The following is a 68,343-nucleotide window of genomic DNA, read 5'->3' as shown; positions in this document are numbered from 1 at the left end:
AATATTCCGTTTCTGAATCATCCGACTCAAGCTGGAAAGTAGGGATGTTGCTTGAAGCAGTAGAATCCTGCTGGTTGATGGCTGTGGTTGTAGTAGTGGTGTATAAGTGGCAGGAGCTGCATAAAAAAAATATATATATATAAACGTTTTATATATAAACAGACGCTCCTCTACTTGCGTTCATTCATTTTACGTTTTTTCGATTTTACGTTTGAACTGAACTGTAAAAAAAAAAATTTGAAAAAAAAAAATTTGAGTGAATTTTTTAGTTTAGCGCGCTCTCCGTGGTTCAAACGATACTTACGCATGAAAGTGCCTTGCCTCCTCCTCCTCCCCTCCTCCACCATCTCAATTTATGTTGCTTGAATTTTATTTGAAATTAATGTTATTATTCTATAATGTTATGTGTATAATTAATGATTTAGGGGTGTTTTGTAAGATACGGTAATAGAATTTACGGATGTATAGTACAGTAACAACTTTCGTTCATTTTCAACTTATGTTCGGCCGTTCAGAACGTAACTAAAACGTAAATTGAGGAGCGTCTGTATATATATATATTGCAGAAACCACAGGGAAAATAAAGTCGGAATACTAAAAATTTTCGTCTATTACGACATCCTCACTCTGAGGATGTCGTAATAGACGAAAACGTTTAGTATTCCAACTTTATTTTCCCAGTTATTTCTGCAATATTATTTAGTCATGCATTATTGTGATTATTTTTGCATAAATATATATATATATATATATATATTGCATCTATACTGGTAATGCACCAGAATGTCATATGGAGTATCTGAGGAAAAAAGATATAGTGGATTGCCTGGTGAGATTGTTAAATGTTTGCCTGGGGGGGTTGTAATGTGCCAGAGTACTGGAGGAGTGCATGTAAAGTTCCATTGCACAATGAAAAAGGCACCAAATGTGAATATTGCTTTAGAAGGATCAGTCTGTTAAGTGTAGTTGGTAAGGCATATGGTGGGGTTATTGACTGAGAGAATTAGGAGGGGAACAGAGAGTGCAATTGGGGACGAATTGTAGATTTAGTAAAGGTGCATAAATAGAAATTTCATAAAGACAAATACATAAATGTTTTTTGGCAAAAAGTACTACACATGTATTTTTTGTTCTTGTCTATTTAGTGAAAACAACAGGGTTGAGAGGAAGGCATGTAGGATGTGTTGCAGATGTATGGGACAGGGAAAAGTCTGTGGAGAACAGTCAAATGTTTTTGTACTACTCAAGAGTAATTGATGTCCTGGAAGAAAGGGAGGGCTGGGTGCATTGTGTGTTCCTCAATGTAGAGAATGCTTTTGGTAAAGTACCTCAGTCATCTTGTGTGGAAACCGTAGCATATTTAGAGACTTGGTAAACAAATCAAATAGATTAAACATTTTTGTGAAGATTTTTGTATATGAGGACAGTAGTAAAGGATAAGATGTCAGGATGGAGAGTAGTGACCAGCAGAGTTCCACAAGGTTCAGTGCCAGCACCCATAATAATTATTTGTACTAAAGACATAATGGAAAATATAACAAATTATGCCAATGAGTTGCAGATGATGCAGAAATTACTAGAAGAGTAAAAATGTGAAAAATTAGCTGTTGTAAAAAATATAAAGACACATTGTTGACAGAGCCAAGAGTACAAATTAATTTCAATACAAAAAAAAAAAAAAAGTACTGTTAATGGGCAAGAGCTCAAAAAGAATATCTTTGAACTATTCTTTGGGAAGCTAATCCATTACAAAGGCAAAACAGGAGAAAGATGGAGTGTATATAAATGACCTGTCACCAGACAAACATATTGGTAATGTTATGGAAGAAACATGGACTGCTACAAACCATTAATGTATTTCATTATTTATGAAGAGATATTAAAAAACTCAAACCCTAATGTGTCCAAGATTGGAATATGTGTCAGTGGTATGGTCCCCATACAGAATGAAAGATAAGATAATGAAGATACAATAAGTAATATTAAGAGAAACTTAGTCTGGCAGATAAGCTAAAGGAGAGACTAAAGGCATTAAATCTGTCACAAAAAATAAAAATGAAGGGAGTGACCCAACTGCAATATTCAGGTTGCTAATGGGAACTACACTGACAGAAGAGATCTCTTGATTAGGGATGAGAGGTTATGAGAACAAAGTAAGAGACTAAGGAATGTGAAAAAATATATATAAATGTCCAAATTAGATGCATAAATACTTGGAATAACTTAGAATGTGATATGCCACTTGCTGAAACAATATATGAATATAAATCTAAGTATGATAATTGGAAAATAAAAGATATAACCCAAGTTGAAACCATACATGAATTTGAAGCTCGGTAATTTGAGAGTAAGAGACAGGATACAAACATTGCTTCTTTTCTGTATACTATAATAAGGTAAATACACGAATAGAAGAACTTGTGTTAATGTAGGGAATGAAAGGAGTGAATGGGTTGAGATGAAGGTAGGCCCTTGCCAAGGTTATGAAATTTCACCTTGGTTGTTCAATGTGTGCATGGATGGGGTAGTATGGGAGGTAAATACTAGGGTGATGAGAGGGGGATTGGAGCTCTTGAGTATGGAAGTAGGAGCCAGTTGTTTGCTGATGATTGAACTTGTGGCTGGGTCAGAGAAGTATATGAGGCACCTAGTGGCAGAGTTTGGGAAGGTATGTTAGAAGCTGAAAGTAGATGTGGTAAAAAATATGGTGAGGGCGGAGGGTAGCAGTAAGTTGGAGCTAAGAGAATAGAGGCTGGAGGAAGTGAAATGAACATTTGGGATCACATTTAGCAGGGAGTGGAAATGTGTAAACCTTCGACAGGTTCAGTCAACTTGCCCCAGCCATGAGTTCTGTGGGAGTCCCTTTTGCCTCCTCCATCAAAGGTTGTCTCATGTGGAAACAACCCTGTGAGGGGGATCAGCATCAAGGAAACGTGCCACATGCCCCTACTGCCAAAGTTGATGTCCTCGAATGATATGGTGGTAACAGGCCTAGATTCTCGCAGTACAATCTCTGGTTTGTTACAAAGTAATTCCAGTGATACCCCCATGATTTCCTGAGGGTAATTTGTAACTTGTTCTGCATACATACTGGAAAATGTTGAATAAAGAGTTTGGAGTAGTCACTTGGCATAACCAAGAATCAACACTACTATTATTTATATTTTCCTGGTGGCTTTTTTTTTTGGGGGGGGGGTATAGCCCCCCAGAATCTATCCGCGGTGGGTCTGGTGTTACAACAGTTCAAGTAAAAGGAACTGCATCGTATGATATTCAGTACCTGTAATGTGTTATTTTCTCCCCCTCCCCCCAAGACCTACTGTATATACACGCGTATATATAGGTCGCACTTTTTTTTTTTAAACCATTTCACCAAAATCAGGGTTGTGACTTATCCAGTCGACATTAACGAGGGACAGCACTACTCTGTCAACGAAGTTGCAACAATTGCCAATTTCAATGTGACAATGACACGGAATTTCAGTGGTGTTTGCACAATATGCATCGGAAAGCTTTTTCAAGCCTTTTGTATGCATAAAAATATACACAAGGTATGTTCAATAAGTAATGAGAAAATGTCAAGCGAGACATTAAAGGTCAGATATCAACAGATACCATTTGCTAAAAATCATCGTATTGCTCGAAAAAGTACTTCTTAAAAGCATACATATAAAAAAAATTCCTGTCACAGAAGAATTTATTCAGAAAATTCACTTTTAATTGCGCCTCACATACCACTTTTCCGAAGTCTAGATGTTCTAGTCGATCAGTAATTAGTACCAGTAATCGCCGCTAGGTGAACCGGCGATGACGTCACAGTTGCCAAACAATCGGACAAAGAAACACACGCTGTAGTTCAGCTCAGTCATTCCAATCGAGTTATTCATCTTCATGTTCGTTTTTAATCCAAATTTGTTCGCAAAAATGGCCCATTGTGCATTCCAATTCGGAAGGATGGTAGGTATGGTGGAAGAGGAAGAGTTTGATATCGCCGAACATCGCATTGTAAAGCCTTACCAGTTCGAACTGATAATAGGACAGCCCGTTTCTTCGTCGGAATACAGTGCAAGTGAAAATGAAGAAAGTGGTGAACAAAATAGCGAGGAAGAAGGGGAAAGCGATTTGTCAAGATACAGGGAAATATGGAGCAACGTTACGCCATCAAATTTTGTATTAAACTTAAGAAAACCAAACAAGAAGCTTATGGAATACTAAAGGAGGCTAATGGGGATGAACAGATGAGCCAAGCAAGTTTCTATCGGTGGTTTAACAAATTTTCTGAAGGAAATTAACAGGTTGAGGATGAACCTAGATCTGGAGCACTGAAAAGTGCACGCAAGGAGGAAAACATTGAGGGAGTGCAAAGGTTAGTGATACAAGACCATTGAATATCTGTGAGGATGGTATCTGAAGTTATTGGTATTAGTATTGGCACAGTAGAGACAGTTCTGACCGAAGATCTGAAGCTCCACAAAGTCTGTGCCAAAGATTCTCTCCGACGACCAGAGGCAGTTTCATGTGGAATGTTGCACTGACATTCTCAAAATTATAGAGGCTGATTCAGGTTTCCTGAATAAGGTAGTGACTTGCAACGAGTTGGGTATTCACCTACGACCCTGAGAGCAAACGTTAGTGCTCAATGGAAGCACGTGACCTCCCCCAGACCCAAGAAGCAAAGATGAGCAGGTCGCAAGAGAAGGCCATAGTCATTCCTTTCTTTGACACCCAGGGGCTCATTCACATTGAATGGGTTCCTCAGGGTCAAACCATCAATAAGAAAAATTACCTTGCTGTTCTGAAAAGGTTCAGGGAGAAGAAGAGGCCTCAGCAGTGGAGTGGTCAGTGGTGGTTCCACCAGGACAATGCTCCATGCCACAAGTCAACGCTGGTGACCACTTGGATGGACGACAGGGGAATGAAAGCGGTACAACGGTCACCCTACAGCCCTGACCTAGCCCCTTTTGAATTCTTCTTGTTCCCACACATGATAGACAGCCTCAGGGGAACCAGATTTCAGTCAACAGAGGAGCTGAAAGAGGCATCAGAAAGATACCTGAAGGGACTACTGAAAAGGATTTTAAGGAGGTCTTCCAGGATTGGGAGAGACGCATGCAGAAGTTTGTAGATGCAAGAGGCAATTATTTTGAAGGAGACAAAGTTTTGAGCTATGAAAATAGTGTCTCTCCAGACATTTTCTCATTACTTATTGATCGTAGTGGTATATTAAAGGTTCCTACTGACTCACTGCTTTAAACTGAACTATTGCTGCTAGAAAATCATATATCAATTACAATAAAATCGTAAAATATTCTCTTTTCCAACTGTTCCGTATGTTATAGTGTTTATAAGCAATGCGACTTTGACCTAGGGTGGCCATTTCCAAATTTCCAAAAAGATGGACACTGCATATCAATGATTACAATATACAGTAATATATATATACTGTATATCAGTGGCGGATCCAGGATAAAAATTTGGAGGGGGGCTAACCTGAATTCCTTCCTCTGAGTAGTCTGATGTATCAGAAGTCTGAGGTATACTTAATAATGTTTTTAAGATTTTTCTGTAATTTAGACATATATAATAGAATGTATATTCGTTTTATATTGTTACACGCTTGTGCTAGTCAGTGATAAGGCACTGGCACGCGTATACTCTCGCATAGAGAGAAATTATTGCAGGATCCGTGTGTAGTGTTAGTGCACATGGACTCATGGAAGTAATAAAAAATAAAAGTAGCTTTAAAAACAGAAATACAAACAAAAACGTGTATGAACTTCTGAACCTGTTAATAAAAGTATCTAAATTACATTAATAACACAGCATTGTTCATGGGATCTCACACGAACATCAACCTCCTGGTTTTTTTTTTTGGGGGGGGGTGCAAATACATTGATTACACTGTCTATTTCAATATTGATTTCATTGTGAATGCCGAGTAGCACCAGGCCGTTGAAGCGATCTTGAGCCATAGTATTCCTTAGGTAGGTCTTCAGTCGCTTCAGGGTTGAAAATGAACGCTCGGCCTCTGAGTTCGAGACTGGGAGCGTGATCAAAACTCGGAGGAGCTTGGCCAGGTTCGGATACATTCGGGTCTGGGCGTGGACAAGGGCATCTCCAATGGATTCGAACTTCATTGTTGTTGAATACCAGCGCTCTGCTTCCGCCTTCACGAGGCTCAAGGTCTCGATGTCAGCCTCATTAAACTTTGCCGCTTCCAGTACAGCAGCAACATCTCCGTCAGCGCTGCTGAGCAGATTCTTGATCTTGAAGCCAACAGGAATAGTATCATTCCCGAACCGGGTCTGCAGCTCAGTCAATACAGTACATTGTCGAGGAATGGGACATATACAGATCTTCGGTAATACTCCTCAGCTGTCTGGAAGGGTAAATTCGCTCGCTGCGTTTGGCGCTTGCAAACTCGAGGTACAGGAATGGTGTCGTGTGATGAACCGATCTCCTGGAGGAGCCCCTCTGTCTTCTTGAAGATGTCCTGGAAGCTGGTCAGTGCACCTTCCCGGGTCTTGTTTAGATGCGTCACCACATCACCAATCGTAGCGTACGCTGAGACTAGATCGACCATAGGGGACTGCAGGGCTGGGCTGGGCTCGGCTCGGCTCGGCTCCACAGTGTGAGCTAGCACAAACTTAGCGACGGCGAGACCAATCAGAAAGCGCGGCTCTCGGATTGCTATTAGTAGTAGTCCCGCCGCGCCGTCGCGTCCGAGTTGCTCTCGTTCTCCAGAAAGACGGCAATAACTGGCAGGAATTCCATAAACACATTGACCGAGTCCAATGGCTATGATTGCCTTAATACAAAGATCCTCAAACTTGCTGCTCCCAAAATTATTCATTTACTCATGCATTTAATCACTTTGTGCTTTCAACAGAGTTGCTTTCCTAATGTCCTAAAAATTGCTGTAGTACACCCGATCCATAAAGATGGGCCCACATCAAACGTATCAAATTTTCGTCCGATTTCGATCCTTCCGGTATTGTCTAAAGTACTCGAAACCGTTATTCTTGAGCAATTGGTAGATTACCTTGAGTACCATGGGATCATTTTTAATAATCAATTTGGATTCCGTGAAAGCCACTCAACATATATGCCTGTTGCTCTCTTACATGAATATATTGCAACTCGACTATCTAATAAAAAATATGTGCCGCAGTTTATCTAGACATTAAAAAGGCTTTTGACACAGTTGATCATAGTATATTGATGAAAATGGCTGAGTACGGAATAAGAGACTTTGAACTTCAGATGTTTCAGTCATATTTATCTAATCGTAATCAATTTGTCTTATTCAACGGTGTTAAATCGAGATTAATGGGGGTACCTCAAGGTAGTATTCTAGGTCCTATTTTGTTTTTTATTTACATTAACGATATCTATAAAGCCTGTGGTATTCCTGAATACTTACTGTTTGCAGATGATACTTCTTGATTGATTGCTTCAACAACACAAAACAATCATATAGGTGACAATACAGGTATGTTAAACGGCCAACGAACGTGGTATATCTCCTTTCTATCCCTTTTCAGCGCAACTGAGACACAACCCTGGCAACCCTACAACACGCGCAGCACAAAACAGATAAATGGAATTAAACAAATGCCAAACACAGCACAATTCCGCCCAAATACCGCACACATGCTGTCAGTTTATTTAACCCCCGGACCTGGCAAAACATCAGAAAGTACTAAAATCGATTAAATGACATCCTTACAATGATTCATGGAAGAACAAATTTGTGGGGGGGGGGGCTGAAGCCTGATATATATATTATATATATATATATATATATATATATATATAAACTGAAAGTGAATAATATTTTTTTCACTTCTAATGAAACCGACAAAAAACAAATGCCTTTATTTCTTACTAAGTTACAACACAAAACCTAGTTGTATCCTCACCTTGATTGGAGGTTCATTTCTTTTGGTATTTCTACCCTCTACTGGCCATCTCCAGTGGTTTCGTGCTGGTCAGAAGTATGTATGAGATGTGAATCATGCAATCACACTTTCACAACATTGGTCCTGTGCAGTTCCTGTCTACTTCGACTGCCGAGTTCCGACGTTGACCTTGGCCTGGGTACTCCCACATAATTTAATTGTACGGCATTATTGTATACCTAGGGTTAATTATTTATCTATTTAGTTATATATTCTTTATTCGTTTGTTTATTTATTAATTTTTGTCACACCCCAAGAAAGGAAGACAAATGTACGTCCGGCGTGAGGTTGCGCCGGATTGAGGACAAAGTGCTCAAAAGGAGGAATGTTTGGCCTTAAGGAGGACGTCTGGCCACCCTACTTTGACCCTTTGTTTACCCTACGTTACCGCACATTACTTGTTTCACTTGTGGATGCGTTGCTATATGTGCGCAAATTATGTTTTCGTTGCGGAACGTAACTTAAATTTATTATTTTCGTAATAAAAAAAAATATTTTCGTAAACTTCCATTAGATCGACGGTAGATCGCACGGAATTTTAGGCCTAATAACTGCAAACCCTAATCATGAGTACCGGTAAGAAAAAGAGCTATGAAGTAGGTTTTAAGCTGAAAGTGGTGGATTACGCAGAACATGGGAACAGATCTGCAGAAAGGGAGTTTGGGGTTTCAGAAATGGGAGCGAGGGAATGGAGAAAGCAGAAAGATCAGCTTAAAGAAAAACCGAAATACAAGAGAGCAGCAAGGTTTTCAGTATCTCCATACCAAAGTCTGGAAAAATAATTATTTGATTGGGTTGTATACCTTAGAAATAATGGCCTTGTGAACAGACTTTCAAGAACAGCCGAAGCCCTTCAGCTAGCACCGAAATATTATTTTACACAAATTAAATATTCGGCATGGTGGTGTATAAGGTTCATGAATAGATTTGGATTGACACTACGGCAAAAAACTCATTTTACTCAAAAACCGCTGAAAGACATTGAGCAAAAAGTTCATAATTTTTGCAAAATTTGTTCCGAAGGAGCATAAAATGTTTAATTTTTTCCTAGGAAATATTGGAAACATGGATGAAACTCCTATGTATTTTGATATGCCGGGAAACACTACTATAGACAGTGGAAAGTATAATACAGTAAAAACTTCAGGACATGAAAAACAGTGTGTTGTGCTAGTCTGTCAAGCTGATGGAAAAAAGTTTCGTTCAATGGTTATTTTCAAAAGGAAAAATATGCCAAAAGGAATCTATTCCACCAGATGCAATTGTGAAAGTACATCCTATGGGATGGATGGATGAAAACCAAACAAAAGTTTGGTTGGATGAAATGTGGATGTTTTGTTGGATTGTTGGCAGGGAGGTTTGTAAAACAATAGTCAGTAATTTGTATATTGCGTTACTAACTACATTTACGAAATTGGCTCCATACAAAATTTTATATACGTATTTATTGCAAACCATGAAACCAATTAATAAAATTAGCTTTCGTTTTCAGAAAATAATAGACAAGTCGTTATTCAGGTTGATTGGATGTTCATGACACAATCGGAAGTGAACAGATTACTCGTTTTCCTAGTGGATTTGAGTCCCGTATTTCTCTCCGATTCATGGTAGTGACTGTTTCCTGCCTCAACTGTAAATGTATAACCCTTCTGGCATCTTACCAGCTTATTTGTTCGTTAACCAGACGTGCATGGAGTCGATGGGTTTGAAAAATTGGAACAGTTATTTTTTTCCCAATCTTAATTTTGATGAATAACTGCGAAAGTGTGTATATATTTGCCTCGATGCGTGTGAGAGGGCTATAATTCAGCTAATATTATTGACCTGTCTTTATTTCCATCTATAAACTAATACGTGGCGATGTCGATGAACGTTTTATGTCTGGCGAATACGTTTTCGCTTGCCAGCGAGTCGACGATCGGATGCCGCACGTACATTGTAAATTTACACATTGTTATTAGCACCGTTGCGTAATTACGTGTATAACTCATAAAGGCAATGTATAAAAAGTAGTAGTGAAAACTGACTTACCATCACAAATCACACAAATGCTGAACATGAATAGTTTGGTGGATACGAAAATGTTTGCTGGCGGCAAACTGCAACCTTGACAACGAGTTGCCAATCGTCTAGGGCTCTATGCACCATCGCAGCAGTCATGCAGTTAGTTTCAAGGAACGCCCTTGGCTACGTGCCCCTATGTGTGCTACGCTTTTAAGGTAACATCTAAAAAATATGTACATTTTGGGGGGATGAACGATTGCACAATTGTATAATTATATTGCTAATTCTGTGGCAAAATTATTTTCGTTGACATCCTGGGTCGGCAAGGTTAATCAGTCTACAAACTGTGTTGTTTCAAATGTACTCTGCAATCGGGACTTACTGCAAATGGGTGATATCAATTTTACTGGCATTGATTGGATGACCCAACAACATGACCATATAGGTAGTCGTTTGATAGATTTTCTCGAGGACAATTACTTAGTTCAGCATGTAAAAGAGCCCACAAGACATGGAAACTTACTCGATCTATTGATCACTAACCGCGAAATCATGACAACCGATGTGTGAAACTATTGCAAACAGCGATCACAACTTAGATTCAAACTATTAAAATGTACTATATATTTTTTTTATTTAAAATAGATACTTGTGTTTCTAAAATACCCGATTTCAGTAAAGCTCAGTTCATAGGACAACGTCAGGAGCTTCAGCTTGCAGATCGGGAGGCAAAATTAAGCGAAAGACCTGTAGATCAGATGCGGGAAATATTTAAATATACGCTTACTAAGATGATTCATACTTACATTCCATTTAAGGACAGACATCATTCAAATCAGGCTCGTCCAAAATGGCTTGACAAAGAATCTGGAAAAAGTATTGCCAAAAAGAGACGGGGCTTATAAAAAATACAAGTGCTCGGGTGCATCTAATGGCTATCAAAGTTATGTATAAATACAGAGAGTTTTAAAATATACAATAAAAAACGAAAACGACAATATGAAATGAATATCGCTGATAAATCCAAAGAGAATCCCAAAGAATTCTATAGTTATATTAGATATGAAAAGGTTATTAGGAATCACATTGGTCCACTATTATCTGCTGACGGTCAACTTGAATTTTCAAATGAAGGAATGTGTGTTACTTTAAACGATTATTTTAGCTTAGTATTCGTAAACGAAACACCTCAAAGTGAACTCCAAACTGAAATATGTGAAAAGTCTAGGGCGAATGAAGTTACTACGGTACAAGAGAAAAAACATAGAAAAACTCAGTTAATAAAACACCAGGGCCTGATCATGGGATGTAATGACACTGGAAGACAAAATATCACGATGGGATGTAACTATAGTGTAGGAAAAAAAATATCACGGTAGGATATAATGTCACTAGAGGACAAAATATAAATTTAGGAAGGAATGCCGGACAGAATGTCAATGAACGACAGGAGGCCGGTGTGAATCACGGTGACGTAGGGGGATAAAGTGTACAAAAGAGATCGGATGATCGGGGGAAATGTTAATGAGGCATTGAATGTCAATGAAGGAACAAATAATAATATAGAGCAAGGTATAAATAAAAAACAAAATTATAATGTAAGACATGATATTGAAAATCAAAATGTGTCAAAAAGAAATAATCACGAGTTTCTTAAAACCATGTACATGCTCGTAGTATAAGTATTAGGAACAAATATTAGGAATTTAAAGGTCAGATATCAAGACTTCCATAACTTTTTGTATTTACAGTTTAATGTACATAAAAAAACATACTGACAGTATTCTATATAATTCCACCATCTACATCTTATCAAATTTGGCAAAAAACAGTTGTTTGTCTTTATTTCATTGCGTCGTCTGCTATTCGAAACAACCCGCCCGTGCGCTTCGGGAACGTTCGGGGAATTCCGCGTTCGTGACGTCACAGTTGTCAAACAATATTGCTATTTTGAGAGTGCATTGTATCGCTTTTGTATTATGCCATTGTCAGTCGTGTGTCGTCACTTGAGTGTCTCAATTTAATTTTTTATTTTATTGTCACAAAACTGATAATAATGGTGTACAGCGTTGCCGCAGGCTGCAACAATGGTAGTGGAAGTGGGAGGAGTTTCTTTCAATTTCCTACGGAGCCAGGCCGACGATCGGAATGGATAAGAAAGGTGAACAGAGCAGGCAAAAGACCGGGCAAACTGTGAGAGCCTTCGAAGTTTTCAAAACTTTGCTCTGACCACTTCGAAGAGGAATACTTCGAAATGAATCTCGCGTTATCGATTGGATTTATGGAGAAGACCAGGAGACATCTAAAACCTGATGCCGTGCCCTCAATTTTTGCAGCCACTACAAAGCATTCCACACCAAAACCAAAAAAGAAAAGTAGGTCAGCGTTTGATAAACGCCGGAGGCTTGAGGTACCGTAGGCAGTTTACTTTTTCTGACTCCATGCATCATGTCCATGCGTTAGGCTTAGGCCTATGACTATGTCAGAGAGGGCCTGTTATAAATTCCATGGACATGCAGGATAGCCTAGTAGGCCTAGTGAATTAAACTCTGGCCCTGAAGCCATGGACCGGAGGTATAAAATAAGAGTTGAAGCCGCGAGGCGAGAGGATCGAGGGCTACCCCCCCCCCCTGGCCCAAGGGCTAGGCCTACCTGAAGCCAGGCTATGCATGTGCATCGTGGTACTAGCCTATGGCTATGCCAGTGAGTGAGTGCCTATTATCATGATTATGTAGTAATTGTCCTACCAATATTTTTTTTCCAGACTATATCAGAGTTGATGGACGAACATGAAAACCAAGAGGAGGGTGCCGGTAGTAAGTATGCCAGTTCATAGTGTCTCTGACATTTCCGAGCTTGAAATCTCAACAATTGCAGCTGACACGACAGAGCCTGACCTAACTGAAAGCATATCAACCAGCATCTCTGTGCAAACACAGTCTTATAACCAAGCCAGTTGGTTCCCAGACATCATGGGTATGTGTAGTTTTTTATCTTGAACATATTGAAAGTGAAAATCATGCTACCACCAAGGTACCGGTACACGGGTACAGGTCACACTGAAAGATCTGATACATGGAGTACCTCCATGGTGCAAGGGATTGGGCTCCATTTTATTGGATCATTTGTGATTTTTTTTCTGTCATTTTTAGTATCGCAGACATTATGGGGTGCAGGTCAAGTACACAACACCCATGAAGAATAGGTGTACCCAGTGTGAAATCAAGGCTTCGTCAACACGATTTTCTAAAAGCACCCAGACACAAATGGCAGACATTTAGCCACAATCTGATCTGAAGAACAATGTTGACATTGGTACCCAGTGCAGTTTGTGTGCATGCAAGGAAGAAGGTGATACGGAAGAAGATATGGATGTTGATGATTTAGATTTTGAGGATGACCCTGCTGATGAAGATTATTCTCCATACACTGAGGACATGGACGAGGTTGAAGATGATGACGACGAGGAAGATAAATGGTAATTTGATCAACAATATTTACAAATGCATTAAATCAAACATGTCAAAGTATCGAAGTCCAGTGTGGTACCGGTACTCTTTGAAACTGTCAAGGCTCGGCATACATAAACAGACCATTTCGCAGTTGATGCTATTAGATTTGTTTAAATAATTTGAATTGCGTGATATTTTCACCAGTGCAATTAGCTGTTTTTTGTTTCATGGTCTTTGCAGGGATTCTCATGAGGACTTCTCTTTCAATGAACATCCAGTTCAGATGAGGAAATTTATTGTTTTTGAGAGCTGTTTGCGGGCCCTTTTGGCTGTCTGCATGCTTTGTCTTGCACCATGCACGACTGTCATTAAACATATCAGAGGAACACTGGTCGTTATGAAAAGCACATGCCAATCAGGACATGTAAAAATTTGGTACAGCCAACCGATGTCAGGTTCAATGCCATTAGGAAACTTGATGTGTGCAAGTTCTGTACTATTTAGCGGTTGCAGCTCAGTGAAAGCCATCAATATGTTGAAGAATGTGAACATAGAGTCATTTTCGAAGGCAACCTACAACAGAATTCAGCGTGTTTACTTATTACTTGGTATGGCTTTACAATGGGATGTTCGGCGATATCAAACTCCTCTTCCTCTTCTTCTTCCACCATACATACTATCCTTCCGAATTGGAATGCACAATGGGCCATTTTTGCGAACAAATTTGGATTAAAAACGAACATGAAGATGAATAACTCGATTGGAATGACTGAGCTGAACTACAGCGTGTGTTTCTGTCTGATTGCTTGACAACTGTGACGTCACTGCCGGTTCACGTAGTGGCGATTACTGATACTAATTACTAATTGACTAGAACATCTAGACTTCGGAAAATTGGTATGCGAGGCGCAATTAAAAGTGAATTTTCTGAATAAATTCTTCTGTAACAGGTAAAAACTTTATTTGTTTGCTTTTAAAAAGTACTTTTCGAGCAATACGATGATTTTTAGCGAATGGTATATCTGTTGATATCTGACCTTTAATATTGCGGGATTTGAATACTTTCATCAGGATAGAAAACACAAGAAAGGTGGGGGTGTTCTGTTGTACGTTAAAAGCAATGTCCATGCTTGTGTTTTATAGAAAGCATGGTAACTGATGTAGAAGTCTGTGAAACTGTTGCAAATAGCGATCACAACTTAGATTCAAACTCCTAAAAAAATTAGAATAGATACTTGTGTTTCTAAATTACCCGATTTCAGTAAAGCTCAGTTCATAGGACTACATCAGGAGCTTTAGCTTACAGACTTGGAGGCAAAACTAAGCAAAAGACCTGTAGATCAGATGCGAGAAATATTTCCAAATACGCTCACTAAAATGATTCATACTAACATTCCATTTAAGGACAGACGTCCCCCAAGTCAGGCTCGCCAAAGAAACTGAAAAAAGGTATTGCTAAAAAGAGACAGGCTTATAAGAAATACAAGTGCTCAGGTGCATCTAATGACTATCAAAGTTATGTATCAATACAGAAAGATTTAAAAAAGACAAAAAAAAAAAAGAAAAGAAAATGACAATACGAAATGAATATCGCTGATAAATCCAAAGAGAATCCCAAAGAATTCTATAGTTATATTAGAGATAAAAAGGTTAGGAATCACATTGGTCCACTATTATCTGATGACGGTCAACTTGAATATTCAAATGAAGGAATGTGTAATATTTTAAACAATTATTTTAGCTCAGTATTCATAAACGAAACACCTCAAAGTGAACTCCAAACTGAAACCTGTGAAAAGTGTAGGGTAAACTTACTACGGTAATATACGAGGAATTCGCTAGTGGACAGCGACATTAATCAGATAATTTTTATGACCATCGCGCAAGGATTTGAACCTGCGCTGTACATGACGACAAGAGGCCCGCCATGACTACCGCCTTACACCGCCCGACCACTGATACTTAAAATCGTACGAACTCAGAACACTTACTGGTTCTCGAGATTGAGAAGGTCACTACCTGCAACCCTATTCTCATTTTTACCATACGACCAAGCACACTCGTGGGAGGGGTAAGGACCGGATCGAAATGGATAAAGAAATGGTGAAGAAAATACTAGTCACTTTAATAAGACCAAGATTGGAGTATGCAGCAATGACATGGTCACCAAGTACAAAAGAATGTATAACAAAACTTGAAAGAATACAAAGAGCAATTACAAAATTGGCACCAACACTCTCAGAACTATCATATGAAGAGAGACTAGTAAAACTTGAGCGACAGACATTAGAGCAAAGAAGAGAGGGAGGAGACTTGATAACTATAGAATCATGAAAGGCATAGAAAATATCGATAGAGAGGATCTAATAAAATGGGATAGTAGAGATACAAGAGGACACAGAAAGCCATAATGATGATTCTTGGGGTGGTGGGTGGAGAAAAAGATAAAGGAGAAGGAAGAAGACGAAGAAAAAATAAAGGGGGGAGGTAACGAAATCTGAATACCCAGGATAATTTATATGTTTTGAGAAATAACTGAAAGTTCAGTTTTTAATAAACATCCCTTGTTTTACTTGCAATGCTGAAGGGTTTGCATAAATAGGCAACACTGTAAAAACAAATAAAGGCAGCTTGGTAATTGCATAAAGTCCCATGATTAACATGGTTTAGGTTTGTTTGAATTTAAGTGGTTTGTCCAGGTTAGAGCATTAACTTGCTGCAATATCCATGAATTTCACATGTCATTCCCCACCTGAATGAGTTGCCTAAATGTTTTGCAATGTCCGCACTCTTCATACAATACTTGTAAGTGTATTTGAATAATTGAACTGCCTTGATCTTACTCCCTTTGCTGACTGAAGACTTGATTTGCTAGACAATAATGTTCCCTGCACAGCCATTACTATGTTAAAATGAAATGTTCAAATATCGCCAAATTAGAACTCCTAGCATCCTCCTCAGGCACCTCCTCTAAAATATATTATCTCCTTTCAGTCTCTCTCACATTCCATATCTCTGAAGGTATGGTAACTTCATACAATCTTCTTTTTGCATACATTCTCAAATATCGTGCTATCCACAATGCTCTTTACATCCCAAACAAATACCTGTATATTCATCCATACAATCGGTACTAACTTGCACATTCACTCACTGCTAATTATGACCTCAGATGGTTGAAACTTTCCACTTCCTCAAGCAACTTTTCATTCAATCTCACATTCATTCTGCTACCATTGTCATTTCTCATATGTACACTTTATTAGATTATTTTTCACTCATTCACTCTCATTTTCACCTGCCACAGCTGCACTGTCATCCACAAACAACCCTGCATTCTTTGTTTCCTGGTCTTCAGCCTGCTCTAGGGAAATTCACTAAGTAACATTAAACCTACCTGTAATTATGGTGCATAGGTTCATTGGCTTAAATCCAATCTTGTACTTGTTGTCCTTGGTCTTCCATCCAACTTGTCCCTCCCAGTTGAACTTCTTTTGCTAATCATCCGTTAAATACCTTTCAATAATAAATTTTACAGACATTTTTACCTCTGATCTACTTAGTCTTGACAGGCGACAGGACTGAAATATAAATTAATTTCAACTTTTAATAACAATATTTATTTGATGGAAAGGATAAAATAAAAAGAATTATACTGTGTGTCCTGTAATTATCATATCTTCATAATAAGAAAATAACACATACCACTATTTTTTCATTTAAAATAATACTCATTTCTCGACAGATTTAGAGGCTGATGAAGCCTGTGGGAGAGTGGAATGCTGAAAAGTGGAAGAATTTTCCCCACAAAACTATTAAGAACAGGAGAACTGTTAAGATCTGCCAGGACCTCAACTTCACCACACTGGCCCCTCCAACTCTGCCAGTAGTGTTCATTGATAAACCTACAACACATACAAGTGAGCCATTAGGTTACCATTTAAACAGTGTCACCACTACTGTGATCAATAAACAGCACAAACTTACCAAAAGTTTTTCAAAATCAGCATCTGCTTCCAGTTGTGCTTTGAGTTGGTTGAAGTCCTCAAGTGTTTGAGTGGTAAAAATGCATTAAGTCTTGCCAAATCTTCATGCCTAACAACCTTTTTCATTTAATTATTTTTTCTCCTGTTGAGTATATAGAACATTTCCTGAAGCATCTTGCTTTGGTTTTCTAATAGTTTCAAAACAAGCAAATACACTCAACAGTGTCTTAAGTTCAACTGTGATAGTTTTTAAATCTGAAATGAAATAAAACCAAATGAGAATGAAACATAAAGTAACAACTAACATGAAGCCCATTGAGGCCTGTAATTACACAGGAAAATATTACACCATAACACCAATGTGTGCATGCCTACACAGCAGATCGATCCTGGGACCTCAGAGTAGGAGCCTATGGTTAGCAGACTACCAGGCTCTTATGAGGTCTAAGGTTCAGTACCCATGCACACTTAAGTGTTTATGGTGGTTTGAAAGTAAAAACCACCATCACAGTGTCTATGTATATACACTGGCAACAGTTCTGCCAAAAGGGGTGACAAGACAAATCCTCTTATTCCCCTTTCCATTACAACCACTATTAATGTGGACTAACTGCCTATTCCCAATCTTACTTCCCAAATCAGTCATCTCATGTATGACATAAGGGACATTCTTTGTCTCAGTCACCAGGGATTGCCTTTGTCATCATTACCTACCAAAAGAAAATAAAAAACAATACAAAGGAAACTTTCATCAGAGAAGTTATAGTGGTTACACGGCCACTTATTCTCATTCTGACATAGCTATTAAAGTGACTGGCAGAGGGCAGTAATTAGCATTTCATTTGTATACACAAAAACTTAATAATATCTTACCATCAGATGACTGGGATGATTCACTGATGAACACGTTGTTCATTGGTTTCTTGATGATAGCATTTTGCCTCTTGAGTGGTAGGATGTTTTTAAGTTCAGGTGGACCCCCTGGGGCTAGGGGGTGTAGTATAGAATATAGCCCCTGCCACGTCGGCTGTGTGTCGTAAGAGGCGACCAATGCCGATCCCCGAGTGGGGCTCTTGTTCCCCGCACAGGACTTCCTCTTAGACTTCCTTTTCCACTCTTCTCTTCTCTTCCGCTTGCTGTCCCCTCTTAACAACACAGTTCGGTAGCTACCCACATGACTGAACAGCCCTGTTCAGGATCCACTCTGCTCACCCCACATGGGGAGGGGCCTAGAAAAGGTGCCCTAAAAATAGCTTGCCTTGTTTCTACCTGATTGGGGAACCGCTCCCAGTAAGGTCACCCTCATTGCGGTCAAGACAAACCCATAAATAATAATGACCCTGGCTCGAACTCGGAACCGGACCAACTCCCTGCAACCCCAGCTTCTTCTGATAACGACTCCAGCTCACCTTAGGACCATTCCTCTGAACACTCAACAGAAATCACCGGGACACCAGGGTGATAGAATTACTGGTGATAATCCAAAGAGCAGAGTACTTTTCTGCTCAAATATTTGCTTGACACTTGATTATGAAGAGGTTTATCTCTTAAGCAAGAAATATGGAAGAGTGGAATGAATCAGACTGAAACTTTCAAATGATGGTAGTTCATATGACTGCTACATAATATTTGATGAAAATAAATCTGCACTTGAAGCATTGAATGGATTAAATAACCACCTTGTGAATAATTCCAAGGTCAAAGCTCGCCTTTTTAATATAGACTTGAAAAATGAGAAATATGACTTTATTCCAAAAGAAGAAGAAACAGCTCAAAGTATACCCCCTAGGAAGTCTCCTGCCATACTCTGGTACGTTGCAACATACAGAGAGGACAGGAAGAACTTCTTTAGAGCCTCAGAATGTATTGAAAACAAAATAGGTAGTCCCTTATGAAAACCTAAAGAAATATGGCAGGAGTATCCTGATAAAAGCAGGTAATAATACCCAAGCCAAGCATTTATAAAACTTCAGACCCACCAATCATGGCAACATAAAGCAAATAACACCCCATAAGAGCTTCAATACCTGCAAGGGCATTATTTTCTCTGAAGACCTATATGATTTCTCCGAAGAAGAAATTTTGAAAATGTGCCCTGAGAATGTACATGAAATAAAAAAGCTAAGAGGAAATAATAACTCCATCCTCTTATCTTTCTCTACCACAGTCCTTCCTGATGTAATAGTCATCAAACACTCAAGATTTAGAGTCAAGAAATATAAGCAATGCCCAACTCAATGTTACAACTGCTTAGAATATGGTCATATCATCTCAAAATGTAACAATAACAGAAAATGTGACAAATGTTCTGAAGAGCATAGGGAAGACAGTATGTGTACAAACGTTCCATACTGCCTCCATTGCTCTTGTAATCACTCCCCTAGATCTAAGGAATGCTCACGTATTAAATTTGAACAAGACATACATATACCAAGGCTTTTTTCCCCCTTACCAGGGGGGGTAGCCAAAAAGGACAATGCACAAAAACATTCCCACCCATTTCATCCCCGAAAACACTCCACACCCCTCCACCCTCCCTCCCATCTTAGCACCTCCTGGATGACGGGTCATCCCTGCACCCTGTCCACTGCCCTGGGTCAAAAGCAGTGTCACAGGACACAGCACATCCACAGCAAGGCCGCTTCATTAAATCGGCGACCCCCCCCTCTGTCCCCCCATATAAAGGAGAGGACGGGGAGAAATCCCTTCGGGCTGCGTCAAAAATTTTTGCTCACACACACTACCTCACCCCCATTCCCCGTCCAATCCACCTCATGCATCACAACATTTTCCATATACAACCATTCTCCATTCACCCCTGTCTTCTGTCCTCTCCCGTCCTTCCTCAACCGACATTCCCCTCTTCCCCAAAGCCCCCTTCACCCCATCCATCCATCTCATCCTAGGACGTCCCCTCATGTTCACTCCCTCCACATCTGCCTTCCATACCTCCTTTACTAGTCTTTCTTCACTCATTCTTTCCATGTGTCCAAACCATCCTAATACTCTTTCATCCACCCTATCTCCCAACTCCCTTTCCACCCCTGTTCTCCTCCTCACTTCCTCATTTCTCACTCTATCTAGCCTAGTAACCCTCATCATACTTCTCAGACACTTCATCTCAAACACATTCAAGTTCCTTCTCTCTTCCTCTCTCATGTTCCATGTTTCTGCTCCATACAGTGCTGTTGGCACAATCACTCCTTCATACAGTCTCCTCTTAGCATCCATTCCCAGATTCCTATTCCTCATTACACTTTTTAAACCACCAAGGCATTTACTCGCTTCTCTCAATCTACATTCTACCTCCACCTTCACTCCACCTTTTCCTGCCACATTTGCACCCAAATATCTAAAACTATCCAATTCCTCCAGTTGCTCTCCCTTAATGCTCACTTCCAGATTACTGCCACTTTCACCCCTTGTACATCTCATCACCTTACTTTAACCCACATTTATCTTTAGCTTTCTTCTATCACACACTCTCCCAAACTCTGTCACCAGCTTCCTCAATCCCTCCTCCGATCCTGCCACAAGCGCAGTGTCGTCCGTAAACAACAGCTGGCTCACCTCCCACTTTTCTCCATTTTCCTTAACCAACTCCAATCCCTAACCCACTACCCTTGCATTCACCTCTCGTACCACCCCATCCATGTATAAGTTGAACAGCCAGGGTGACATAACGCATCCCTGACGAAGTCCCACCTTTACCTCAAACCACTCACTCTCTCCATTTCTAATCCTGACACAAGCTCTACTACTCTTATAAAAACTCTTGACAGCTCCCAGAAGCTTTCCTCCTATCCCATATATCCACATAACCTCCCACAGTGCCTTGAAATGGAGCAGTATTGGCAATGCAAAGCGAAAACTAATGGGAGCCAATAGAAACCCCAACTCAACCTATGCTGACATAGTAAAGAAAATGAAAATAAAATTAGATAATAACTCATCAAATCCTAACACTATTGCACACAAGGATGTTCTAACTGGAATTCCCAAAACCCAGACTCCAATACCTAACACTAGTGCTGCAGCAAACCCTATTAATAGTGTGGACTATGATAATATTTTGCCTGATCCTAATAACCATTCAAAAATTAAAAAGGCTAACTCACAAAACAACCCTCGAACCACCAGCAACCTATCTGATAAGCAAAAAACTCAGAATGTGCCACCTAATAGTAGATCAGTTGATGAAAAAGAAAAGGACCTGAAACTAGAAACAAAATCTAAAATAATAACAATAAAAAATAAACAAACCAACAGGGCTGAAGACTCAGATGGATTCATAGAACCCCCTGTCAAAAAGAGAGCAAAAAACAAAGAGAACACAACAAACTCTGATTGTGATACCCCCAATATATTTGACTAGCTCATGGAAACGGATAATACTACATCTGAAGATACTACTTCCATAATGCTTCCCCAAACTACTGGCAAGATGGAAACTGCAGAGAATGTCTCTCCAGACTGCCAAGAGAAGTCTACCAACTCCCGTACATCCCTGAAAAGTCTTCTTGAGAACCTTCCCCTATCAAGTACTCATGAAAGGCTGAAAGAATCTCAACCTTCCAAGATAAAAAGACTACAGAAAAATTTCAATCCCCAACATACTGCTCCCTCTGTCTGTCAGAGGGAAAAAATAACCTATTCCAAATTCAAAGATTACAGTGGAACTGCAAAGGAATAAGAGCCATATCTGAACAGCTAAAGATCATACTACATGATTCTAATCCAGGAATTATTTGTTTACAGGAGACAAAGATAGGCAGTAACTCATATAATCCTGGATTAAACTACTCTATATACCATTCGCCTCCTCCTCCAGGAGATATTGCCCATGGTGGAGCAGCAATAATAATTCATAAATCAATACAACACACATTCTTAAATCTTGTGACATCTCTGCAAGCTGTGGCTGTTGAAACTATACTAGATAAAAAAATTACTATATGCTCTCTTTATCTTCCACGTAAATGTGGCTTCACAGAACATGACATACAAGACTTAACTAACCAGCTCCCAAGCCCATTTTTATTACTTGGTGACTTCAACTCTCATAACCCTCTCTGGGGAGGTAGCATATTAAATGCTAAGGGGAAATTAATCGAGAAATTTATTGACAATAATCCTATCACCTTGTATAATGATGGATCTATGACTTACCATAAAACTCATAATAATACAACCAGTGCCATTGATCTAAGTACCGTATACATCTTCCATCCATCTCGATTTTACATGGTCTGTCAATGAGTATCTTAATGAAAGTGACCACTTCCCCATCCATTTTAAGTATGTCAAAAATACTCCAACACAATGTCCCCCTAAATGGAAGGTTCAGGAAGCTGACTGGAATAAGTATAAAAATAATTTAATTTCAGATCAAGATTTTGAAACTTTTGACAGTCATATAGAAGCATATAAATTTCTTACTGAAGCAATCTTAAAAAGTGCTGAGATTGCTATTCCAAAAACCAAAGGGAAACCCAGTAGACCTACAGTTCCATGGTGGAACAAAACCTGTGGAGTACTAAGAAAGATAACCTGAAAATGTTACCGACAATACAAAAATAGCGGTTCAACACAGAGCAAGATTATATATAAACGTGCCCTTGCTAAGCAGCACAAACACTTCAAGAAATCAAAACGAGAATCATGGCTTCACTAGTAGCAAGTTCGTTCCCTCACCTTTACCTACGCTGAAAATAAATAACACACTCATTACAGATCCATATGACGTTGCAGAAAATTTAGGTGAACACTTCTCCAAAATTTCTAGTCCAGAAAATCACTCACCCAAATCCCAGAAAATTCAAAATGCTCAGATTTTTCTGGATCTCAACTGAAATGGCAGAGAAATCTATAACGTAAAATTCTCCCTATAGAATTTAAAGAAGCTCTTTCCTCCACAAAAACTACAGCCCCTGGTGAGGACACAGTATTATACGAAATGATCAAGAATCTCCCAGAAGATGCTAAAACCTTTCTTTTAAAAATCATCAACAGAACCTGGGAGACAGATATATTACCAAAAAGCTGGAAAATTGCCATTATAATACCTATCAAAAAGCCCAATAAGAATCCTCTTGATCCATCTAGCTACAGGCTAGCCTTAACCAGTTGTGTCTGCAAGTTAATGGAAAAGATGAGAAATACCAGACTTGTTTGGTACTTAGAATCTGAAAACAAACTTTCACCCTACCAGTTTGGTTTCCGTAAGAACAGATCCACGCTGGACCCACTGCTGAGACTATCCAACCAAATCCAACAAGGATTCTCAAAACAGTGTCAAATGATAGGTGTTTTCTTTGATCTCGAGAAAGCCTATGACACAACTTGTAGGTTTGGAATTATCCAACAATTTAATAAAATAGGCATCCGAGGTAATATGCTGAGATTCATTAACTCATTTTTATCTGATAGATTACACTGGCCTGCGAAGTTTCAAAGGTAAAGCATCTGATAACTGATTCTAGGGTAATTTGCTATGCAGAATCTAAAAATCACACTCATTTTGTTCAATTAGGTCACGTTTTTGAGATACGAGGCGGTAAAAATAATTAAAAACGCCATTTAGTGCTATTTATTCCCTTTAATTTTGGAAAAAAATTCTTGACAAAAGAAATAATTTTTTCTTGCATAGTTCAGAAGATAAAGAGGATATATTACAGAAAATCTAATCATGGATGAAGGGCCTTTTCAGTGACTTTCTCCTGTGTTGGGCAGTCACCACGTCTCGTTTCAAACACCAACAGTAGTCCACAAGAAAGTTCACATCCCACCGGCCTTGGTAGAGTTCTTCCATGACACGAATATCCTGGTGGAAACGTTCTCCCTGTTCCTCACTGAAGTCACCACAGTTCTGAGGGAAATAGTCTTAAGTGGGACTGTAGAAAGTGCATTTTGACTGACATGCGAGCCCCTAATTTTTTATAGCTGTTCAAGAGCTTATTGACTTCTTTCTTGTATTCTGCACTTCGGTTATTTCCTAGAAAGTTTCTTATCACTGACTTAAGCGACCACCAAACGGACAGCTCAGCTGCATTCAGTGCATCGTCAAACATTGAGTCCTTCATAAGTTCCCTTATCTGAGGCCCATCAAAGATGCCAGCCTTAAGCTTTTCCAGACTGATCCGAGGAAACTTCTGCTGAAGAAAAGTAAATCCCATGCCGTCCTTGTCCATTGCCTTCACAAAGTTCTTCATCAGTCCCAGTTTGATATGTAAAGGTGGGAGTAAGACCTTGTTTGGTTCAACAAGAGAACGAGCCTGAACATTGTGTGAACCAGGTTCCAAATGTTGTCGTGGTGGCCATTCTTGTCTGACAAAATGTTGACCATCAGCCCGACTATCCCACAAACACAAAAAGCATGGATACTTTGTGTACCCACCCTGTAGTCCCAAAACCAATCCAACTACCTTAAGATCTCCACAGATCAACCAACCATGGTTATTGTAGTTCAGAGCAGACAGTAGCTGATCCATGTTGTCATGAGTTTCTTTCATTTGCACCGAATGACCGATTGGAATTGAAGAGTATTTATTTCCGTTGTGAAGGAGGACTGCCTTGAGACTTCTGCTGGAAGAGTCGATGAACAGTCTCCATTCAGTAGCAACATAGTCCAGCCCCATTGATTGAATCAAACCAGCAATGTTGTTGCAGTAAACTAATGACAAGTCCTTCTGGGTTGTGAAGAACTGTCTAAATTCTCTTTCACGCTCTCGGTACCAAAAAAATGTTGTCTCAGGTGCTAGCAAATTTTTCTCACGAAGACGAGAACCCAGAAGCTGTGCTGATTCCTTTGATAGGTTTAGATCCCGTGTCAGGTCATTGAGATCTGCTTGTGTTAGAGGCACTGGCCGGTCATTCTCTTCTGGCATGTATTCTCCACCCTCTGCCCTGTCTAGTGCATTATCAGATTCCGATTCCGAGCTAGATTCCATTGCAACATCTGGCTCGGGAACGGGCAGGCCTGGACCATGAGGGACTGGTCGTATGGCAGACGGAACATTAGGATACTGAATACAATGCTTGTTCTTGCGGTTGACTCCTTTAAGATTAGTCATGCAGAAATAGCAGTCTGACACATGATCTTTACCCTCTCTCCAAACCATTGGAACAATGAATGGCATACTCTTCCTTTTTTTATTTCTCCAATCATGCAAGTTCTTGACACATGTTTTGCAGCTAACATGGGGTGCAAATGGCTTGTCCTGGTCCCCAAGCTTAACTCCAAAGTAAGCATGATATGCCTTCTTCACAAAATCAGTTATATTTGCTAGTCGACGAGGAAGAATCACATTACCACATATGTAGCAGAACCTATCAGGATGATTTGTGCATTTGTGTTCCATTTTCTGTCAATCTAAGATACGTGTCCAAAATAGAAACACAAGAAGCACAGATTCTTGTAAAACGCACAGATTCTTAGAAAATCAGTCACATTGATTGGAGATCACACTTTTCTAAACCATTTTCAGTTTCAGTGTTGTCAATGCAGTTTGTCAATGTAGTCAATGCAGTTTCAGTTTCGGTTTCAGTTTCCTGAAAGTAAACAAAAACATCATTAGGTTTCAGTATCAGTTTTGGGGTGCTACAGTATAATTTTTATGCAAAAAAAAAAAATAAGAATAGGCTATACCTGCAGCCTCATTTTCCTTATACTTAGTACTATACAAGGCCCAAAAGTCGCACTTCTCATATCTCAAAAACTAGACCTGATCCAAGGAAACAGATGGCATTTTTGGATTCAGTGCACTTGAAAAACCTTCGACCTTTGAAAAAAAAAAATTAAATGCAGGCCAGTGTTATTAACCCCTTCCATACGGTGCCGCACACGTAGGCGTCATGGACTTGGATCTCGGTGGCAGCAGCCAATGCCAGCCGTACGACGTGTTGTAATAATACTCGCATCATAAAATATGGTCACCACTTATATCGATCGTTCTCTCTTCACCCGTGAATTTTGATAACCATAGAAAATGCGATTACAAAAGAATTAGAAAGAATGTCATTATGGAGGGGCGACTACAATAAATATAATCAAGACGCCGATATGGCAGCCTCGCGAATACAATCGCTCCCCATGACGCCTACGTGTGCGGCACCGTATGGAAGGGGTTAAAGGTTAGAGTTGGCAATAGTCTCTCGAAACCATTTATTCAGAAGGAGGGTGTCCCCCAAGGAAGTGTCTTGAGTGTCACTTGTTTTGCTGTGGCAATAAATAATATCTTAGAAGAAATTGCACCACCTGTAAAGAGCTCCCTTTTTGTGGATGACTTGGCAATTTATTGTACAAGCTATGATGCTATTTCAGCCTGCAAGCATTTACAAAATTCAATTAATGCTGTTAGTAGATGGGCTGACTCATGGGGCTTTAAAATCTCAACCATAAAAACCTCTGCTGTACGTTTTACTCGGCGTAGACAAAGAGAAGTTATTCCAACCTTAAATCTAAATGGAACCATTTTACCATATGCAGAAGAGGTAAAATTTCTTGGCATGATTTTTTACTCAAAATTGACTTAGACCAGCCATATTGATACCCTGAAGACGAAAGCCAGGAAATCATTGAACATCTTGAAAGTTATATCTAGCTTCAGTTGGGGAGCAGATAAAAGATCACTGCTAATGTTATACAACACTCTTTGCCGATCCAAAATTGATTATGGTTGTCAAACTTATTCCTCTGCTTGCAAAACTAGACTGAAGGAATTGACATAGTTCATAATATGGGCCTTAGAATATGCTCAGGGGCATTTAGAACATCACCAGTAGAAAACATTTATGTAGATTCTGGTGAACTGCCACTTGACCTTCGTAGAGAAGAACTAGGACTAAGACTTTTATTTAAGATCAAGACAGACTGTAAAAACCCTGCCTTTGATACTATCAGGAATGTAAATGGTGATAATTTTTTAGGTTCTAGATCTTCAAAACCCCTTCAAGTCAGATTGAATGAACAAGTAGAAGATGTATCTATCAAGACCCAGAACGTTTTTCAAGTGGGCCATCCACATATTCCCCCTTGGATTATCCCTGAAATATCAAAATGCTCTATAGAGATAACCAAAAGGAACATTTCCATTGAGCAGGTGAAGTCTATATTTTTGGAACATGATAAAATACATGAAGAACACATAAAGATTTATACTGATGGATCCAAATCGAATAATGGAGTTGGATATGGTGTCATCCATGATGACACATCATACTTATCTAAACTTCCTGATTCGGCCTCCATATTTACTGCAGAAATATCAGCAATTAATCATGCTTTAAAAGTAATACATGAAACCAAAGATGTATTTGTAATTTATTGACTCAAAGTGTGTATTGGACAGTATTAGCTGTTTTAATAGCTTTCACCCTTTAATACAAAAAGCTCAGGAGTGGCTATTTCATATTTCCTGCCGACACAGAGGTTCATTTCTGCTGGGTTCCATCACACGTGGGAATCCACGGTAATGAACTAGCTGACAAAGAAGCAAAGGAAGCTGCACAATGTAACAACATACCAAATACCAAGATACCACATTCTGACATGAAAAGAATAATAAAATCCCATATTCTAAACAAATGGCAAGAGCAATGGTCTTCCCCAGTTTTAGCTAATAATAAGAAATATAAAAATATTAGAAATTCCATAAATCCATGGGTCTCTGGTTTTAACTTGAACCGCAAAAAGCAGGTTATTTTAACCAGATTAAGGATTGGACACATCCCCCTAACCCATAAATTCATCCTGGATAGCGGCAGTGCACCTGAGTGTGCTCATTGTGGCACTTTGATGTCAGTTGAGCACATTCTAGTGCACTGCCCAAAGTTTTTAAATATAAAGACAAAGTACAATCTTCACTCAAAATCTCTTAAAGAGATTTTGGGTGAGGAAGCTGATATTGACCAACTTTTTGGATTTTTAAAAGAAACAAATCTTTTAAAAGATATTTAGATCTCTATCAAAACAATGTTATTTATTTCTACTTTTTATCTACTCATTTTTAAACCAAATTTAATGATTTTATAATTTTATCAAACTTTAATCTTTCACCCACTCTTCACCAATCAGTCATGACGGTGCTGAATGACCTCCTCGGTCCCAGTGCCTGGCCACTGGCCTAAATATCATACCATAACCAAAAACAAGTTCAGGTGGGGAAGGACCTTTTATCTGTGGCTTTTATATCTATCAACTTCATCTAAACTTCTTGGTTTTCTGTTAACTTCACAAGGCATGTAATTTACAAGTCTTTCCAGTTTTGCTGATATTTGTTCTTTACACCGAGAGCCAATCCTCATAGACAGAGGTCCCTTTAGCCAAAGGTTGAGCAATTTTCTCATGACACCCAAATAAAGAAGGTGCATTGGGTCGAGTGCAAACTGTGAAACAAGTCCAATATTAAGTGCTAGTAGTGAACTTCGGCTATGATGGTGATCATTATCTTCCATAGAAGTAAAATTTGAATTGGTTCTCTTTTTAGCATCAAGTTCAGGAAATGTAACTGTTCCTGCATAATTACCATGCTTTGGGCATCGCTTGCAGCTAGGCTAATGTAACCATAATGCGATCTAATACATTTTAAAAATTGGCGAGCAGCAGCATCACAGATAAAAGATTGGATACATAACATGAATTTTGACCCCTTAAAATCAAACCCTCTTTCTAATTCAAGCATTTCTTCTATAAAAGATTATAAATATTCTTGCACATTTGTAGGTTTAGAAACCCCTAAAAATATTCACACTGGTGCTGGTTCTGAAATGATTGTTTCGTTATCAGTGCAAAACTGAACTAAGATTGGCCAAAATTGCTCCCCACTGCTCAGTCTTACATAGTGGAATTCCACCACAATTTATTTTCAAGGAAACTGTTGTGACTCTACTCTCTGCATCAGGAACCAATTCAAGAAACTCTTTGAGAGAGTTCTTTTATCCAAAATGAAAATACTCACCCCCACATATTTTCTTTGTCATGTCAGTAAGACCTGATGGAGTTTTACAAATTGTCCAAGGGTCTGATGGCAAATTTGCATCAAATTGCAGTGCAGTGCTTAATCTGGTGTTTGATGGCCCAGTTCTTAACCAAGGTTTCAGTGTCTACAGATTTGTATGGCAACAACACTTCCATTTGTGCATCACTTTCAGTTTCACTTTCCTCTGATAGCTCGCTACTACTGTAACTGGCCAGCAGCTCATAAGGATCGTCTGCATTATTACTACTGGTATTATCAGAGTATAGATATGAATCTACTTTTACATCAGAATCATTTAAACTGGTACTACATTTGTCCTTTCTCTGATGCTGAATTAGCTCTTTGCTTGTACTGGCAATGCTACCGGCAACATTGACACTTTCTTGCTAGTAGGATTCAAACTTTTGCTTCTGTCTCCGATGTAGGGACCAGGAGGAAGACATTGCAGCAGGTGGTATAAACGGTAAAAGTGTATAAGGCAGTCACCACCAAATTGTGAAAAAAAGGAGAAAATATGCAATCAAACACTTACCGCCCACAGCAATAAACCAGTGCCGACATCCAACGTCTCGTGCCAAAAATGAAGAACAATCATAACAAAGGTTCCAATATTTTTTTGGTATAGACGTAACATGTCATAAATCCATATTTTATCAATTAGATATGAGAGATAACCAGTTATTTGAATATATTTTCTCGTGTTATTAACAAAAAAGCAAAACTATAGGTAAAAGTAACTTCATTATTTTTAAGGATGTTTACGATACTTAAATAGACAAGAAATAATGTAATGTCATGTGCACCACCAATGCCTGCATGATAGAGTTACTCCAATGAAGGTTTTCCAGTTACCCTACAGAAACAGAAACACTGGTTGTTAGTATGTTCTATGTCAGGGTGGGATGTTTGAAAAATTAATTACTATACCTGTGATATTATGCCACCTATACCTTATCAGGATATGAAAGCTCTTGTTCATGCAGGGTGTGTCCAAAGTATAGGTATTCATTGACATTGCATTAAAATGTAAAGTGTTATGTTAAAAGGTAAACTGTTATGTATTGTAAACTGGCCTTACACACATGAAAATAAATCTGCCTTACACAGAACTCTGTTATTAATTACGGGAAACAGTGTTCTAAGTAAATTGGCCCTGCATAAAAGTCCCAATATTATTATGTATTATGAAATATGATGTACTAAATTGGCCCTACACAGAACTCTCAGTACTATTACGGATTATGGGAAACAATATTTTAAGTGAATTTGTCCTGCATAAAACTCTCAGTATTATTACGGATTACAGAATATGACATTATAATAAATTGGCCCTACACAGAACTCCTAGTATTAGAGCGGATTACAAAAAAAAACTATTAAAATAAATTGGCCCAATATCAAAGAGCCGTCATTGATCCAGATAACATTTACTGATGTGAGGAATTAATTGGTCTGATATAAGGCTACCATCTTGCCAACCTTCCAAACTAAGCCCAAAGTTTGCCTTAATTGGCCCGTAATGCCCATGTTCGCTGGGTTTCCCAAACTCTATTATACTACATTTCTTGATAAAGTTCACTTCCCACTTTTGACTCCATTTCCAGATTTTATCTAGGTCTTTCTGTAGTGATTCACAATCTTGTCCCATGGGTCAAGTTATGAAATATATTTAAGTGCCTCTGTTGGATAGGTGTCTGTGGATTGTCTGACTAAAAGAACAACTTCTAGTTGATTAGCTAATGAGGTTATTTAATGTATGACTATGGGAGGGAGTATGCTGGAGGGGTGATTGTATAGTTCCATTTTACAAAGGAAAAGGGAACAAATATATTTATTGTTTTAGAGGAATCAGTCTGTTATGTATAGTTGTGCAGGCATATGGGAGAGTGTTGAGATAATTAGGAGAAAAACAGAGGGAGTAATTGGGGAAGAACTGTGGGAAAGGTAGAAGATGCATATGGAAAAAAAAATTGTAAGGCAGGTATGAAAGAAGTTTTTGGCAAAAGGTAAGGGTGTGTTTTGGGGGCTCCATTGGGTATAAAAAAGGCTTATAAAAGGGTCAATAGAAAGGCATTGTGGGGAGTGTTGTAGATGTGTTGAATAGTGGGAAACCTGAGGGACAACTGAAACCTTTAATGTAAGTAGTAGAGCTTATGTTAGAGTTGGATATTGTGAGAGTGAATGGTTTGAGGTGAAGGTAGGTTTATTTTATGTCACCATGATTGTTCAATATGTATTTTACCTAGTTGTATTTTGCGGGACAAGAGCTATGCTCGTGGTGACCTGTTTTCGTATCTCCGCATCCAGTTTATTCTTAAAATCTTGTATAGTTTTGGCACTCACTGTTTCTCCGTTTAGTTTGTTCCAGACATCAATCACTCTATGTGGGAAGCTATTCTTTTTTAAATCTCTTCTGTAACTGTCCTTCTTTAGCTTCTTTTCGTGTCCTTTTGTTTCTCTTCTGTCCCATTTTAATGAGTCATCTCTATCAAGAATTCCCAACCCTTTCATAATTCTGTAAATGGTCAACAAATCACCTCTTTCTCTTCTCTATTCCAGTGTTGATGTAATTTCTCCAATCTTTGTTCTTATGTCATATTTGATAGTGTAGGTGCCATTTTTGTTGCTGCTCTTTGAATTCTTTCTAATTTTCTTATGTTTTTTTTGTGCTAGGTGCCCATAGTGTTGCAGCATACTCTAGTTTAGGTCTTAGTGTAACCACTATTTTCTTTACCATTTCTTCATCCATGTATTCGAAGGCCACTTTCATTAATCTTAATAAGTTAAAAGTCTCTCCAAGTAATTTATTGATATGTTTATCAGGTGTCAAGTCACTTGAGATAATCACTCCAAGGTCCCTTTCTGAGTCGACTGTTTTTGACTTCCTTGTTTCCAATTTTATATTGACCCAATATTCTATTTTTGCTTTTTCCAAATTCCATTATGCTATATTTCTTAATGTTAAAGTTCATCTCACATCTCTGACTCCATTCCCATATTTTGTCCAGGTCTTCTTGTAGTGATCTGCAATCTTCTTTTGTACTTACTCATAATTTGGCATTGTCAGCAAAGAAGTTCATGTAACAATTCACTTCCTCATTCATATCATTTATATATATGGCAAACATTAAAGGAGCCAATACAGAGCCTTGCGGGACACCACTCTTCACATCTTCTGAGTTTGAATTTTTGTCTCTTAGTACCACTCTCATTTTTGTCCCACTTAATAAATCCTTCATCCATTCCAGTAGCTTACTTTGTATTCCTCCTATTATTTCAATTTTTCTTATTAACTTTTTATGTGGTACTTTGTCAAAAGCCTTCTGCAACTACAAGAAGGTGCAATCCACCCAGCCATCTCTTTCTTGTATTATCTCAATTAATCTCAAGTAAAAGCATATCAAGTTTGTGGTACACAATCTTCCACTTCTAAAACCAAATTGGTTAGGGTTTAATATTTTATTTTCTTCCAAGTGTTTGGTCCAATTGTTTCTGATCATTTTTAGCATATTTTTGCTACTGTGCTTGTAAGGGATACTGGTCTGAAGTTTGTAGGATCTTCTTTGTTTCCTCCTTTATATATTGGTACTATGTTTGCATCTTTCCAATCTTGCAGTACCTTTCCTTCTTTGAGTGAAACGTCTATTATCTTGTATAATTTGTCTGTCAGTTCATCTATACACTCAGTATCCAATTTGCAATTCCATCTGGTCCATGCAATTTCCTAACAACTAGGTTTTTTATTTGGTCTCTTATTTCTTTCTGTATGGGGCAGAAACATGGGACAGAAGAGAGAAGGTGTTTGAATGTAGTTGAGATGAGGTGTCTGAGAAGTATGATGGGGGTTACTAGGCTAGATAGAGTGAGAAATGAGGAGGTGAGGAGGAGAACAGGGGTGGAAAGGGAGTTGGGAGATAGGGTTGATGAAAGAGTATTAGGATGGTTTGGACACATGGAAAGAATGAGTGAAGAAAGACTAGTAAAAGAGGTATGGAAGGCAGAGGTGGAGGGAGTGAACATGAGGGGACGTCTTAGGATGAGATGGATGGATGGGGTGAAGGGGGCTTTGGGGAAGAGGGGAATGTCTGTTGAGGAAGGATGGAAAAGGACAGAAGACAGGGGTGAATGGAGAATGGTTGTATATGGATGATGCTGTGATGCATGAGGTGGAATGGGCGGGTGGATGGGGGGTGAGGTATTATGTGTGAGCAAAATTTGATGCAGCCCGAAGGGATTTCTCCCCGTCTTCTCCTTTTATGCATTGGGGGATGGAGAGAGGGGGGGTCGCCAATTTAATGAAGCGGCCTTGCTGTGGATGTGCTGTGTCTTGCGACACTGCCTTTGATCAAGGGCAGTGGACAAGGTGCAGGGATGACCCATCCTCCAGGAGGTGCTAAGATAAGAGGGAGGGTGAGGGGGAGGGGAGTGTATTTAGGATGGAATGGGTGGGAATGATTTTATGCCTTTTTCTTTTTGGCTACCTCCCTTGTAAGGGGGGAAAAGCCTTGGTATATGTATGTATTTCTGTGTTACCTTTATTTCTTTCATTTTAGGGGGTCTTTCTTGTTGTCCATCTTCCCAAATTTGTGAGTTCTCAATTGTAAAAACAAACCTGAAATGTCTGATCATAACTTCTGCCATTTCTTTGTCATCTATATATTCTTCATCTCCTTCACACAGTTTTACAATTTTGTGTTTATCCTTTAATTTGTCATTTACATATCTGTAAAAGAGTTTAGGTTGATCCTTACATTTGTCAATAATATCTTTTTCATAATTTCTTTTTTCTTTCCTGCGCATGTTCACATATTCATTCCTAAGTTTTATATATGTTTACCATTTGGTTGTTTTTTTCTCTTTTCCATCTTTTCCAGGCTTTGTCTCTTCTGTCTTTAGCCTCACTGCTCCTTTTGTTATACCAACACTTCATATAAATCTCTCTGCATCTTCTTTGGTACATATTTATCAATTCCTTCCTTGTACTTTTTTTTTAATATGTTCCATTTGTCTTCCATCTTTGTTTCCTCTTTGGAGAATTTATCCCAGTTTGTATTTTGGAATTTTTTTCTTAGTTTCACCAAATCTGTTTTGTTGTACTTTAATCTTCCTTCCCTATGTTTATCATTCCTTCCTACATAGTTCTGTTCTTTTAATTCAAACTAGTAGTATATGGTCACTCTTTCCAATTGGTGTTTTATACTCCATTTTTGTTCACGATATCTGGTTCAGAAGTTAATATTAAGTCTAGTTTTGACAGTTCCTATTTACCTAGTTGTATTATTCAGGAAGAGAGCTATGCTTGTGGTGACCTGTCTTTGTATCTCTCAGCATCAAGTTTTTTCATAAAATCTTGAATAGTGTTTGTACACACTGTTTCGTTGTCTAATTTGTTCCAGGTATCTATCACTCTGCGTGGGAAACTGTTCCTTTTCAGATCTCTTCTGTTGTTGTGGTTAGGTTTGGATAAACTAGTAACTCTATGTACTCGGCTTTACTTACTCTAAGCGCGTAAAGGGAGAACTTGACATGTGGAGATGACTGTTGCTTGGAGACGACTGTTCACTGGAGACGACTGTTGCTTGGAGATGACTGTTGCTTGGAGAAGGGTACTGCTTGGAGCGGAGAGCTGCTTGAAGATATCGTGTCCTGGAGTGAACTGATCTCTTGGCTTGGTCGCCCTCCTTATAAAGGAGGCTGGTGCAGACCCAGGCAACTTGTGCTGGCTCCTGATTGGCTCGTTTCATTTTGTTGTGGACACTCTTGCTCACTACACTTGCCAACTATGACAAGCAGGGTACATAGGCCTAAGTCGAATGTCTGCTGACTGGTCTCCGGCTAGTTTTCCGGGCTTCTGATTGGTCAGCTGCCTTGTGTTCGGATGTCCTTGCTGACTATGCTTGCCCACTATGGGACATATATAAGCTTGGGTCAGAATGCGTCATGGCCAGTCTGGTTAAGACTGGTGGCATGTCGCCACACTGTAACTATCCTTTTTTAGTTTCTTTTCGTGTCCTCTTGTTTTACCATTATACCATATTAGCAAGTCATTCTTATCTAAGACTTCCATTCCTTTCATTATTCTATAGATAGTCAGCAAGTCACCTCTTTTCCTTCTTTGTTCCAAAGTTGGTAATTCTAGTTTGGATAGTCTTTGCTCATATGTCAGTTCGGAAAGAGTTGGTGCTAGTTTCGTTGTTGCTCTTTGTATTCTTTCTGATTTTTTTATATTCTTTTTGGTACTGGGTGTCCATGGTGGTGCTGCGTACTCAAGTTTTGGTCTTATTAGTGTAGTTAGAATTTTTTCATCATTTCCTTGTCCAAATAAGCAAACACCACTATAATTGACCTCAATAAATTGTAGGTTTCTCCAGATATTTTATTGATATGCTTATCCAGTGTCATGTCCTTGCTGATCATCACTCCGAGATCTTTCTCCGAGTTTACTTTTTTCACCTCTTCACCAATTTTGTAATCTTTCGATATTCTGTTTTTACGCTTTCCAAATTCCATTATACTACATTTCTTGATATTGAATTTTACTTCCCACTTTTGAGTCCAGTGCCAGATCTTGTCCAAATCTTGTTGCAATAAGTTGCAGTCTTCCTCTGTTTTTACCTTCTTTAGTATCTTTGCATCATCTGCAAAGAAATTCATATAACACTCTACACCTTCATCCATGTCATTAATGTATATGGCAAACATGATCGGGGCCAGTACTGATCCCTGCGGGACACCGCTTATCACTTCTTCCCAGTTTGAGAATTTATCTCTAATTATTACTCTCATTTTCCTCCCAATCAGAAAATCTTTCATCCACTCCAATAATTTTCCTCTGATGCCACCTATTGACTCCATCTTCTTTATTAGTTTTTTATGTGGTACCTTATCAAATGCCTTTTATAGGTCCAGAAAGGCACAGTATGCCCACCCATCTCTCTCTTGTATTATGTCTATTAGTCTTGAATAGAAGCAAATCAAGTTTGTTGTACATGATCTTCCTTGTCTGAATCCAAATTGGTTTGGATTCAGTATAGTTTTTTCTTCCAAATGCTTAACCCATCTATTTTTGACAACTTTTTCACAAATTTTTGCTACAGTTCTTGTTAGTGAGACTGGTCTGTAGTTAGATGGGTCTTCTTTGTTTCCTCCGTTATATATTGGTATAATGTTTGCCTTCTTCCAGTCCTGTGGTACTTTTCCTTCTTTAACCTCTTCACTCCGGGGCACATCGCATGTCTGGCAGCATTAGCTGCCCGACGTGCGATGTTGTGTCATAATAATCGCATTATAAAAAATAAAGTCAGTGCTCAATCGTTCGTTCTCTTTCACCAGTATATTTTGATAACCATAGAAAACATGATGAAGCCAGTTTAGAGAGAATGAAAGTTACGTAGGTACGACTACAATAGATATAATCAAGATGGCGACGTCAGCATCATCGAGTACCCACTTGCACCTCATGCCGCCTACGTAGGTGTCACTGTATGGAAGTGGTTAAGTGAGAATTTAATTATATTGTATTTTTTGTCTGTTAATTCTTCCATGCATTCTTTCAGTATCCAATTTGCAATTCCGTCTGGACCATGTGATTTTATAACATCAAGGGTTTTAATTTGGTCACTGATTTCCTTATGTGTTATGATTATTTCTTTCATTGAGGGGGATAACTCTCTCACTATTTCCTCACAGTTAGGTGAGTTTTCTATTGTGAATACTGATTTGAAATGATTGTTCATAATTTCAGCCATTTCCAGTTCTTCTGTATATTCATTTTTACTTTGGTGCAGTTTTTCTAATTCTTGTTTGTTCTTCAGTTTTCCATTTATATACCTGTAAAATAGTTTGGGTTCTTCCTTACATTTATCTATTATCTTTTTTTCATAGTTTCTCTTTTCATCTCTGTGTATTTTTACATACTCATTTCTAAGTTTGATGTACTTTTGCCATTTGCTTGTTTTCTTGTCTCTTTTCCATTTCTTCCAAGCTTTGTCTGTATTATCCTTAGCTTCACTACAGCTTTTGTTGTACCAGCTTATTATGTATTTTCTTTCCATTTTTTGTTGTGGTACATATTTATTCACTCCCTGTGTTTGTATGAAAGGTGAATGTGAGGATGAGGGGCCAGTGGTTAGTGAGAGATAAGCCAGTTGTTGTTTGGAAATAACACTACACTTGTAGTTGAGTCTGGGGAGGTTATGTGAAAAGAGATAGTTAAAACTAAATGTAAGGTGATAAAATGTACAAGGGGTAAGGGTGGCAATGAGTTAGAGGTAAGTCATAAAGGAAAATCCCAAGAGAAAGTATTTAAGGTCATATGTAGCAAGGAATGGGGGATGGAGCAAAAATGTTATTTAGCCAGGGAGGCATAGTTGAAAATATTGATCAAAGCTCATATAAGTTGGGCCAAGGTGTTCGAGGTGGATGTTTAATTTTTTATCTGGCCCTTCAGTTTTTATTGATTTATTTTTCATTATTGTCCCTTCTGTGTCTGTTGTGGAAAAGGCCATTGGTTTCATTGTCAGGTTTGACCTACCATATTTCTTTAATTATTTTCATGTTTTCTGGTATGGTGGGCTTGAAACTAGTTTTGGAGAAGTGCTGTGGAGGATGTCACATTGTTTGCGTGTTGGTATTTTGTCTTGGGTTGCTCAAACAGCTTCATGGGTGAGAGTGGGATAGAGGATTCATTATTTTTTTTTTTTTTTTTTACTCTCCATTTTTTTTTTATCGTCAGTCTCCATTCATTTTGTCAGTTCTTCCCCAATTTTCTGTTTTACCAATCATTTGTTTTATAAATTTATTGTTTTTTTTTTCAGGCTGAGTTTCTTCTTTAACTTGTTCCTTTTTTTCTTTAATGAGGATATCTATTTCAGTGTGTCCTAGCTCCTTCTCAATGTCTTCTAAATAATTTTGACAATTGCTCTTTGGTAGTTTATTAGTTCTCTTGGTTATGGGTTGTAATTTCTCTTCCAGTTCTAGTTCTTATTCAGGAAGTGATTGGATGATGACATTGTAGGGTTTCCCATGAGGTTTGAGTTTGTATAAAGGGTGAACACATTGTTAAGTGAAACTGGTTGTTGATTGCATTGGAAAGGTTGTCTGGTGGGATTGTTTCTTGAGTTATGTTTACATTGGGGAATTTTTAAGAATTTTGAGTCCTGATAAACTGATGGTTGAAGTAGTTGGAGGGATGTATATGGTTGTGACAGTATAGGTTACTTTATTTGTGTTTGGTTTGCGATTATTTCATTTATGGTGGCTGTGATTGATTGCCTGTTGTCTCTTGTCTTGTGGAAGAATGGTAGGCTGTCATGTACCAGTGTTATTAGTCCACTTTTGGGTTTTGTGTTGTTTTCTCTTATTGTTGTGTAATGTGTGAATGAGGGAACTATTGTTTGTGGTATCAGTTTGTTTCTTGTGCAAGTGTAATGTGTATCTTGCTTTTGTGTAAGAAGTGGAGCATTTCTGTATGTAAGAAAGACTATATAAGGAAAAGTTAGAAAAACTCGATCTTCCATCATTACATACATATACCAAAGGCTTTTTCCCCCTACATGGGGGATAGCCAATAAGAAAAAGGCATAGAAACCACTCCCACCCATTCCATTTCCTATATATTCCACTCTCCTCCCTCCCTCTTATCTTGGCACCTCCTGGATGATGGGTCATCCCTGCATCCTGTCCACTGCCCTGGGTCAGAAGCAGTGTCGCAAGACACAGCACATCCACAGCAAGGCCGTTTCATAAATTCGGGGACCCCCCCCTCTCCATCCCCCCATGCAGAAAAGGAGAAGACGGGGAGAAATCCCTTCGGGCTGCATCAAATTTTTTCTCATACATACTTTCTCACCCCCCCCATCCCCCACCCACTCCCCCTCATGCATCACAGCATCATCTATATACAACCCCTCTCCATTCACCCCTATCTTCTGTTCTCTCCCGTCCTTCCTCCACAGAATTTCCTCTCTTTTTGTAATGCCCCTTTCACCCCATCCATCTAATCCTAGGATGCCCCTTCATATTCACTCTTTCCACCTCTGCCTTCCACACTTCTTTTACTAATCTTTCTTCACTCATTCTTTCCATGTGTCCAAACCATCCTAATACTCATTTATCAACCCTATCTCCCAGTTCCCTTTCCACCCCTGTTCTACTCCTCACCTCCTCATTCCTCACTCTATCTAGCCTAGTAACCCCTATAATACTTCTCAGACATTTAATCTCAAACACATTCAAACTCCTTCTCTCTTCCTCTCTCATGTACCATGTTTCTGCCCCGTATAATGCTGTTGGTACAATTGCTCCTTCATATAACCTCCTCTTAGCATCCATTCCCAGATGTCTATTTCTCATTACACTTTTCAATCCACCAAGGCATTTACTTGCTTCTCTCAATCTACATTCTACCTCCACCCCCACTCCTCCCTTTCCTGTCACATTCGCACCCAAATATCTAAAACAATCCACTTCCTCTAGTCTTTCACCCTTAATGCTCACTTCCAGCCTACTGTCACTCTCTCCCCTTGTACATCTCATCACCTTACTTTTACCCACATTTATCTTCAGCTTCCTTCTTTCACACACCTTCTCAAACTCTGTCACTAACTTCCTCAATCCCTCCTCTGATCCTGCTACAAGTGCAGTGTCATCAGCAAACAACAACTGGCTCATCTCCCACTTTTCTCCATTTTCTTTAATCATCTCCAACCCCTGATGCACTACCCTTGCATTCACTTCTCGCACCACCCCATCCATGTAAAGATTGAGCAGCCAGGGCGACATAACACATCCCTGACGAAGTCCCACCTTTACCTCAAACCATTCACTCTACTATTCTCGTAAAAACTATTGACTGCTCTTAACAGCTTTCCTCCAATCCCATATATCTGCAGTACCTCCAAGTCTACCCTGTCGTAAGCTTTTTCCAGATCCATAAAAGCCCAAAAAACATCCTTACCTTTTCCTATAGCTTTCTCACATATCTGTCTTACCACAAAAATTTGATCTACACAAAGCAGCTGTTAAGATGATGAGAGCAGGTAAGGCACCTGGTCTGGATGGATGCCATGCAGAATGTCTGAAGAAAGGAGGTACAGTTATGGTGGACTGGCTGGTGAGGTTATTTGATGTTTGTTTAAGAGAGGGTAGAGTGCCGGAGGACTGGAGGAGTGCCTGTATAGTTCCGCTTTACAAAGGAAAGGGGAACAAGTGTGAGTGTAGTAGTTACAGAGGGATCAGTTTGTTGAGTGTAGTTGGGAAGGCTTATGGGAGGGTCTTGATTAAGAGGATTAGGAGAGGAACTGAGGGAGTAATTGGTGAGGAACAGTGTGGTTTTAGGACTGGTAGGGGGTGTGTAGATCAGATTTTTGTGGTAAGACAGATATGTGAGAAAGCTATAGGAAAAGGTAAGGATGTTTTTTTGGCTTTTATGGATCTGGAAAAGGCATGACAGGGTAGACAGGAATGCACTGTGGGAGGTAATGCAGATATATGGGATAGGAGGAAAGCTGTTAAGAGCAGTCAATAGTTTTTATGAGAGTAGTAGAGCTTGTGTTAGGATTAGAAATGGAGAGAGTGAATGGTTTGGGGTAAAGGTGGGACTTCATCAGGGGTGTGTTATGTCGCCCTGGCTATTCAATCTTTACATGGATGGGGTGGTGCGAGAGGTGAATGCAAGGGTTGGAGATGATTAAAGAAAATGGAGAAAAGTGGGAGGTGAGCCAGCTGTTGTTTGCTGACGACACTGCGCTTGTAGCAGGATCAGAGGAGGGATTGAGGAAGTTAGTGACAGAGTTTGATAAGGTGTATGAAAGAAGGAAGCTGAAGATAAATGTGGGCAAAAGTAAGGTGATGAGATGTACAAGGGGAGAGAGTGACAGTAGGCTGGAAGTGAGCATTAAGGGTGAGAAACTGAAGGAAGTGGATAGTTTCAGATACTTGGGTACGAATGTGACAGGAAAGGGAGGAGTTGGGGTGGAGGTAGAATGTAGATTGAGAGAAGCAAGTAAATGCCTTGGTGGATTAAAAAGTGTAATGAGAAATAGACATCTGGGAATGGATGCTAAGAGGAGGATATATGAAGGAGTGATTGTGCCAACAGCAATGTACGGGGCAGAAACATGGAGCATGAGAGAGGAAGAGAGAAGGAGTTTGAATGTGTTTGAGATGAAATGTCTGAGAAGTATTATAGGGATTACTAGGCTAGATAGAGTGAGAAATGAGGAGGTGAAGAGGAGAACAGGGGTGGAAAGGGAACTGGGAGATAGGGTTGATGAAAGAGTATTAGGATGGTTTGGACACATGGAAAGAATGAGTGAAGAAAGATTAGTGAAAGAAGTGTGGAAGGCAGAGGTGGAAGGAATGAATATGAAGGGGCGTCCTAGGATGAGATGGATGGATGGGGTGAAAGGGGCTTTACAAAAGAAAGGAATGTCTGTAGAGGAAGGACGGGAGAGGACAGAAGATAGGGGTGAATGGAGAAGGGTTGTGTATAGATGATGCTGTGATGCATGAGGGGGAGTGGGTGAGGGATGGGGGGTGAGAAAGTATGTATGAAAAAAAAAATTGACGCAGCCTGAAGGGATTTCTCCCCGTCTTCTTTTGTGCATGAGGGGACAGAGAGGGGGGGTCGCCGAATTTATGAAACGGCCTTGCTGTGGATGTGCTGTGTCTTGCGACACTGCTTCTGACCCAGGGCAGTGGACAGGATGCAGGGATGACCCGTCATCCAGGAGGTGCCAAGATAGGTGGGAGGGTTGGGGGGAGTGGAATATATGGGAAATGAAATGGGTTGGAGTGGTTTCTATGCCTTTTTCTTTTTGGCTACCCCCTGTGTAAGGGGAAAAAAGCCTTTGGTATATTAATGTACAACCCCTACCTGTCCTAAACCCACACTGTTCCTCACCGATTACTCCCTCTGTTCCATCATTTAAAAAAAAAAAAAAAAAAAAAAAAAAAAAAAAGACTTGATTTATGTGCTCAAAACAGTGGAAAGTGTGGAAAAAATTATAGGAGGCACTTTTCTTTGGGATAGAGTGACATGTCATGGAAAAAAAAAAAATGTGTTCGTAGAATATTAAGAACTTACCTTACAGATGCATCATCTTTTAGAATAAAAAAAAAAAAAAAAAAATGGTTGAATAAAAAAAATTAAACAAGTTAGTGTTGCTTTTTTCCCATTATTTATTTATATATTTTTTCTGATTAAGTAAAATATTGCTGTGAATCAATTGAAATAGTTGTATTGTGGTTCTTGTGGGATTTTGTGTGGACTCTTATTATAGTGTGTTATTTTATCCTATGATGTATTTTTGTTTATATATCCATCTAATGGTCAACATTTCATCTTTTTTATGATCTACTATAATTTTTTTTCTTCTCTCTGACATTGTACACAGCAATTAATGCAAGTCTGTATATTTCAGAATGGAATGTACCATCTGTGCACACACATTCAGCAGAGGACGATCCCCTCGTAACCTGCCATGTGGCCATACTTTCTGTCAAGTGTGCATTAAAGCACTGAAAGACACAAAGGTTCTGTGCCCAACTTGCGAAGCTTTTAAAGAGGAGAAAGAATCTGAAGTGAGTGATGTGTGTGGCACACACAAAAGCCCCCTGCGTTATTGGTGTCAAACTTTCCTCCTCATTTGTGCAGATTTCTTCATGTTTTCTCCTGGACCCAGTCAACATAAAGTATTGACCTCCAGTGAATCATGTGTGCACCTCCAGTCTGAGTGCAAAGCCAAGGTCAAATTAGACAGGGAGAAGTTGTCTAAAATCAAAGGTGAAACCAAAGAGGCTGTTGTTGCAGAAGAAATGATGGTTAAAAAGTTGAAAGAAACCATGACAGAGATGGATGAATGTGCAGCCACACTCAAGGAGGATGAAAGCAAAATAAAATCTTTATTCCAAGCTACTTTAGCTCGGATGTTGAATGTAATGAAAAGGAAACTTATTGATCTATTGGTAAAAATTAACAATATTATCATGACTATTTTTTTCTTATTCAAGGTATCCAGTAATTGGAGCTGTGTAATTGAAAAATTTAGAAATCATAGCCAGGAATTTATATGTTTTTTCCTGATTTCGTGTGGTTTTGTGATTTTAGGTCATTTGAGAAAAAAAATACCAGGTGCTGAAAAATTAGATTCATTTTTACTGGATTTGCAAAGGTTGACTAGAATTATATATATCATAAGAGTTGTATATTGCTTATACTGGTGAAGATATCACATTAGGACACAGTATATTCAACTTTGTAAGCACTTCACTGAAAGAATTTGGACTGTGTAATGACTTGCAATACATGAACATTTTGATTATATAATACAGCAGAACATCAGTTTCATGTGATATAAGTTCCTCAAGACTTTGCTTTAGATATATTTTGTACTAAATTGATATAGTGCTTTAACTGAAAGATACACACAGATTAAGTCTGAGAACAGAAAGCACTAGCTATTCATACCACAGGCAGTAAATCACCCCCAACCAATCTCAAATAAACAAATTAAGAACTGTGTTTGCATTGTTGTGAATCAACAGTTCATTAGATGACACAGCTAAAATTATGGGATGTGAAATTGTGTCAAAAGTAATCATACAAAATTGCATGATTCCCCTGGGAATGGATTTATGCCTTTTGACTTTGGCTACCTCCCTTGTAAAGGGGAAAAAGCCCCAAAACAATATAGTATATGTATTCAAATCAATTGATTGATTGATTGATTGATATTAAAATAGACATGATGTCTCAACAGCAAAGGTCATTGATGTCGTATGGATAAATATATACAACCACTCCTCGTTTAACGACGACAGTTGGGACCAGCATGCCGTCGTTAACCGAATTGGTCGTTGAGCGAAAGTGTATACATATACGTACATGTACTGTATGTACAATGTCCAGCAATACATGTATTTTTATTTTTGTGTATTTTCCCTCTTTTATACAGTACATTAAAGCTTTATTTACGGTGGTTAGGTTCCTGAAATTACCGTATATGACCAAATCCGCGTATGCTGACATTCCATATTGAATACCGGGGTATTTTTTTAGTTTCGACCATGGGCGCAATATAGCAATAGAAAATTAATTATTAATTTTGTAAATTAAAATGTATCAATGTAATATGCAATTTTGTGGGCGGAAATGAAAGTAAAAAATACCATGCTACAAGAAAATATGCTAATGAACGAAGTCGGTAGCATAGGATCGGGACGCCATCTTGTCGTCTGCCAACGTCTCTCATGACGACGACAACGAGGACGAGCCGGATGACATTTAATTTGCAGGTAATGATTTATCAAACACAGGTCAGGTTAGTTTAGTTTAGGTTAGACGAATTTATCATCCTTTTATTTCTTCGACATCGGCATCTATCATAACAAACATGGTGTACCATTCGTCCGACATGACTTCGTTACTTACGAAATTTGTTTTAGCACCTTTTTTTTTTATTTCCGCTCACAAAATTGCATATTACTTTGATACATTATAATTTACAAAATTAATAATTAATTTTCTATTGCTATATTGTGTCCATGGTCGAAACTAAAAATTTACCACTACCGGTATATACTATACCCCAGGTAGTTTTTGCAGCTTGCAGCTAATATCCACCATACAAGTTCAATTATAACATCATACAAATTTGCCTCAGCCAACTTAATTATCGTACACGACGTCGTAACTTCGGGAGACTTACGTTAAACGTCTGTCATAAAGCCCGTCGTAACTCCACGTCGTCGCTAACCGAGTAGGTCGTTAAACGAGGAGTACCTGTACTACCTTATATCACAATAATAATGTGCATTCATTTATGGATATTACATATATACATATACATATGTACATGTATATATACACACATACACACACATATATATATATATATTTTTAACATATACACTATCACATTCATGCTAGTATATTATGTGTATATTTTAAAATTCATTATAGAGGCTGACTTCTTTTAGAAAATTGAACAAGTTATTTGGGTTGCAGTCTTTACCAATTATTTTCTCTAAAGTATAAATCCCTTCAGAGTTTTTATTTTCAGATAGAAACTTGTCTCTTTTCTCCCAAAGTTGGGCATTCAGTCAGCAAATGTTTCATGGTTTTGGGGACCAGACAATCATTACAGAAGGGTGGTGGCTTATTTTCCATCAGAAAACCATGAGTTAGACGTGTGTGACCTATTTTGAGACGGCACAACAATGTCTCTTCCCTTTGAATTTTGAAATTGTATTTCCATGGGAACAAGGTGGGAGCAATCTCTCATTTTATTGTGTTCTTCCAGTTTCCATAAAAATTGCCAGTTACGAACTGTTTGCATGCTTTAATGTGGGGTAGATAGTCTCCACTAGGCAGAGCACAATCTTTTGGTGTTAGGGTTAACCCCTTCGATATGATAACGCCTATGTATGTGTCATGAGGAGCAAGTGGGTACGCGAGGATGCCGATGTCAGCATCTTGATTATATTTATTGTAGTTGTACCTGCGTGACCCCCATACTCTGTAAACTGGCTTCATCATATTTTCTATGGTTATCAAAATTCACGGGTGAAAGAGAAAACGAGCAATACAGCGGTGACTTTATTTTTTATAATGCGAGTATTATGACGCAACATCGCACGTCTGGCAGCTAATGCTACCCGCGAGATTTTGGCCCGGAGTGAAGGGGTTAAGGAAACAAACTTGGCGACTTCATCAGCTTTCTCATTTCCTAAAATTCCCACGTTGGCAGGGATCTAACAGAATATTATTTCTTTATGTCTTCTGTTAGCTATAACTAGCCATTCTAAAATTTCTATCACTAGGGGGTGGACAGGATTAAACACTTCTAGTGCTTGTAGGGCACTTTGAGAATCACTTAAGATTACAAATTTTTCTCCTTCCAAAGGGATGATGTACTTTATTGCACTTAAAATAGCATGAAGTTCTGCTGTAAAAATAGAACTGGCTTCAGGCAAAGCCCCGTATCGATAAAGGTCCTTAAAAACTACTCCAAAGCCAGTGCCAGCATCAGATTTGGAGCCATCTGTAAAAACTTTGTTGAACCCTTTATGTTCTTCAACATGATTTAAAAATTCTGTACGAATGACATCATCAGGAAGATCATTTTTGTTACACATGGGAATCTGGCAATATTCCACTTTGATTAACCTCCATGGTGGTACTGCTGAGTATTTATGAGGAAGGACTTTGCACTGGTTGATTTCATGATCTTCTACTAAAGATTTTACTCTAAAGCCAAAGGGTTTTATTGATTTGGGGTGGCTTGCATAATATGTGGAATTTGGTATTAAAAATTTCTTTCTAATAAAGAGAAGCTGGGAGTCTCTGAGTTCGCAACCAGTAACGAAGCATGGAATTTTCTATATACATCTGTAATGGGAGCTCTCCTGCCTCCACTAATAAACTGTTTATTGGTGAAGACCTGAAGGCTCCAGTGGCATATCTGATTCCTGCATGGTGTATAGGATTCAAGATTTCATGTCTTGGCTTTGTTGCTGAGGAATAGACTTTGCAGCCATAAAGTAGTTTGGGTAGCACTAAAGCTTTGTGGAGTTGAAGTAGGCATGTACGATCTGCTCCCCAATTGGTATGACTTATAACCTTTAAAATTTCCAAAGCTTTGAGACATTTGTTCTTGAGGTTTTTTAAATGTGACTCCCAAGTTAATTTTCTATCAAAAATTAGACCTAAAAATCAGATTTCTTCAACACAAAATATTCTATGACCTTTCAAGAATATATCTGGATCTGGGTGGACATTGCGGACTCGACAAAAATGCATGACTGAGGTTTTCAATGTGGAAAATCTAAAGCCATGTCTTTTCTGCCCATGATACTATTTTATCCAAGGTCAGCTGTATTTTTCTTTCTGCTACTGCCATTTTAGATGCTGCAAAGGAAATTGACAAGTCATCTACGAAGAGTGTATGCATTATATCTTCTGGTATTACTGAGGCTATGTCATTTATAGCTAATGCAAACAGAGTGACACTGAGTACACTGCCTTGTGGTACTCCTTTTTCTTGGATCTTTAGGTCCGAAAATGTACATACATATACCAAGGCTTTTTCCCCTTCCAAGGGAGGTAGCCAAAAAGGGAAAGGCATAAAAACACTCCCACCCATTTCATCCCTAAATACACTCCACACCCCTCCCACCCTTCCTCTCATCTGAGCACCTCCTGGATGACGGGTCATCCCTGCACCCTGCCCACCGCCCTGGGTCAGAAGCAGTGTCGCAAGACACAGTACATCCACAGCAAGGCCGCTTCATTTAATCGGCGACCCCCCCTCTCCGTCCCCCTTTGCATATAAGGCGAGGGACGGGGAGAAATCCCTTCGGGCTGCGTCAAAATTTACTCACACATACTACCTCACCCCCCACCCCACCCCCCCATCCTCCTCATGCAATCACAACGTCATTCCATATACAACCATTTCTCCACTCGCCTCTCTTCCGTCCTCTCCCTTCCTCAACAGACATTCCCCTCTTCCCCAAAGCCCCCTTCACCCCATCCATCCACCTCATCCTAGGACGTCCCCTCATGTTCACTCCCTCCACATCTGCCTTCCATACCTCTTTTACTAGTCTTTCTTCACTCATTCTTTCCATGTGTCCAAACCATCCTAATATTCTTTCATCAACCCTATCTCCCAAATCCTTTTTCACCCCTGTTCTCCTCCTCACCTCCTCATTTCTCACTCTATCCAGCCTAGTAACCCCCACCATACTTCTCAGACACCTCATCTCAAACACATTCAGACTCCTTCTCTCTTCTTCTCTTATGTTCCACGTTTCTGCCCCATACAGTGCTGTTGGCACAATCACTCCATACAGTCTCCTCTTCGCATCCATTCCCAAATGTCTATTCCTCATTACACTCTTTAAAAAACCAAGGCATTTACTCGCTTCTCTCAATCTACATTCTACCTCCACCTTCACTCCACCTTTTCCTGCTACACTTGCACCCAAGTATCTAAAACTATCCACTTCCTCCAGTCGCTCTCCCTTAATGTTCACTTCCAGTCTACTGCCACTTTCACCCCTTGTACATCTCATCACCTTACTTTTACCCACATTTATCTTTAGCTTTCTTCTATCACATACTCTCCCAAACTCTGCCACCCGCTTCCTCAATCCCTCCTCTGACCCTGCCACAATCGCAGTGTCTTCAGCAAACAACATCTGTCTCAACGCACACTTTTCTCAATATTCTAAACACATCTCCAATCCCTGACTCTCTACACAAGCATTCACCACTAGCACCACCCCATCCATGTATAAGTTGAACAGCCAGCCAGGGCGACATAACGCATCCTTGACGAAGTCCCACCTTTACTTCAAACCACTCACTCTCTCCATTTCTAATCCTAACACATGCTCTACTACTCTCATAAAAACTCTTGACAGCTCCCAAAAGCTTTCCTCCTATCCCATAAATCTGCATAACCTCCCACAGTGCCTTTCTGTCTACCCTATCATAAGCCTTTTTCCAGATCCATAAAAGCCCAAAAAACATCCTTCCCCTTTCCTATAGCTTTCTCACATATCTGTCTTACCACAAAGATCTGATCTACACAACCTCTACCCGTCCTAAATCCACACTGTTCCTCACCAATTACTCCTTCTGTTCCTCTCCTAATCCTCTCAATTAAGACCCTCCCATAAGCCTTCCCTACTACACTCAACAGGCTAATCCCTCTGAAATTACTACATTCACACTTGTCCCCTTTTCCCTTGTAAAGAGGAACTATACAGGCACTACTCCAGTCCTCCGGTACTCTACCCTCTCTCCAGCAAACATGAAATAACCTCACCAACCAGTCCACCATCACTGAACCTCCCTTTTTCAGACATTCTGCATGACATTCATCCAGACCAGGTGCCTTACCTGCTTTCATCATCTTAACTGCCTTCACCTCATCCTTCCTTATTTCTCCTCCATTTTCCTCACTCATCACTCTCATTTTCTTCGCATTTCCCACTGCAGCTATCTTTCCTTCCCTATCCTCCTTCACATTCAGCAACTCCCTAAAATATTCTGCCCATCTTCCCCTCACTGCCATCTCTTCCATTATCAACTCTCCATCTGTACCTTTTACCTTTTCTTCCCTACTTGATTCGCCTCCTCTTCCTCTCTTAATTTCTTTCCAAAACATCTTTTTATTACTTTCAAAATTTTCTGTCATACTCCTACCCCATTTCACATCTGCTCTCCTCTTTGCCTCCTTTACCTTTTGCTTTACTTCTCTTTTCTTTTCTTTGTACGTCTCATATGACTCCCCTTTCCTCTTTTGTAACCAATCAGTGAATGCTCGCTTCTTCTCTTCTACAACCTTCTTTGTTTCCTCATCCCACCATTCACTACCCTTTCTTCTATTTCCCCCTGTCCTTCTTGTTCCACACACCATCCTTGCTTACTTTAAGACTCCCTCCTTGAACCATCCCCATTCCTCCTCCACACCCATCTCTGCTCTATCCTTTACTCCCTCCCACTCCTCCTTCAGCTTCTTTTCGTACTCCTTCTCCTTTTCCTTTTCATTCAAGGAGTTCACTCTAAGAACCTCCCTACCTTTTGTCCCTTTCCTCCTTCTCCATCTATCCTCCACTCTCAGCTTACCTTCCACCAAAAAATGATCTGATATTCCCCCACCCTCTCCCCATAGCACATGTACATCCTTAACTCTTCCTATCATAATCCTATTTACCACTACATAATCCATTAGCGCTCTATCTACCACCCTTCCATCCACCACCCACCTCCCATGTGTACTTATGCTTGACTTTCTTCCGAAACACTGTATTTGCTATCATCAACTCTCTTTCTAGACACATTTCCACCATCAACTCTCCACTACGATTCTTTCCTGGAACTCCACACTTCCCAACCACTCCATCGATTGGACCATTTTAACCTTAAAATAATGATTTGATAAAAATGACTTTACAAAGAGTGGTAGTTCTCCTCAGAGATCACAGTTGTGTAGAGCCTTCAGAATGCCTTACCTCCAGGTGGTATCATATGCTTTTTCCAAGTCAAAAAAGACAGTAATTAAATGCTGATTGGAAGCAAACGCCTCACATATAGTAGCTTCCAGATGAATAAGAACATCTGTGGTGGAATACATTCGTTGGAAACCACACTGAGTAGGGGAGATGTATCCTTTCGTTTCCAAATACCACATCAATCTTTCATTCACCATCTTTTCCATAAGTTTGGAGATGCAAGATGTTAGTGCAATAGGTCTATAATTTATTGGAAACTTACTTTCTTTTCCTGGTTTGAGAAAGGGTAGTACAAATACAGTTTTCCATAATGTTGGGTATGTGTTTTCTTTCCAAATTCTGTTGATAAGTTCCAATAAGAAGAGTTTTAGGTCTTTTGATGAATTTTTCAACAATGAGTATGAAATGTCATCAGGTCCTGGAGCAGATTCTTTGTATTTATACAGTGTTGATAGGAGTTCTTTCATTGTAAAAATTAAGTTATATGGTTCTATTTTGGATGCCTTGAAATCCATGTGTAATTTCTCCTCTCTCTTATGGTCTTCAAAATACAGTGAATTAACATCTGAGACATTTTTGTAAAATGTTCTCCAAAAATTTCACATACAGACTGATGGTCAGAAAAAAGGTTCCCATTGACTTCCAACAGTGGTGAGGGGTGAGGGTTAAATTTTCCAGCTATTTTTCTAACTTTGTTCCAAATTAGTGATAATGAAGTTTTCCAAGTTATGGTTGACAAGAATGTTTTCCAAGATTCTCATCTTGCTTTCTTTACTTGATATCGGAAGTGGGCCCAGGCTTTCTTATATGATACTAAATAGTTCATATATCTATGTCATTTGTATCTTGTGTAGGCAGCTCTCATGGCCTTGTGAGCTATGGCACAAGCTGTATTCCACCATGGGACTGGCTTGCGATGAAATTTGCCAGTTGTGCAAGGGATAGCAAATGAGGCTGCTCTCAAAATAATATGATGTATTAAATTGACAGCGTCTTCTACAGATGGGTAGTCATCGACGTTTTTGCAGTCAAGAACCGTGAGCTTTTCAAAATGCACCCAATCTGCTTTTTCCAGACACCACCGTGGTGATCTTGGTGCTGGTATACAATCATTGATGTTTATAATGATTGGAAAATGGTCACTAGTGTGACGTTCTTCGGTTTCTTCCCATTTGAAGTCTTCTAGGTAGCAATTGGAACTGCATATAGTTAGGTCGATGCTTGAATAAGGACCATTTTGAACGTGAAAATGAGTTGGTTCTCCTGTGTTTAGGAAAGATGTATTTCCTTTTTCGACAAAAGTTGCTATCGTTTTGCCTTTTCTGTTTGAGGTTTCATCACTCCACATTATATGTGTGCTATTGAAGTTTCCTAAAATGAGGAAGGGAGAAGGAAGTTGCTGATTTAAGATATTCAAATCTCATTCACATCTATTCCAGGAGGTAAATATAATGACGCTATTGTATATTTCTTTTTCAAGTATTTTTGGACAGCTGTTGCTTGTAAAGTTGTTTGAAGGGTTATAGGAGTGTGTGTCACATCATGCCTAACCAATATGGCACACCCACCATGATACCCTTTGACTGGATCATAATCAGTTTGGTAGCCAGTATATTCTTTGGTGCAGGGTAGCCTACTATCCCCTATCATAGTTTCCTGAAGAGCTACGCAAATTGGGGAATGATCATGCAGTAATAATATGAGTTCCTCACACTTTGCATGAAGCCCTTGGCAGTTCCATTGTATTAGAGCTGGGAATTCTACGGTTTAGGTTTGGGAGATTTTTTCCCAGTGGTTTCTCTGTACTATATTTAGAAATGTTTGGGTGTTTTGGGTCTAGAATCAAAATACATGTAGAAAGACACAAGTATGTGAAATTCAGATACTGAATAAGGATGAAGTCTAGAGGGATGACAACCTATAGATAAAATTCAAATGCCCAGAGTAGATGAAAATGATGTATGAATTTAAAACTCTTTAGTCAAAATACCAAATACAGGTAGTCGTCGAGTTTATGACCGAGTTCAGTTCCGACAGACAGGTCATAAGCCAATCTGGATTCAAGTCGGACTTTATATGATCTGGAAAAGGCTTATGACAGGGTAGACAGGAAGGCACTGTGGGAGGTAATGCAGATATATGGGATAGGAGGAAAGCTGTTAAGAGCAGTCAAGAGTTTTTACGAGAGTAGTAGAGCTTGTGTTAGGATTAGAAATGGAGAGAGTGAATGGTTTGAGGTAAAGGTGGGACTTCTTCAGGGATGTGTTATGTCACCCTGGCTGTTCAATCTTTACATGGATGGAGTGGTGCAAGAGGTGAATGCAAGGGTAGTGGGTCAGGGGTTGGAGATGATTAAAGAAAATGGAGAAAAGTGGGAGGTGAGCCAGTTGTTTGCTGACGACACTAGACACTATGCTTTTAGCAGGATCAGAGGAGGGATTGAGGAAGTTAGTGACAGAGTTTGAGAAGGTGTGTGAAAGAAGGAAGTTGAAGATAAATGTGGGTAAAAGGTGATGAGATGTACAAGGGGAGAGAGTGACAGCAGGCTGGAAGTGAGCATTAAGGGTGAAAGACTGGAGGAAGTGGATAGTTTTAGATACTTGAGTGCGAATGTGGCAGGAAAGGGAGGAGTGGGGGTGGAGGTAGAATGTAGATTGAGAGAAGCGAGTATATGCCTTGGTGGATTGAAAAGTGTAATGAGAAATAGACATATGGGAATGGATGCTAAGAGGAGATTATATGAAGGAGTGATTGTGCCAACAGCATTGTACAGGGCAGAAACATGGAACATGAGAGAAGAAGAGAGGAGTTTGAATGTGTTTGAGATGAAATATCTGAGAAGTATGATAGGGATTACTAGGCTAGATAGAGTGAGAAATGAGGAGGTCAGGAGGAGAACAGGGGTAGAAAGGGAACTGGGAGATAGGGTTGACGAAAGAGTATTAGGATGGTTTGGACACATGGAAAGAATGAGTGAAGAAAGATTTGTGGAAGGAGTGAATATGATGGGACGTCCTAGGATGAGATGGATGGATGGGGTGGGCCATTATGAAAGAGGAATGTCTGTGGAGGAAGGACGGGAGAGGACAGAAGATAGGGGTGAATGGAGAAGGGTTGTGATGCATGAGGGGAAGTGGGTGGGGGATGAGGAAGTATGTATGAAAAAAAAAAAATTGACGCAGCCTGAAGGGATTTCTCCCCGTCTTCTCCTTTTGTGCATGAGAGGGGGGGGGGGTCACCGAATTTATGAAGCGGCCTTGCTGTGGATGTGGTGTGTCTTGCGACACTGCCTCTGACCCAGGGCAGTGGACAGGATGCAGGGATCCATTATCCAGGAGGTGCCAAGATAAGAGGGAGGGTGGAGGGGAGTGAAATATATAGGAAATGGAATGGGTTGAGGTGGTTTCTATGCCATTTTCTTTTTGGCTACCCCCACATGTAGGGGGAAAAAGTCTTTGGTATATGTATGTACAGATGCTCCTCAACTTTCGTTTTAGTTACGTTCCGAACGGCCGAACGTAAGTTGAAAATGAACGTAAGTAGTTACTGTACTATACATCCGTAAATTCTATTACCGTATCTTATAAAACACCCCTAAATAATTAATTATACACATAACATTGTAAAATAATAACATTAATTTCAAATAAATTAAATTCAAGCAACATAAATTGAGATGGTGGAGGTGGAGGATGAGGCAAGGCATGTTCAGTTTGTCGTTTGTGCAATGTAAACAATGGATGCAGCGTCATGCGCAAGTATCATTTGAACTACGGAGAGCGTGCTAAACTAAAAAATTCATTAATTCTTTTTTTTTTTTTTAGTAAGTTCAAATGTAAAATCGAAAAAACGTAAAACGAATGAACGTAAGTAGAGGAGCGTCTGTATATATTACCCTTTATATATAGATATATGTTACCCTTTAAATATTATTTTGTTACTGTATGTATATATTGTATATTATATTTAGCATACTGAAATAATTTTAGCATCTTTGAACTGTGTTGTGTAGTATTTTTTAACCTTTTTATAATTTTATCTGATTTTCTTTGGGAAATGTAGCCTAGGCCTAAGCATACTGAATAAAATCCTATCATCATTGACTTATGGTAATTAATACTATCAGACTTTCTTGAAGGAAACGTATGCATACTGATTGAAATCTTATTATCTTTGAGCTACGTTGTTTAATAATCATGAACTTTTTTTTTTATTTTTGTTAGGAAACATAGCCTAGGCCTACACATACTGAATAAGGTCCTGTCATCTTTGACTTATAAATACTTTCTTGTTGGTTAAATTAAAATCATTGCAAGGCAAAATTAGGAATTTTTTTTTATTTCAAAACACATTCTTTTCGTTTATGTACTGTACCAAAAATATTGTTATCGACAACAGACTAGGCCTAAACAAAGTTTACTGTTACATTTTGTTAATAAAAATACAAAATGCTGCACCGAACATATTGTTATTGACAAAAGACTAGGCATAGAAAAAAAAAAATTACTGTTACATTTTATTGATTGCAAAACATATAAAAATACAAAATGCAAGGCAAAATTAGGAAAAAAATTATTTCAAAACACATTCTTTTCATTTACGTACTGTACCAAACATATGTTATTGACAACAAACTAGCCTAGGCATAAAAAAGTTTTATTGTTACATTTGTAACATTTTATTAATTACAAAACATATAAAAATACAAAATGCAATGCAAAATTAGGAAACATTTTACTTCAAACAAACAAAACAAAAGAATATTTAGCTGGCTGGGATGCTGATGCTGCTGGCAGCCTGCCAAAACTATCGTACTCGAGTCTCGCGGCGTGCGGAGTAATTGTACCGCACTGTCAGAAATAACATTGCAATTCTATTACTCTATTAAATGTTAAATATTATTGCACTATCTCATAGTCGTAAAGCGATCAGTCGTAAGTCGACCACTTGTACAGCATACGTATAAATCAAATGTTAGTCAACATATGTGTAGGGTGACATATATATATTAAATTGAAAATCTGGAGTAGGATGAAAGCTTAATCCAAAGTGTATGTTGACAACCTGTAGAAAAAATTCAAACTGGGATCAAAACGAGAGTAGGATGAAAATGACATGAATTTCAAACATTCTAATCAAATTGCTAAATTATGTGTGAACTAAGTGCTATAATATTATGGAAAGGATAACATAAATATATGAAAATTAAATGCTGGGAATTAGGTGAAAATTAAATTAACTGTAGAATGACAACATATAGACAAAATTCAAAAGCTTGGATCAACACAAGAGTAGGAGGAAAATGACAAATTCAAATACTTTAGTCAATAAGTCAAATGCACTATACTCATAAATCAGTCACCAGAATGAACATGTCATATGTAGGATGACATAATAATATGAAATTCAAATACTGGAGTAGAATAGAAATTAAATTTAAAGTGCCCGATGGATCAAAACAAGAGTAAGATGAAAATGACAGATAAATTCCAAATGCTATAGTCAAATTGCCTACCATATTGTATGGAATGCAAGATAATTCTTTCTGCTGTCTATCTTACAGGACCACCATTAGAGGGTAGGCTTACCCATCATTGGAATACAGGAGAGGCTGAAAGGAATAGACTGAATGTTTGATATAAATTTGAAAAATATTTCTTTGTGGGAATCCGCAGAGGGCTGCTCATGGGTGGCATGATTTGTGGGCACTGAGCAGGGGAATTAAAGGTTGGGGACAAGATTTGGACAAGGATAAGGGTTAAGGATGGGATCAGAATTAAGGTCAGGACTTAGATTTGAATTGAGGAGAGGTAGTGATGGGTGATCCTATTTCTAAAAGTATCAAGAAATTACATGAAATGGAAGATTATTCTACTCTTGGGTGCTGCAGGGGGAAAATGAGTACTTGAATATGTTGGTGTTTGTTTGGTATGTGTGGTTTTTTAGGTTGTGACTGCCTTTAGTTATTCATGTATTTGTTGGGTGTAAGTTGTTATGTTTATGTCAACTACTGTAAATTGTTTTTGATTTTGTGTCATTTGTAGTATGTATTTACCTAGTTGTATTTTACGGGACGAGAGCTATGCTTGTAGTGACCTGTTTTCGTATCTCTCCACATCCAGTTTACTCTTAAAATCATGTATAGTTTTGGCATTCACTGTTTCTCCATTCAGTTTGTTCCACACATCAGTCACTCTATGTGGGAAGCTATTCTTTTTCAGGTCTCTTCTGTAGCTGTCTTTCTTTAGTTTCTTTTCGTGTCCTCTTGTTTCTCTTCTGTCCCACTTAAATAAGTCGTCTCTGTAGAGAATTTCAATCCCTTTCATAATTCTGAAAATGGTCAACAAATTGCCTCTTTCTCTTCTCTGTTCCAGTGCTGAGAGATGTAATTTATCCAATCTTTGTTCGTATGTCAGGTTTGTCAGTGTAGGTGCTATCTTTGTATTCTTTCTAACTTTCTTATGTTCTTCTTTGTGCTAGGTGCCCATAGTGTTGCAGCATATTCTAGTTTAGGCCTTATCAGTGTAACAACTATTTTTTTTAACTATCTCCTCATCTATGTAGTCAAAGGCCACTTTCATTGATCTCAATAAGTTATAAGTGTCTCCAAATAATTTATTGACATGTTTATCAGGTGTCAAGTCACTTGAGATGATTACTCCCCAGTCCCTTTCTGAATCGACTCTTTTGACTTCTTTGTTTTCAATTTTGTACTGTGTATTTGTCTTTTTATTAAGTGGTTCTAGTTTAATGTTTCTTGTTAGCGACTGATGTAGTGTGTTTGTAATCACATCTGAACCATCTTGCTGGTTTATTTTGTGTGGACTCTAATTGTATATACAGTAGTGGAAAAATTATTATGGATTTCTACTGATAACCAACAAATATGATTTGAAAGAAAATAACACCTATTCAAAGTTGAAAATTCATCTTAATTTGGATGAATTCATACATAGTAACTGCCTAGTACCTAGTTTGACCACCTTTTAGCTGAGACAAGTTTCTGGACATGTCTAGGCATTCCATTAATGGCACAATTCCTTGATTTTAGCTGAATGAAACCAGATATGCATCAGATGCTCAATGAGTTGGTTTTTGATTGTTACTGGGACTTTATATATTTCCTTTCTCAGTTCATTCCACAAACCCTCCATTGGGGCATATCTGGTGAATTTCCAGCCCATGGTAACAGCTGAATACCACTTTCCCTACACCCTGTCATGACTTTCTTTGCTGTATGACATGGAGCTGAATCTTGATGGAAAATACGTGTTTTTTCTCCATAACATTCCGTTGTTTGAGGTAACAGGCAAGTTTCTAGAACCTTTATATATTTTTCTTAATTCTTGGTGCCTTCTACAATGTGAAGTCTGCTCCTACTATGTACTGAAATTGCCCTCCACACCATAATTTTCTGAGGAAATTTGACAGTTTTCTTCAAACATTCTTCTCCAGGTCTTTGTTGGACAGTTTGAATATGATCAAGTATCTGAATTGTGGGTTCATCAAAAAACACCAGTTGTAACAAATTGAAGTAAAAAGTCAGTAGAACAAAGTCAAGGAAATTTGGGCCTAAAGATATATTCGATGAACTCTTTGTTTTTCCTGCAACTTTAACTTTGTATCTGCATATTACATGGGAATTCCCATCAATATCTTTATCCCACAACACAGAATATCATTGTAAGATTACTTGCCTTTTTCCAGTCATCTGAAGTCCACTGAGAATGTTGTTTTCCCCATTCATAATAAGAATGTATCATGGTCTTTTGTGAGATGCGGTTTCTTCCTGGGTCGATGTGCTTACAACCTAGTTTCCAGAAGCCTATTATTCACAGTCCTGGGACGCAAATGTATTTCATCTTCAGCTAATGTGCTTGCAATCTGCCTGCAAGACAGTCTTTGGTTTCCAAGAGCCATTTTAAGAATCTATCAGCCCTGAGTGAAGGTTTTCTTTTTCTGCCATATTTTCCTACCCTTTTTGTGTCCAACTGTAAATTATTTTCTAGCTTTTCTTGATTACACTAACACTTTGGGGTGATTTTTTTTTTTTTTTTTTTTTTCAATATCCTTCGGTTTCATGGTTGTTTCCTTCATTGAAGCATTGATTTGTCCAATCTATCTAGGACTCGAGTCAGTTCTCTTTCCCATTTTTGAAAAAAAAATCCTGGAAAAAATATGTTCATGCTATCAAAATCTGGAAAGTAGATTAAATAACTGTAAGAATGGATAAAAACAAAATAAACACAAGAGATAGTTATTGCATTCACCTTCAATATACAAAGACAGTGGACACACAAAAGTAACAGTCAGTACTTCACAGCTCACTTCATGCACCAACTCATTCATTCCTGTCAATCCTACCACTTAAGTGTTGCATCTTTTCTTTCACTAAACATTTCATATACAGCTTAAAAATTACTGAGTTCCAGAAAATATTTAACCATATTTGCTTCCACAAACTTCAAAAAGGCAAGTTTTTAGAGAAATCTATAATAAATTTTCCAGTACTGTATCATTGTTAGTGTGTGGATCCCAGATGGTGTTGCAATACTCTAAGTGTGGCTGAACAAGTGTCTTATATAAAAGCAAGAATTTTTATGTCTGCATTGCATCTCCTGAGGTTCCTGCTCAGGAATCCAGGGCTCTATTGGCTATAGACATTTCAAGATTGGATGGAGTGAGAAATATGGAAGTGAGGCAAATAATGGGTGTTGGAAGAAAGTTGTCTGACCGGGTAGACAAGTATTGAAGCAATTTTGACATACAGAAAAAAAAAAGAGAAACAAATAGTGAAAGAAGCTTGGAAGACCTGAAAAAAGATGGACAGATGGATAGAAAAGGATGCATGAGGTATGTTAGTAAAGCAGAAAAGTGAAAGGGGGAGAGAGATCATAAATGGATGATACAACCCAAAAGGATGTTCCTTATATCTGCTCCATAGATGAATAGATCAGGAGACAATAACAAAATGCAACAATAATAGATCAGGAAACAATAACAAAATGCAACAACGACAATTGTTGCATTAGGTTTTACTGATTGGAAGCCCACAGCCTGGCTGGTAATGGTCCTCAAGCAGGGGCATAACCAGGTTTAAAGTTTGGAGGAGCAAGCACAAAAAAGGTGCTATGACATGTATCAAAATTTTTTACTCATTTATTATACATTTTGATTTTGTAATTACAATCAAAATATGAGGAAGATATAGTTTTGAAAGAAGTACATAATTGCTATTTTGTCTTTGAAATTTAAACACCGTAAAAAATATATATACAGAAGGCTTATAAATCTCAAAACTAAGCAGAAATTTTGTTGAAAAGGCACCAATTTTGAACAATGTGCTGGGGGGGGAGAGGGCAGTTGTTCCCCTTCCTCCCATATTAGTTATGCCACTGTCCTCAAATGATCCTATAGATTTCCCTGGGAAGATAAACTGCAATATGGTATGTTATATTAGTGTGGATAGATCTATTTAATTAAGGAGAACTGACAACTTGTGACAGCTCCCATCTTTCAGCTACTATAAATAAGTAATGTAGAAACATGATGATGATCATCATCATGTTTCTACATTACTGATTTATAGTAGCTGAAAGATGGGAGCTGTCACAAGTTGTCAGTTCTCCTCATCTAAATAGATTGAGGAAATACTGTGAAAGCTAGAAATCCTGAGCCTGGTCTAGAGACCAAATGTCAATCCTTCAAAGTTGCATTTCTAGATAAAAGTAAGGATAGTGATGGATTTTGAAACAACAGCATGGATACAATTCTCTGTTATCCATCTTGCAGGACTACCACCTGTAGTACCCAATGTTGGTCTTAGGAGGGAAGGGGAGTAAAACAGCTTTGGCTGTCAGGTCTTTATGTGGAGTACCTGTGCATTGCTGCATTTTGTTCAATCCAGGTATTGTGGTAGAAGCAATGCACTTCATCTCATGAGTGCTGAGATAGATGGGCCAGGTGAACAAGTCTTTGGTCTGGATTTTTGCTTTGACTTGACCAACCCCCTTGTAAGAGGGAGAAGGCCATTGGTACATACAATCATCACCTAGTGATGGTGCCATGATGTTTTGTCTTGCAACACAGTGAAGGCCTACAGAAAAAAAAATTATATCATATTTATCTTACCTTTCATACTTTCTTAGTTGACCCTTCCTCTTCAGGCAGCTCTGGAAATGTTTAGGAACAGATAAAGCCAGGTTTTGGAGGGGAGGGAGGATTCCAGATTGCTTCAGAGGTCCTGAAAATGGATGTACCACAGCATTGTAATCAGTACTTCATTGGGCTCCAGAGGTTTAGACAATGACTATTACCTGGCCAGTCCTTGATGTTGTAAATATCTGCCCACTCAAACCATTCACAAATTAGTTTGGCAGTGTAAGCTGGTGCACCGTCCTGCATAAATATTTCACTTTTACAGTATGTGAAAATCCTCTAAGTGGCAAGAAGCTCAAGATAACATTCTTTGGCAACATTACAAAATCCCCAGTGCCATGGTACCAAACAACACCTATAGCAGCCATTTCTTTGTTGTCTTTTCCAGCATGGCTCAGAGAAGTTATAGCTGCAATTTACTTTTAATTTGTTTTTTCCTTGGTTCCACTGTCACATGAGATGTGAGAGTAATGTAGTCTCACGAGAAATACAAAGTACAGCAGGAATCCTCCTTTAATTGTTTGCCATATATATAAATGATATGGAGGAGGGAGTGAAGTGTTACATGAACTTCTTTGCTGATGATGCCAAATTACTTAAGAGAGTAAGCACAGAAGACTACAGATTGCTACAAGAACACCTGGACAAAATATGAAAATGGAGTCAGAAGTGTGAAGTGAACTTTAACATTAAGAAATGCAGTACAGGAATACCTCACTATATGACCGAGTGCTATAAAATAGGTAAAACAAATGTTGGGTGTATGTGAAAGCCCCAGGCAAAAATTGAGGAGAGGCTTGATAGGGTCCATGAACACAACCCCCCTATTTACATGTAAAACACACCTTGATATACAAATTTTCGCATTGTGACCAGTAAGCTGGGAACACAACTCGGTTATATAATGAGGTATTCATGCATAATGGAATTTGGAAAAAGCAAAAATAGAATATCAGGTCAATATGAAATTGGTACCAAGAAAGTCAAAAAAAGTCGACTATGAAAGGGACCTAGGAGTAATTATCTCAAGTGACTTGACACCTGATAAACATGTCAATAAATTATTTGGAGAGACTTTTAACTTATTAAGATCAATGACAGTGGCCTTCGACTACATGGATGAAGAAATGGTAAAGGAAATATTATTTACACTGATAAGACCTAAATTGGAGTATACTGCAACACTATGGGCACCTAGTAAAAAAAAAAAAAAAAAAAAAAAAAAAAATCCAGAGAGCAGTGACAAAAATGGCACCTACACTCTTAAATTTGACATACAAAGATTGGATAAATTACATCTATCAACACTGGAACAGAGAAGAGAAAGAGGTGATTTGCTAACTACAGAATTATGAAAGGGATGGTAGTTCTTGATAGAGAGGACTTATTAGAATGGGACAGAAGAGAAACGAGGACACAAGAAGCTAAAGAAGGACAGTTACAGATGATATTTGAAAAAGAATAGCTTCCCACACAGAGTGATTGATGTCTGGAACAAACTAAACGGAGAAACAGTGAGTGCCAAAATTATACAAGATCTCAAGACCAAACTGAATGCGGAGATACAAATACGGGTCACTACGAGCATAGCTCTCATCCCGTAAAATACAATTTGGTAAATACATCCACTTAGCGTAAAGGGCTGGCTCACACTGACGCAACCAAACATGGAGTTGCCCAAGGGCATTTTCCTAAGACCTCTATTCATACACCAATAAAATCAGCTGTGTTTTTAAGGGGTGGCATGTTTTGCATGAAAAGTGATGTGGTGGCTTGTTTTGCACCAAAAGTGATGTGGTGGCATGTTTCATACCATCATTTTGGGCACTGACTGTATAGTATTCAGTTACAACTGACTCAGGCTATTGAATGTCTCAAGTGATTTGTTATCCTCATTTAGCATTAGATAAAACAAAATCAAAGAGATCACTCCTTTCTATGTATTCACCGTGGTCTTTTTGGATCACGTGTTGGACTCATGATCGACAGCTATTTCCCTTCTGGAAGAGAGCTCAGAGCTCGTATGACCGATCTATGGGTAATGCTATGACCTTACACGCACACATACCCCCAACTCCCGCCCACGAGAGTTGGAGTAATGACTCAAAGCGCAGCGATACTGAAATAATTTCAGCCCTGGGCAGGATTCGAACCAGGTTGGTGTTATTTTTTTAATATCTTTCCTTGGTTATGGCTCAGTAATTACTTTCAGCTGGTGGTGGGGGACAAGAATACTACCACCAAGTATTCCCACTTGGATTGTAAGAGGCAAGAAGAAAAGGATGGGGATTGGGACTAGGCATCCTTCTCCTTGTAGCCCCACAGGGGACATTCCTAAAAGAAAAAGTAAAGGCATAAGAGGGTCTGGGAGTTTTCCGACCAGCACCCTAAGGTTTGGGTCTTTTAATATGCGTGGATGTGGTACAGATGAGAGTAAAAGGGAAGAGATAGGTAGTATGTTTGTGAGAAGAAAGATGGATGTGTTGGCTTTGAGTGAAACTAAGTTGAAAGGGAAGGGTGAGTGTAAGTTTGGGAGTGTAAGTGGGAGGTTATCAGGAGTGAAGAGAGGGCGAGGGAGGGAAGGGGTGGCTATTCTAGTAAGTGAAGAGATAGGTAAACGTGTAGTGGAGTGGAAGGAGGTTTCCTCAAGGATAATGTGGATGAAGGTGAAACTGGGAAAGGAGATGTGGGTCTTTGTAAGTGCATATGGGCCTGGCAGTGAGAAGAGCATAGAAGAAAGGGAGGCCTTTTGGATAGATTTAAATAAGTGCATAGAGGATTTAGGGAGAAATGTCAATGTAATAGTACTGGGAGACCTTAATGCTAGGGTAGGAAATGGTCCAATTGATGGAGTGGTTGGGAAATGTGGAGTTCCAGGAAAGAATCGTAGTGGAGAGTTGATGGTGGAAATGTGTCTAGAGAGTTGATGATAGCAAATACAGTGTTTCGGAAGAAAGTCAAGCATAAGTACACATGGGAGAGGGTGGTGGATGGAAGGGTGGTAGATAGAGCGTTAATGGATTATGTAGTGGTAAATAGGATTATGATAGGAAGAGTTAAGGATGTACATGTGCTAAAGGGAGAGGGTGGGGGAATATCAGATCATTTTTTGGTGGAAGGTAAGTTGAGAGTGGAGGAGAGATGGGGAAAGAGGAAAGGGACAAAAGATAGGGAGGTGCTTAGAGTGAACTCTTTAAATGAAAAGGAAAAGGAGTACAAGAAGAAGCTGAAGAAGTGGGAGGGAGTGAAGGATAGAGTAGAGCTAGGTGTGGAGGAATGGGGATGGTTCAAGGAGAGAGTCACAAAGTGTGCAAGGATGGTGTGTGGAACAAGAAGGACAGGAGGAAATAGAAGGAAGGGTAGTGAATGGTGGGATGAGGAAACAAAGAAGGTTGTAGAAGAGAAGAAGCGAGCTTTCACAGATTGGTTACAAAATAGGACGAGGGAGTCATATGAGAGGTACAAATAAAAGAAAAGAGAAGTAAAGCAAAAGGTAAAGGAGGCAAGAGGAGAGCAGATGTGAAATGGGGTGAGATTATGACAGAATATTTTGAAAGTAATAAAAAGATGTTTTGGAAAGAAATTAAGAGAGGAAGAGGAGGCGAATCAAGTAGAGAAGAAAAGGTAAAAGGTGCAGATGGAGAGATGATAATGGAAGAGAAGGCAGTAAGGGGAAGATGGGCAGAATATTTTAGGGAGTTGCTAAATGTGTAGGAGGATAGGGAGGGAAAGATAGCAGCAGTGGGAAATGCTAAGAAAATGACATGACCGTGATGAGTGAGGAAAATGGAGAAGAAATAAGGAAGGATGAAGTGAAGGCAGCTGTTAAGATGATGAAAGCAGATAAGGCACCTGGTCTGGATGGATGCCATGCAGAATGTCTAAAACAAGGAGCTACAGTGATAGTGGAATGGCTGGTGAGGTTATTTAATGTTTGCTGGAGAGAGGGTAGAGTGCCAGAGGACTAGAGGAGTCCCTGTATAGTTCCTCTTTACAAGGGAAAAGGGGACAAGTGTGAGTGTAGTAGTTTCAGAGGGATTAGCTTGTTAAGTGTAGTTGGGAAGGCGTATGGGAGGATCTTGATAGAGAGGATTAGGAGAGGTACAGAGGAAGTAATTGGTGAGGAACAATGTGGATTTAGGACGGGTAGAGGTTGTGTAGATCAGATCTTTGTGGTAAGACAGGTATGTGAGAAAGCTATAGGAAAGGGGAAGGATGTTTTTTGGGCTTTTATGGATCTGGAAAAGGCTTATGATAGGGTAGATATAAAGGCACTGTGGGAGGTTATGCATTTATACGGGATAGGAGGAAAGCTTCTGGGAGCTGTCAAGAGTTTTTATGAGAGTAGTAGAGCTTGTGTCAGGATTAGAAATGGAGAGAGTGAATGGTTCGAGGTAAAGGTGGGACTTCGTCAAGGATGCGTTATGTCGCCCTGGCTGTTCAACTTATACATGGATGGGGTAGTGTGAGAGGTAAATGCAAGGGTAGTGGGTCAGGGATTGGAGATGGTTAAAGAAAATGGAGAAAAGTGGGAGGTGAGCCAGCTGTTGTTTGCGGACGACACTGCGCTTGTGGCAGGATCGGAGGAGGGACTGAGGAAGTTGGTGACAGTTTGGGAGAGTATGTGATAGAAGAAAGCTAAAGATAAATGTGGGTAAATGTAAGGTGATGAGATGTACAAGGGGTGAAAGTGGTAGTAGACTGGAAGTGAGCATTAACCACTTCCATACGGTGATGCCTATGTAGGCGTCATGAGGAGCATTTGGGTACGCGATGATGCCAACGTCGGCGTCTTGATTATATTTATTGCAGTCGTACCTACGTAACCTCTATTCTCTCTAAACTGGCTTCATCATATTTTCTATGGTTATCAAAATTCATGGGTGAAAGAGAACGAACGATTGAGCACTGACTTTTTTATTTTAATGCGATTATTATTACGCAACATCACACGTCGGGCAGCTAATGCTGCCAGACGTGCGATGTGCCCCGGAGTGAAGAGGTTAAGGGAGAGCGACTGGAGGAAGTGGGTAGTTTTAGATACTTGGGTGCAAATGTGGCAGGAAAAGGTGAAGGTGGAGGTAGAATGTAGATTGAGAGAAGCGAGTAAATGCCTTGGTGGATTAAAGAGTGTAATAAGGAATAGACATTTGGGAATGGATGCTAAGAGGAGACTGTATGAAGGAGTGATTGTGCCAACAGCACTGTATGGGGCAGAAACATGGAACATAAGAGAGGAAGAGAGAAGGAGTTTGAATGTGTTTGAGATGAGGTGTCTGAGAAGTATGATGGGGGTTACTAGGCTAGATAGAGTGAGAAATGAGGAGGTGAGGAGGAGAACGGGGGTAGAAAGGGAGTTGGGAGATAGGGTTGATAAAAGAGTATTAGGATGGTTTGGACACATGAAAAGAATGAGTGAAGAAAGACTGGTAAAAGAGGTATGGAAGGCAGATGTGGAGGGAGTGAACATGAGGGGACGTCCTAGGATGAGGTGGATGGATGGGGTGAAGGGGGCTTTGGGGAAGAGGGGAATTTCTGTTGAGGAAGGACGGGAGAGGACAGAAGACAGGGGTGAATGGAGAGTGGTTGTATATGGATGATGTTGTGATGCATGAGGTGGAATGGGCGGGGGGATGGGGGGTGAGGTAGTATGTGTGAACAAAGTTTGACGCAGCCCAAAGGGATTTCTCCCCTTTTTCTCCTTTTATGCAATGGGGGGGACAGAGAGGGGGGGTCGCCGATTTAATGAAGCGGCCTTGCTGTGGATGTGCTGTGTCTTGTGACACTGCTTCTGACCCAGGGCAGTGGACAAGGTGCAGGGATGACCCGTCATCCAGGAGGTGCTAAGATAAGAGGGAGGGTGGAGGGGTGTGGAGTGTATTCAGGGATGGAATGGGTGGGAATGATTTTATGCCTTTTTCTTTTTGGCTACCTCCCTTGTAAGGGGGAAAAGCCTTGGTATATGTATGTATAATATCTCTACTCTAAACCATCAATTTGGTAAATTAGAGTTGTAATATCATTAAGCATGTCTACATCTAAAGCTGTGAAGTAAAATACTGTGTTCATGGAATGTGTGGGAAAATAAAAGGCTTAACTCAATATTACAAAAGATTCATTGAAAAAATACATACATTATTCTATTGCCTCTTAAAGGGATGGTATTGCCAAAAAGATTAACATACAGATACCACTATGCTGGCTTGACTGGAAACCACCAAGTTTCCAACAGACACTGAGGGTATGTGACCCTATGTTTTTCCAATTTCTGTACATTGTTTTGTTAAATATTTTATATTGGGACTTGTAAAATAATTCTTTCCCAACCCTTTCTTCATGGTAACAGACAAAGCCTCCAAAAAGATGCTGCAACAAGAGATCTGTTGAAATACCTGACCACGACACAAAGATGCATAGGAACAAAAATGACAGGGTATAAATCTGAACTTAAAATTACTTCTGAGCCAAATGTTATAAATGAACCATGAAAGTAAAAACACACATAAAAACATCAGATACCTATTGATCACCAGTGTGTCTTGTCTACTTGGTACTAGCTGACAGATACTGGTACTCTTTGTCTGGTACTCTTTGTCTTACAGAGATCAAATTACTCAAACCTACTTTTTCTTTGTAACATGACAGTATACACATGAAATGTGAGCAAAAGAACAGTTACCATAAAAGTTTCTGTTGATTCTAATGCCTGGTTTAGAACCAACAGAAGAATCTTGGTACATAATATTAAAAACTTCAGACAACACTGAGTATAAAACTGTGTACTGCACAAACTAATGCAACATGATGCATGTTATGTAAAGCCATACTGGAAGTACTTAATTAATTTCTTCTTCAACACAGAAGAAGCCAAATATGTCTTTCCTAGCAGAACATGGGGATGATGCAACTGAACTTTAACTAAAAGCTGAACAAATTTTTCTTCTTTTTCATTATGCCAAGGTAAATGCTAAAGATGAAAACAAATTTTGTTTTATGAAATTCCAATTCTAAGTACCTATACATGTTGCACCACATTCCCCAAAACTATAATAAAACATTTTGTCACAGAGAAGTAAAATACTGCACATAAAACTTTCACAGACACTGCACCATTCATGATAATATAAACTGTTTACATTTTGCACTTTGAATTATTCTTGATAATTCCTTCCTTTAAATGTTGCATCATGGGAAGAACACCTGTCATGTCTTTAAGGATTACCCTACTCTCAAGATGGCATATGTTAAAAGTCCTGAAAGAAGAGAACAACAATGTGAGATTTCAAGGGGCTGGACAAACAACACTATCATGTATATTCAACATTGTGTACCATTAGTTAAAAATCATTTCTATTAATCTATATACCAAAAGCTTTTTTCCCTTTATAAGGGATGTATCTATGTCAAAAGGCATGTATCAACTCCCAGACACCACCCTTTCTTCACTCTCATCTTAGCTCTTTGTGAAAGACAGGTCATCCCTGTATCCCACCAACTGCCCTGGGCAAGAAGCAATGTAGCAAGACAGTACATCCACAGCAAGGCCACTTCACTGAATCAGTGAACACCTCTCTCTGTCCCCAATGGCAGAAAAAGAGAAGAAATCCCATAGGGCTGCTTCACACATTACCACTCTCTACTCCCCTACCCCCCATCCTTGCATCACAGCATAATCTATACAGAATCATTCTCCACTCATCCCTATCTCCTGCCTTCTCTCTTCCTTGTTCAACAAACATTCTCCTCTTGCTCAAAACCCCTTTCACCCCATCCATGC

General features: G+C 39.0%; 5 protein-coding genes and 1 long non-coding RNA gene across 17 annotated transcripts in view; 2 read left to right on the top strand and 4 right to left on the bottom strand.

Moving 5' to 3' along the window:
- The first annotated feature begins 9,523 nt into the window (after nucleotides 1–9,523).
- LOC143026613 (uncharacterized) lies at nucleotides 9,524–17,337 on the top strand. Of its 3 annotated transcripts, none has more exons than XM_076187315.1 (4): nucleotides 9,524–10,180; nucleotides 12,730–12,941; nucleotides 13,118–13,443; nucleotides 13,658–14,632. In XM_076187315.1, the coding sequence occupies exons 3-4, from the start codon at nucleotides 13,334–13,336 to the stop codon at nucleotides 14,148–14,150; spliced, it is 603 nt and encodes a 200-aa protein (XP_076043430.1). In that variant the 5' UTR covers nucleotides 9,524–10,180; nucleotides 12,730–12,941; nucleotides 13,118–13,333; the 3' UTR covers nucleotides 14,151–14,632. The 3 variants fall into 3 exon arrangements, 2 of the variants coding, with proteins under 2 accessions (XP_076043430.1, XP_076043431.1); XR_012966513.1 differs by lacking the exon at nucleotides 13,658–14,632 and adding an exon at nucleotides 17,163–17,337 and having other exon boundaries at nucleotides 9,713–10,180; XM_076187316.1 differs by lacking the exons at nucleotides 13,118–13,443; nucleotides 13,658–14,632 and adding an exon at nucleotides 17,163–17,337 and having other exon boundaries at nucleotides 9,600–10,180.
- A 4,444-nt stretch (nucleotides 17,338–21,781) lies between these two features.
- LOC143026096 (uncharacterized) lies at nucleotides 21,782–28,360 on the top strand. Its single transcript, XM_076186093.1, has 6 exons — nucleotides 21,782–21,944; nucleotides 22,791–22,898; nucleotides 23,295–23,747; nucleotides 26,726–26,895; nucleotides 27,114–27,692; nucleotides 27,794–28,360. Exons 1-6 carry the CDS (start codon nucleotides 21,782–21,784, stop codon nucleotides 28,358–28,360), a joined length of 2,040 nt encoding a protein of 679 aa, XP_076042208.1.
- A 15,235-nt stretch (nucleotides 28,361–43,595) lies between these two features.
- On the bottom strand, nucleotides 43,596–50,923 carry LOC143026095 (uncharacterized). The gene is made up of 4 exons (XM_076186092.1): nucleotides 50,409–50,923; nucleotides 46,772–47,074; nucleotides 46,203–46,665; nucleotides 43,596–43,757 (listed from the first exon to the last, which is right to left on the bottom strand). Exons 1-4 carry the CDS (start codon nucleotides 50,921–50,923, stop codon nucleotides 43,596–43,598), a joined length of 1,443 nt encoding a protein of 480 aa, XP_076042207.1.
- A 320-nt stretch (nucleotides 50,924–51,243) lies between these two features.
- LOC143026094 (uncharacterized) lies at nucleotides 51,244–51,756 on the bottom strand. Its single transcript, XM_076186091.1, has one exon. The coding sequence runs from the start codon at nucleotides 51,754–51,756 to the stop codon at nucleotides 51,244–51,246; it is 513 nt and encodes a 170-aa protein (XP_076042206.1).
- Nucleotides 51,757–54,213: 2,457 nt separating this feature from the next.
- LOC143026611 (uncharacterized) lies at nucleotides 54,214–63,094 on the bottom strand. Its single transcript, XR_012966512.1, has 2 exons — nucleotides 60,540–63,094; nucleotides 54,214–56,019 (listed from the first exon to the last, which is right to left on the bottom strand). It is a non-coding gene; the product is annotated as an uncharacterized LOC143026611 (long non-coding RNA).
- Nucleotides 63,095–66,664: 3,570 nt separating this feature from the next.
- Nucleotides 66,665–68,343, bottom strand: part of LOC143026610 (motile sperm domain-containing protein 1-like) — a 93,375-nt gene continuing 91,696 nt past the window's right edge. For all 10 annotated transcript variants that reach the window (XM_076187302.1, XM_076187308.1, XM_076187306.1 and 7 more), the window contains one exon: nucleotides 66,665–67,819. In XM_076187302.1, coding sequence (XP_076043417.1) covers nucleotides 67,785–67,819 — 35 coding nt within the window. In that variant the 3' untranslated portion in view covers nucleotides 66,665–67,784. The remainder of the gene's footprint in view (nucleotides 67,820–68,343) is intronic.

Source organism: Oratosquilla oratoria, chromosome 6 (genome assembly GCF_046742065.1).
Source record: "Oratosquilla oratoria isolate Oo_2021 chromosome 6, ASM4674206v1, whole genome shotgun sequence".
NCBI lineage: Eukaryota > Metazoa > Arthropoda > Malacostraca > Stomatopoda > Squillidae > Oratosquilla > Oratosquilla oratoria.
Note: the sequence above shows the minus strand (reverse complement) of the source record. Positions and strands in the feature narration are given on the sequence as shown.

Bases quoted from the DNA above. Each gene is read 5' to 3' on its own strand.
- LOC143026613 (XM_076187315.1), top strand. From the start codon at position 13,334: ATGGATGTTGATGATTTAGATTTTGAGGATGACCCTGCTGATGAAGAT. The intron at 13,444-13,657 runs GTAATTTGATCA...TGGTCTTTGCAG, and splicing joins GACGACGAGGAAGATAAATG to GGATTCTCATGAGGACTTCT.
- LOC143026096 (XM_076186093.1), top strand. From the start codon at position 21,782: ATGGAAACGGATAATACTACATCTGAAGATACTACTTCCATAATGCTT. The intron at 23,748-26,725 runs GTAGGTTTGGAA...ATGCTATTTCAG, and splicing joins GAAAGCCTATGACACAACTT to CCTGCAAGCATTTACAAAAT. The intron at 26,896-27,113 runs GTAAAATTTCTT...TTGCAAAACTAG, and splicing joins TTTTACCATATGCAGAAGAG to ACTGAAGGAATTGACATAGT.
- LOC143026095 (XM_076186092.1), bottom strand. From the start codon at position 50,923: ATGGATTTCAAGGCATCCAAAATAGAACCATATAACTTAATTTTTACA. The intron at 46,666-46,771 runs GTATATAGAAAA...ATATTATGCAAG, and splicing joins GGAGAGCTCCCATTACAGAT to CCACCCCAAATCAATAAAAC. The intron at 43,758-46,202 runs GTGATAGAAATT...ATATATCTAAAG, and splicing joins TTAATCCTGTCCACCCCCTA to CAAAGTCTTGAGGAACTTAT.
- LOC143026094 (XM_076186091.1), bottom strand. From the start codon at position 51,756: ATGTGGAGTGATGAAACCTCAAACAGAAAAGGCAAAACGATAGCAACT.